The sequence below is a fragment of the Equus asinus genome, chromosome 12 (assembly GCF_041296235.1).
Source record: "Equus asinus isolate D_3611 breed Donkey chromosome 12, EquAss-T2T_v2, whole genome shotgun sequence".
In the NCBI taxonomy this organism is placed as follows: Eukaryota; Metazoa; Chordata; class Mammalia; order Perissodactyla; family Equidae; genus Equus; species Equus asinus.
The window spans coordinates 79,733,969-79,806,057 of NC_091801.1; the positions used below are offsets into that span (position 1 = coordinate 79,733,969).

Here is a 72,089-nt window from a genome sequence, read left to right on the forward strand (position 1 = left end):
TGGCATCAAAATTAAATAATAGGGACAATGGAGTTAATATAATGCAACTAACAGAAATAAATTAAATACTTAAGGAATACTATATTAAATGATTTTTAAGATCTTTAGCCTGAAAGCTATAAAACTTTGTTGAGACAAATTATGTAACACCTATATAAACAAAGAGATGCACCATTTTTATGAATCAGAATGCTCTGTGTGGTTAAAATGGCAATTCTTTCCAAATTTATCTATGAATTCCATGCATTCCCAATCAAAATTGCTTTCTGTAGAAATTAAGAAGCTTGTATTCAACGTTATCAAGAAATGCAGGGGCTGGCCTGGTGGCGCAGCGGTTAAGTTCGCACGTTCTGCTTCTCGGCGACCCAGGGTTCCCCGGTTCGGACCCTGGGTGTGGACATGGCACCACTTGGCACGCCATGCCGTGGTACGCGTCCCACATATAAAGTAGAGGAAGATGGGCACGATGTTAGCTCAGGGCTAGTCTTCCTCAGCAAAAAGAGGAGGACTGGCAGTTGTTAGCTCAGGGATAATCTTCCTCAAAAAAAAAAAAAAAACCCACCAGAAATGTAAAACAATAAAGCGACGGGAAAAATGAAGTTGATGTAATTAGACCATTTGATGAAACAGTATAAAATAAACATAGAGTAATCAAAACATTGTGGAAGTGACAAACAATAGGCAAAAAGCAAAAGTACATGAGGCAGAAGAGAATGTAAAAATAGACTTGCATACTTTGGGGTAATCATTTTTGATAAAGTGGCAAAGAAAAAATACTTCTAAGAAATAGTGTTGAAAAAAACACCTATCCCCTATTTTATTTCATAGACAAAAATTAATTCAAATGGATCATGGACCTGAACCTAAAATATATAAAATCGAGGTTCTCAACCTCTGAACTGTGCAGGTAGATCTGGTTTTAAATTATACTAGCCACATGATCTTGGGAAAATTAGACAAGACTTGTGTGAAATGAAGAAATGCATAGGATGTGAGGTTGTAAATATGGAAACCACTGTAATAATCCCGAGAGAAAATGATTGTGGCCAGGACTCAGGGCAATGTCTATGCAGAAGAGACTGAAAGACTCCGACAGACTCAAATGTCGAGGATTCGGAAGAGAGGGCTGTGGAGTGGGTAAGAGAGAAAGGTCAGAAGAGTATTTTTATACTCAAGAATTTTTATATATTTACATACAAATTTTATATATAGTTTTATATAATATATGTAGGATTCAATTACAATAGAATAGTTTATATGCAACATCCTGTACCCTCACTCTCTCATGTTTCTCACTTAAATAAACGGTGGTGTTGGTGTCTGAAATAACGCACAATGGGGTTGGAATAGGTTGTCAATATTGGACATGCGTTAGTTAAGGTACCTGCAAAATATTTGTGTGCAGATGCCTTGTATGAAGGCTGTAATAAGGATAAAGACCTGAGAAGTCAGATTTAGGTGGACCCCAGGATTTTAGAAATGGTGACATTTAGCTGATACTCATAATAAAATGGAATGGATGACGTTTCTAATTGGAAGGCATAGAGTAAGGAGATATGGGGGTCCAGAATTGAACTCTAAATTCTTCTGAATTTGCTTTGTGTTTTGTTGAACTTATCATGTGTTTCTGCAAGTTAATTTTTAACTCAAAAACCAGAAAGAATATGGTAAACAATAATCTTATTGTATATCATCAGGGAAACATAGAATGGACAAAAACTCAGGAATGTTTAATAATATTATTTTTTTAATGTAATAAGCCAAAACCTATCATGACAAAATTTAAAATACAAACAAAATTCACAAAAAAATTTCAACACAAAACAATGAAAGTCAGCGTTATAGATACACGGGCAGATGCATATATACATGAAGTATACTCAACTTTTAAAAATAATAAAAATATTCCAACTAAAGAATTGGAAATTGTGCTAAAATACAAACTAAAAAATGCAAATGGCCAATTATTATATGGAGATATGTCCAAAATCTTATAAACAAGAAACAAAAACATTAAGTAATAGTGACATTCAGTATTTACCTATGAAATATCTTGTTAACAATTTAAAAATGATATGCTGAAATGATAATATTTTGAATATATTGGTTTAAATATATTATTAAAATGAAGTTCACCTCTTTCTTTTTACTTGTTTTAGTGTGGCCACTAGAAAATTTGAGATTATGTATGAGGCTTGCATTACATTTCTATTAGACAGCATTCATCTAGAACAGATTTGGGGTCTTAAAATATTCATTGATTTTGACTATAGCTTAATCAGCTACTCAGAGATGCTTTTAGAAATCCATGTAAAAGCAAATTCATCCTCATGTTATTCACAGGGGCAAATGTTTATAAATGATATACATACTTAATGATTGGAAAATGGTTTGTTTTATAGACATTTTCTGAAAATTGGGAAATCATTAAAACTATGACATCATCAAACACTTGAGAAAATGCTTACACCTATGATAAGAGAAAAACAAAGATTAAAAAATATTTAATTTGTGGGGTTGGCCCCATGGCCGAGTAGTTAAGTTCGTGCGCTCCGCTGCGGCGGCCTAGGGTTCAGATCCTGGGCGCGGACATGGCACTGCTCATCAGGTCACCTTAAGACGGCGTCCCACATGCCACAACTAGAAGGACGCACAACTAGGATATACAGCTATGTATGGGGGGCTTGAGGAGATAAAGCAGAAAAAAAAAAAAAAAGATTGGCAGTAGTTGTTAGCTCAGGTGCTGATCTTTAACAAAAAGAAAAACAAATATTTAATTTGTTCCTATATTTACAACATATATTGAATCAATATGTTGACTATGTATATATAAACAAAACAAGATAAAATATATAGTTCTAACATTTGCTATATATACTACATTTTTTGAATATGTATGCTAAATATATATATATATATATATAATTTTTTGAAAAAGAAGTGTTTCTAAAATAACAGTTTACCTCTGCAAGATAGCCCTTCTATTAAGGTCAGTGAATCAGCCTGTTTTATTCATCCCTCTCTCCCAAATGCCTAACAGTTTTTGACACAGTAAACAACCAACGTGTCTATTGGATAAATGCATGTTGATATCTATTTTTTCTTTATATTTAACTATACTTTCTGAATGTTCTTTGAGTGCATATTTTTACACTCAATAAGAATATGTTTTAAAAATTAATAAACATAAGTGGTTTAGTTCCATTATCATTTTACCAAAAGGAGAGCGAAGGCCTTCGGAATTTGAATAACCCACTAAAGCTTGTCCGTGGCTGAACTGAGACTAGTGTCTCTGCCTCCTGATCTAGTAGTCTTCCCATTGCACTGCTATTATCAGCCATGTGAACCGATTGTGTGCTTAATTAATCAAAGGCAGGAGTGAGCGCAGTTGAGAGTATTTAGGAGATTAGTTAAAGGGTACAGGAAATTGGTAACTGAATTAGAAATTTTATTGATTGGTTGTGAAAGAAGTCTACATCCATTAGAGCCTGAATAATAAAAGTGGTGATAGTACCATAAATTGAACAAGATAGAGGATTAGGGAGGCAATGATGATAAATTCAACTTAAAACATAATGTGTTTGAGAGCTGATAGAAGACCCAGGTGGTAAGGTTCATCAGGCAGTTAAAAACATGAGATGAAAATCTTGGAGAGCCGTTGAAGCCTAACACAGAGACGTGGGAGTCAGTTTCACAGAGGCTAGTCCTCCATCGAATCTTTGAGATGAGCAGATCCTAGTGCTGTGATCTGCTCACTTAAGCACAGGACAGTTTTGGAGTGTTGCAGATACCACAGTTCAACATCTCACAAAGACTTTTACCTTCTGGCAGGAACCAATGCCTTACTGCAAGCAGAATTTGATAAGCAATGATGAAGATCTCTCAGAAGGAAAGGTGTTGACGAGAGCAAAGTATTCCCAGACCAACTCATAAAGATGGCATTTATTTTCCTAAATACAGCATTTACCTGCTGTAACATAACCTGAAGAAGAAAGGTACTTCTAATGCTCGGTTATAGCTGGGTAATTCCTCCCAAGTGAGCGGCGAAATAAAGTGTGCTATTTTTCATATATTCTAATTAATACTTCTTAAATAGCATGTCACTCACAGTGAAATTCTTGATGCATGTAAATTTATACGTATATCATGGCTCCAGTTTTCCCACTATAACTAAGATGTTATTAAGCAAGCATCACACATATACATACATGTGCAATAAATATTAATAGTCTATATATCTGCATGTATGTACTTATATATATTTATAAATTTCTAATATAGAGATATGTATCATTTTTAATATGTAGATATATATCAGCATAAATAGAAAAAGAGATGACCTTTGGGACAATATGAAAGGTCAACATGCATGTAATTGGAGTTCTAGAAGGAGAATAGAGAAATAAAAGGAAAGGAGACAGATTAGTAAATTGATTACCAAATAAAAGGACAGGAGAAAGATTAATAAGTTGATTACCGAAAACAACAAAAATTGGATTTAAAAACTGAGTCTACAGAAACAAGAAGAATCTAATCTACATATCAACATGAAAGCAGTAAAACTACACTTAGGCATATCCAAATAAAGCTGCTGAAAACTATTGAAAAAGGTAAAATATTAAAAGCACTCAGAAAAAATGATACATAACATGCAAGGAATAATGAAACATAAAATAATTGAAATTTATAAGAAACAGTAAAGAACAAAAGACAATGGAATGGCATCTTTAAAGTGATTTTTAAAAACTCCACAATACTATTAAACCAGAATTTATCATATGTCTAGTAGAAATACTATTCAAAAACACTAAAAAAATGTTTAAACAAAATCTGAGAGGATTTGTCATCAAGTAAACAATATCATATAAAATACTAAAGAGAGTTCTTTATACCGAATGGACATCATCCTTGAAAAGGAGATCACATCTACAGGAAGGGATCAAATGTACCAGAAATAGTGTATATGTGGATGCACATAAGAGCTTGGGGTATCTCTCTGTATTATCTTCATAATTTTTCTGTAAATCTAAAACTAAATTAAAATATTTATTATTTTTAAAGTATTAATATGGACTATTAGAGTTCATATCCATACTCCACCAAATTACTGAATGTATAATGTTGAGCTATCAAAATTGTTCTGAGACTCAATTGTCATATTTGAAAATTGGGAATAATGACAAGATGAACCTGAGAGGTTATTGTGAGGGTTAAATGAGGTGATCCATCGAATACTGCCAGATGGATTTCAAGAGAAGCTAACCACTTTTATTTGCTATTCATTTTATTCTTATTTTTCTGATCATCATCATTATTATCTCTCGAAGTTACTTCAATCGCTTGGATGCAGCTGCGAGGAGCACAGTTGTGAGAAAGAGTCCAAGGCAACATTGGGACCAAGCATTGTGATTGATTCAAGGCTCCTGCCTAATGGTGGTTTGAGGGAATGGTGGACCGCTGTCCCCAGGTCAATGATTTTTCATCTCTGACTTAGAAGTTGATTGGTCTGAGAAGGTGAAGTTTCAAGGAGATTTAAGACAGTGCAGGAGCACGTTATCTCTGGGAAAATTTCCTGAATGACAATGCAGAATTACATTCCCAATGGTTGTAAACTTCTCGGTGAATTCGTGCTTTGGAAATTAAATGTCTCTTTTCTCGACAGGATTTTGTTCTGGCGTGGGAGACATGGAACCTATCCTTCTGAAGATCATGATCATTGACTTTAGGATCAATTCCCTAATGCGACACACAAAATCCCCCCTTGGCCACCAAACTGATTTCTTGCTGCTCCTTTCTGCTTTAAGCTACATGGCCCCAATTCTTACCCTGGTATTTTCTGATGCACTCCCTGGCCACCTCTGTTTCTGCACACTGTCCTGCTCATGGTTCATAAATGCAGATGCTTTTCACTCTTGCAGCTCTGGAAATTTTACCTCCCCCACAAATACTCCCTTTAGTCATGTATTTATTTCTCAAATTTTTTCTAAACTCTCACTAACACTTCAGGGCTCAATTAAGAATTTTCCTTTTCTGTAATTCCTTGGACAGTTATTCACTCATGTTTTTGCCCCTACAGGTGCATATCAGTTAAAAAGAACACTCAGAGGGCAGGACTATGTCTCAGGGATGAAGAGGTGCTTAGCACTCAGTATAAGGTTTGACTCAATCTTCTTTTCAATGAGGGAAATCTTACACACGGTGAAATGCACAGATCTTAAATGTACATTGTGGTGGGATGTTAACAAAAGCGTACTCTCCTGGAACCAACATTCTGGGCAATATGTACAACATTTACTTCCCCCCAGAAATTTCTCTCATGGCCCTTTTCAGTCAATTTGCAACCAGATAAACAACCGTAGTTTTTATTTCTATCAACATAGTTTAACTTTATCTGTTCTTCTACTTCATATAAATGGAATCATACAGTATGAACTTCCATGCCCAGCTTTTTTTCCACCTTTTTTTAAATTTATCCTTGTCATTGCAGGTATTGGTATTTCATTTCATTATTTTCTTGCTACATCATATTCTAATGTATGAATATCCCACAACCTGTTCATCCATTTCCTGACAATGAGTTTTGAGCTTTATTCCAACTCTAGGCTCTTATGAACAAAGCTGCTATAAATATGCTAATGCAGATCCTTTGTTAATAAATGTTTTTATGTCTTCTAGATATTTACTTAGAGTGTATGTCTTGGGCAATAGAGTAGGTGCATGATGTATGTTTAACTTTAAATATATATTTAATTATATAGGCTTATATATATTTAATCATACATTTATGTATAGTCATTTTATCACATAATATCAAGGATGTATACCAGTCACATGACATCACTGCTGATGTTAACCCTGCTTACCTGGATTAGGCAGTGTTTGTCAGTTTTCTCTACTGTCAAGTTACTCATTTGTTTCCCCTTTACATGTAGTATTTTTTGAAAGAAAGTCACTATGCATGGCTCACACTTACCCGTCCATAGTTTTCAACAGTATCTCATACAGCTATGCACCTTTGGTGGTCTGCCCTCTCTGCATTTCACTGAGTGCGGGCCCTCCTGAGAACTGCCAACTCTTACTTGTTTTAACTTGTTTGTCTTCTACTTGCATTGATTGCCTTAAGCCTTGTCAAACTGCATTTCCCTTTCTTTGACTGAGGCTTCTGCCTGTTAACTGACTCATTTGAAATATATTGACATAGTCAACTTATTGACATCTTCAGTAAGGGAATCTAGAATCCAGTATCTACTGGCACCCCTCCTTTCTATACCTCAGCACAAACATAGCACACTCTGTTCTAATTATGCATTTACATCATTGTCTCTTATATTAAATATGAACCTCTTTATAAAGACCAGCATGATCAAACTGAGAGGACATGTGAACCAACTTGAAGGATCTTTCCATGCCTCAAGAGGGAGCTGATTTAAGCGTCAAAAAATATATATTGACTGCAATGAGTTGAACCACATCCAAATAATTCTTAACATATTAATTCATAATAGTACCAAAAAAATCAGGTTCCCTTTGGAAATTGCTAGGGCACAAACATTATCCTTTAAATTTGTAAAGGGAAAGAATAATAGCTTTTAAAATAGAAGAGAAATACGTGAAATGATTGGCAAAACGGTCACAGACAGCGAAGCTTTGTGATAGGTACCTGGGATCCAGTAAACGTTCTTTCTAATTTCATATACTGTTGAAACTTTCCGTTATACATAATAAGAGAGAGAGAGGAGAGAAATAAAGAGAGAGAAAGGAAGAAGAGGGAGAGAGAAAGAGGAAAGTGAGCCTTTTAAGGCTAGTACCTTGACATGTTCAATGTTGTATTCTCAAAGAATACAATGCCCTATGTCAAATGCTGGGTAAATATTTAAAGAACTAAGGGACACTGCCACTGATGCATATAACCATGCCAAACTCAGCTAATTACACCCTCTGTATGAGGATAGCTGATTAAAAATAAATCTGTGATCTCTACTAGTTCCTACTGGTAAAAAGAACAAGGCAGTATCTATTAAAAGTGAGGACCTAAACACGACAAGCACTTATATTTTGCTTTAAAATAAAATTCTGAGATTTGTCATCAAAAGCCCCAGTCGTGAGGCTTTATTCTATCTTAAGAAGGGTTATGCAATCTCTACTAGTTTAAATAAAGCCCCACTGATGGCCCTGTGGTCTAGCCATTAAAAGTTCTGCACATTCTGCTTCGGTGGCCTGGGTTCGCAGGTTCAAATCCTGGGTGTGGACCTACTCCACTCATCAGCCATGCTATGGTGGCATCCTGCATACAAAGTGGAGGAAGATTGGCACAGATGTTAGCTCAGGGTGAAACTTCCTCAAGCAAAAAAATAAAAAGGCCCCTCAGAGACTCACTATTTCATCTTTCAAATGTGGAAACTAAACATCTATCTACTTCACAGGGTTATAGTAAGAACTGAGTCGGATATACATGAAAAGCACTCTAAACAACGGTGTTGTACAAAAGTTGTTCTTTTGAAAAATTCAGAGGGACACTGAGAAACATCCTTAATGCCCCTTATGGAACTACACATCATGGCAGAATATGACACAGAGCATTTGAGACCAGTGATCAGAGTATTCAAAATAATACTAGCAGTAAGCCTTATGATCTGATTTGACATCCTTATGGAAAGAGAACTGGAAGTTTGATCACCTGAACTTTAATCTCTGCTTGACTGATTATCAGTGAGCTCATTAGAGTGGCTGACATCTCTGGTGGTCATCCCTTTCTTGCTTGCAACTCAACTTCATCTATATAATAAATCCAAATTCATTAGACTTATTATCTATCAATTGCAGTAAAATTATATACACTAAAAACAAATGACCCATTTGATGAGAACTCCATTGAATTTTTCCATTGAACAGTGTTCAGGGCCTGAAAACTATTAGATAATAAATAATAATAAATCATATATAATAAATTATTTATAAGAAAATAACACAAACTATTGGCAGTTTTGGATAGAGATATCTAGTAGTCAGTCTTCAAACTTCCCCATGGTCCTGGCCTCCTGGCATACACACCTTCACATAGTCCTCCCTGCCATTTGATGGGGCTGACATCTATAGCCAACAGTATATTGTGGGAACAACATGTGGGACTTCCAAGGACCTAAAAGAAGTTGCGGCTTCCACCTTTGGGTCTTTTAGATCACTTGCTCTGGGAAAAACCAGCTGCCATGTTGTGAGTATACTCAAGCATCATCATGGGGCAGTTCGTGTGGCTAACGACTAAAGTCTTCTGTGAATGACTAGCGCTAACTTTCCAGATGTCTTAGTGAGCCACCTAGGAAGTGATCCCTCTGCTCCAGTAAAGCGCTGGCCAACCAAGTGACAGCAACCTCATGAGACCTTGATACCAAACGAGCCAGCTCAGCTACTCCTAGATTTCTGACCCAGAGACACTGTGTGATGACAAGTGGTTATTGTTTTCAGCCACTAAGTTTTAGGTTATTTGTTTTGCAGCAACAAACAAGTAATGCAAGATCTAAAATACAATGCAAAGTTTTATTCTGTGGTGAGTATCATAGTGCGATGTAATGCGTTTTTATAAATCAGCATTATTATTGTATAATTTACATAGAACAAAATGCATGCATTGTAAGTGCACATTTTGATGAGTTCTGACAAATGTATACACCTGTGTTAACTGTCACCATGATCAAAATATAGCATATTTCCATCAGTTAATAAAGTTTCCTTGCGTCCATTCCCAGTCAATTCCCACTCCATGCCAAGCAACAGGCTGATCTGCTTTCCCTCACTAGAGAATAGGTTTGAATTTTCTAGATTTCCTATAAATGTAATCATACAGGATGTACTCTTTTGTATGTAGTGCCATTTGCTGAAAATAACGTTTTGAGATTCATACATGTTGTCGTGTCTATCAGTAGCTCATTTTTTTTATTGACAAATAATATTCTATTGTATGGACATAACTTACTTTATTTACAAAATCTCTAAATGGGCATTTGTGTTGTTTTCAGATTTTAGCTAATATGGGTAAAGCTGCTAAAACATCTATGTAAAGTCTTTGTGTAGACATGTATTTGTATTAATCTTGTATCAAATACCTAGGAGTGGAACTGCTGGATTATATGGTTAGTGTATGTTTAACTTTTAAAAGAAAATGCAAACTATTTCCCAAAGTCACATCATTTTTCATTCCTTCCAGAAGAGTTCCAGTTGTTTCACATTTTTATCAACTCTTGTATTGTGCTTTAAATTTTCTCTAAGTTTACTCATTCTAGTGGGTGTGTAGAAGAGTCTCATTGTGGCTTTAATTTGCATTTCTTGGATGATTAATGAAGTTGAACAACTTCTCGTGCTTAGTGGCTATTTGTTTCTCTTGTGCACAAACTGCCTCTAAATATTTCCATTTTTAGTGGTTTTTTTTGTACAATTATAAAAGTTCTTTATATTCTGAATATAAATCCTTTGTGAAATACGTGTATTGTGAATAATTTCTCAGTCTGTGATTTGCCAATTCATTTTTCTCATGATGTCTTTTGATAGGACCAAAGATTTTAATTTTACTAGAGTTTAATGTATTCTTGGTTATTTTTATGTTTATTGAATTCTGTATCCCATTTAAAAAACCCTTGACTACTCCCACATTGCAAAAACATTGTCCTGAGTTTTCTTCTACAAGCTTTATAAGTTTATCTTTCATGCATACATGACAGAAACTAATGAGTCTTAACAGCTAGATGTTTAAAAAAAAAAAGGTGGTTTTCATGTATTAGCTGGGTAGCCTTGGGGAAGTCATTTAATATTCTGAGAGTGAGACAATTCATCTCTATAACTGCAATGAATTCATCTCAGCTTTGAAGAATTTCTGGGAAACTCAACATTATACAGAACATGTGGGTTTTGGTAATTTATATAAGCTGTAAATGGATGATGCTACAGTAAGCAGTATCAATAACCAGAATATGTTGTTGACTAATTATGACATAAACACCATTTTCCCCTGTGGCCATTTCTGTTTTCTCTTCTCTGTTTACTGTATATGCATCATATTGTTTACTGTTTGATTCTTAATTAACCAAGTAAATTGTATGAGATAAAGAGCTTCTGGACCACAAATATATTGTTATAAATACCTCACAGCCATAAGAAAGTCAGCAATCATTTCTTGAGTGACTCTTGTATGTGAGACCCATACTTTACTTTAATACTCTCTTTTAATATGCTCTAGAAGCAAATGTAAAAAACTATGAAATAATAGACAATTTTAAATGATCTTTCATCATGATGTTATTATTACTTAAAAATGAAATAAAATGATTCTGTGTCTGAGAAATGAGGAGGAACATCAGAGTTTAGAACTTGAGCTTTGTGACAACATCTTCTTTCTACTCCTGGATTTATGCTAACCCTTCTTAAATCCTTCCAATTTTTCAGTTCTTGAAAGGCTGGAGCTTCTGCAATTGCAAATTTCTTTTCTTAAGGTAAATTTCACTACTTTGTAAAATTTATTAATTTTATTAGACCTTACAGCAAAATGAAATTCTTCTCCAAAATCTTATATAACTTTGTGTTTCTCTTTCTACCTTTTTAATATTTTTTGTGTAAATATCAGAATAACCTTTCTAGATATTTGTTATGGACAAATGAAAATATTCCCAAAATCCAATTGCTCATTGTTTCAAGTAGTCTTTGATACTCTAGAATAGCTAATGGTTCTCAATTAAATAGCTTATAAATTGAGTAAACTAAAGTTTCGATTCCAAAGGATCTTTCACCTCATTCACTGAATTTAGAAAAGGAGAACTCTGGTTCAGGTTAGCACATGGAGATTGAGTTTCTCCTGACAGTAGTCAATCCAAAATTAATAGAAAAATGCCAAAGCTGCAGTCAAAATGGTTTTTGTCTATTTTGTACTCACCCCTTAATATATCTTTGCTATCAGCTCAAAAAATTGAGGCTTCCTTTGATCAGACTTCCATGGAAATGTATCTTAAGTAACCATAACTCTAGTTTCTTGGCTAGCTCCGTAATTATTGCAACTAACTTAGCCCTCCATTTCCTCTTTTTATGTTCCACTCCATTAGGAAAGGACATCATATTTTCTGAACTGATGAAATTAAACTCGCCCATATTTTCCCAGTCATCATAATTTTTACAAAGAGCTCATCTAATCAATTTTTGGCAAGAGAACGACAATACTACACTAGATAGTGCCATTAAGATGAAATAGTCATGCTGTTGAATTAGAGATACTTAAATTAGGTAGACCAAAATTTAGTTTGGCTTTTATTGTCCTCATTCTTCTAACCCTTAAATACATGTTTTCCAAGGCTGGTCATTTAACTTCCACCAGTATTTCTCCCAGTGCAGAAAAGAAACATATCATTTTCCAGGCTTTTGCAAACAGAGATGTTACACGGAAACTGAATTTGTAAGCTAAATGTCAGATTGCCAAAGGATGCAATGACAACCTCCCATCTATCCTGGCATATGGAATCCCAACTGCCATGTTAAGCAGTAGCAATCTACCTTAAGGATATATATCCGATATTGACATAACCCAAGATGTGTCCAGGATACCCTCTGCAGTTCCAATCCCCAAGTTCTTCTGGTAAATGTGTATTAGATACTTACTACGCATAGGCACCTACTAAGTGTTACAGTGTTTTTATAGAGAAATGCATGAGACTTAGTATCTACCTGTACACAATTATACCTCAGTGAGAAAGACAGGGTTATACAAATAAACCACAGGACCATATGAAACTGCATTGAATCCAAAGAGCAATGACTGGAAATAGCATTCTTGGACAGTATCGATTCAGACCCACACTGTTTATTAGTGAATCATCCATCAAAAGAGGATGGTCAAAGAAATAAACCCAGGTGAACCTATAAAAAAGATTACCTTCCTAGGAATAAGGACTCAGGTTTCTTGGCCCAATTCTGGATGTGTGATAGAGGGGAGGGCAGGACGTGGGACTTGCATATCATTTATCTGTAGGATGCACTTGGAGAGCTAACATGGGTCATCCCAGGAATACTGTATGTAGAAGAAATCAAATGCAGAAGCCAGAAGAAGTATATCAAACAAGATACCCATCTAAAGGAATTAGGAAGGCTTGCCCTTGCATGAGAAAGCAAAAAAGAAATTGGGGAAATCAACAAGCAAAGACAGATTTATCAAAACCACCACACAGTGTGATTTTTTAGAATTGTGCTATCTAAGAGGGGGAAGTATGCAACATCATGCAAACAAATAAAGTGGAGAAACCAGAATGATCCAGAGGGTTCAGGAAGACTTCTTTGAAGATGTGCTCTGAATCCAAGGTCCCCAGGTCAGGAAGGATGTGAGAAGTCAAACGCCCTGTAGCTCTAAGGATCTGGGCTATATTGTTTAAAGAATAAGAGGATGGAGAATCCTGTGGAGGAGTGGTCAGAGGTAGAACTGGGAGCTAAGGGAGTCACTCACTTAGGCCTGATAGGTGGGGCAAGCTTTCTGTTGTTTGTTCCAAGTTCCAGGGTAAGCTATTAGAAGTTTTTAAACTGAAGATTTGCATGATGCAATTTAAATTTTACCATTATTATTCTGGCCAAAATTTATATCATGAACTGAAAAGGCTTAAGAGAGTTCAGCTATAGACCAATTAGGAGGCTCAGATGATGCAGAGGAGACACGATGAAGCTTGGGCTTGAGCGTTAGCAAGAAATGTAGGGGGAAATCAATGGATCAAAAAGCAACGTAGGAGTTAAATTGATTGGAAATAAGGTCTGAGGGAGAGAGACTCATCAAGAATCCTATCCTGGTTTCTGACTGGCGGTACATCTTAATAGTAGCTAATTTGCAAAGTGTGGAAGAGCATAAACAGCAAGACAAAAATTAACCTAGATTCCACTAGGTACCCACTGTGAACCTTTTTCTAATCATAAACGTGTATGGTTTTTCACAATCAGCATCTTATAGTAAGTATAATTTTATATCCTGGATTGACTTATATTGTGAGACTTTTCAATATAAAGTTTTATTTATCAAAAAATTCAAATATAAATTGTGATGTAAAATCACAATTATAATGGTTTATACTATCCTATGGAAGTATCATAATATATAACACTAGTCACTTTTTATTAGGCATTTTTGGTTATTTCCATTTCTTTTTTACTTATAAAGAATGCTACTATACACATTCTTGCTTGCAAACTTTGTAAACATCTTTGAATGTTTCTTCTGTACTAAATAACAGAAGAGGAATTATTGGACTAAAAGCATTTATTTTACTATAGCGCTTGCCTTATGGCAAAGTTTTTCTCCAGAAGTTTTGTTACAAGTTACAGTTCCACCAGCAGCATACGAGAGCATGCAATATGGTCACCAACAGAGGCTTTTAGCTCTTAAACATTCTTTGTCAACTTATAGGTGGGAAGAGTTCCAGATTCCAGGGAGAAGGATTCTAGAGCCAATCTGGGGTCAGATATCTGCCTCTTTTCCTATTATCCATAAACAGAACTCATATTCTATGGCACAGACATGGCTATGATATTCACTCTGGGTGAGAAAAGCCTTCTGAGAATAGGAAAAACTTGTGAACTGGACTGAAGATCCTAAGAAAGTCTAAAATGGTTAGTGACCGTTAGTAACCAGCTACGGGATACTTCTTTACATACATACTCAATAGAGGAAAAATATAGATTGTTGGAAATACTATTTCCTATTATTATTAAAAGCTGTATGGAAATTAAACAATACAAAAAAGTCCAAATATGACATTTTATGATGAAATCACTACTTTTTTCTAGTAAGGGAAAGATATTCTGTTTATGACCAGGAAGATTTTTAAACTTTTTTTTCCTATCATCATTGTGGTTCAAAATCTTCTATTTGTTGGCAGCTCCCACATTATCTGTATTTACTAGAGAATATCTGACCTGTTCTGTAGCAAAATCTAAGTAGTTTTAATTAGAAGGTCAACAACTATTTTATATATGCTCAGATAAAGGGGGATATTTGGAGAATCAGGGGTTTCTGAGATTACAAATATAGAGTGAGGTTGCCAAGTATCCCTCAAGGTGACCTCATTAAAAATTATTCTTGTCTGTCCTTATACTCCCCTCCCCCATTAAACTTTGCCTGCCTCTCCTCAAATCTGCTAAGTACCCATGGAGAGTTCTTCCTAATCCCTGAGCCAATCCTAAAACTGGGCTGATCTGCTTGTATTAGTCTCCTATTGCTCCTATAACAGATTACAACAAACTAACCCACTTAAAACAACCCACATTTGTTATTTTACAGCTCTAGGTGTCACAAGTCTGAAATATATCTTCTAGGGCTAAAATCAGAGTATTTTCAGGAGTTCATTCCTTCTGAAGGTTCTAGGGACGAATCTCTTCTTTGACTTTTCCAGCTTATAGGGGTCTGCTACATTCCTTGGCTCCTGTTAGCATCACTCCAATCTCTGCTTCCGTGATCACATAGCCTTCTCTGATGCTAATCCCCCTGTGTCCCCTTAAAGGACTCTTGTGATTACATCAGACCTAATCCAGGATAATCCAGGATAACTTCTCCAAGTCAAGATCATTCATTTAATCACAGTTGCAAAGTCCCTTTTATAATGAAGATATTGCCATGTTCACAGCCTCCAGTGATTAGGACATGGACATCTTTGGGGGAGGGGCATTAATCTGTCTTGCACACTGCACAGGTACTGAGCAGCCAGTATCCACAAAGGGGCATGTCCTGGGCATGGACTCCCTCACCTAGAGTCCATGCTCAACATGAGCCCCATGTGCCATGCTCTTGACCATCTGCTTCTCCTTCTGTTTATACTGTTCTGTGACAATTATTTGATTTTTTCACTTTTTTCAGTGGCTCATCTCCCCAAACTTAATTTTGCACTTCCTCTCATGGTTAATCTGCAGCTTGTACCTTCCCTAGGTGATCTGATTTAAACTCCATGATCCAACCCAGGCATTGGCCAATGCGACCAAGATAAATAGCACAGCTCATCTCGCTTTCTATGAGAGACAGCTAGCACTTGCCTGTGTACAGACTGTGCCCAATGTATCCATGTGCCCAGAGACACTAGTCTTTGCATAAGTTCTACAACTGGGATTCTTCTTTGGCTCAATATTTTTACTCTAGTTTTCCCTTTGCGGTCTCATCATTTGGGGTCCTGAAACAAATCTGTCCTTGTCCATCTTCTTGAGTCACGACTAAACCCTGTTGTCCCTTGTGGTTATTGGTTTGGAGCCTGGTTAAACTGGAAAAAAACAGAAGAACCAGAAGTTTATCAGCAACCTCATTTAGATTATAAGCATTGCCTGGAAACATTTCTCTCTCAAAATACCAGCTCTCTGAGATAGTCACTCTTTCCTTACTCCAACTGGAGTTTGCATATCCTTGGCTTTGGACAATTTGGGAAACTCTCATACTTTATAAACTACATTTATATTCTCACATTATACTAATACTTAGAACAACCTTCTGCTGGATTAAGGCAAATGAAATTTCCTTTAAAGTTGAGAAAATGAATTCAGAAAAATTAAGTGACCAGCTCAAAGTATCATGGTTAGTAAGAAAAGCAGGAAATTAGCCAAGAATCTCTGTGTACTCTTCTAATGCAAATCAAGCACTGATTTCTTTAAATATTTCTACCTGAATCTGTATATATATATAATATGACTATATAATACATGTATGATTAACAATATAAGTATGTATGTGGGGAGTTCAATTTATCCTGCATCCACTACCAAATGTGAAGACACTTAATGTGAAAAACACGCTTTTTTAGTTGCTATCATATCTGCAAGAATAGTTTACAATTTTTTTCAAAATACGTGTATTGTGGAGATTGCGTTGAACGCACATTTTTATAAAGTGCTGTGAAAAATCAAATAGTGCTGACATCCAACCTAAAGTGAATAATATTTCAAAACAACACCTGTTTCTGATCAATGCTGAAATACCCATCTTCATTTTTCTCCACCTTACTTTGGGAATCTTCTCCTCTGTCAGCTATTTCAGTAGCTATTCTAGAAATTCAGATCTGTGTGTCAATGCTATTGACCTGGTATCCTGGTTCCCAGAATCTGATGCTTACAAGGAAATGTGAGAAGTCAAGCACTAGAAGACAGAGTATTGCTTCCCGACACCCCGTCTGCCATGTAGATGAACGTGAAGAAATGGGTCAATATATTTTATAGCCTCAGCCCAGTACAATCGCCACAAGTTCCTGCCCAAGTAACACATTTACAGTTTATATGGGGATGGCATTAGGCTGATTGTTTTAATAACACAGTCATCGTGGACCAGAAATCAAAGCTAGATTACAGCCCTGAGTTATCTGAATTCAGGGTGAAGTCTGTTCACCCTCCAGGCTGCATCCACTGGCAAATTGCTAAAATTCATTTTTCTGTTATCTCAGCAGTCATCATGTTTCTTTAGCTTTTGTATTGAAGACAAGCTAGTTAGTTGTCATGTTCCTTTCAAATGTAGCTTGTTATTCATTTTATGTTGGGGTCAGCATGGTATATTTCAAGAATGCCAATTTTGGAATGAGAGAAAAGAGCTTCAAATCTGACCTTACCCCTAACTAGAAGCCTGTCCTTCCATTGGTCACTGCCTCTCTGAACATCAGTTTTTAATGTGTCAAATAAAGAAAATGATAACTAGATTCCCTATTTTAACAAGTATATTGTACAAATCAAAATGATTTATGTGCCAATCTTTTATAAGCCGTAAGGTCTTACATATGTAAAAGGCTGGTGCTTTAGAGAAAAGAGCAGTTAATTGGGAAAGAGGAATCTTGGCTTCTAGGATTTGCTCTGTAATAAACTGGGGTGTGCCCTTGGCCAAGTCTCTCAGGGTTTATTCCCCTGACCTAGAAAAAGAGAAGGAAACATTTAATAACACCCAGAGTGGTTTTCAGCTCCCATACCCCAGTGTTCTATCATATATGTTATTACTTTTTTGTTAAGGTAAGTTTTGCACTATCTATTAACACTTCTACTATTTTCCTCTAAATGACTCTTTTCCAATTATTTCACACCTTCAATGCACATATGCTTTACCTATTTTCCTCAAGCACATTTTTCTATGAGGAATAACTCTTTATAAGCATCTCTGAGGTTTTTTCTCAAAATCTATTCAATCCTCTTCAATTATTTTTCTCCCTTTATATTTATAACACTTCCAAATTAAATACCATTGACACATTTAGTTTAGTAAGTACGTACTTTATTCTTGCTGATAAGCTACAGAAAAGGAGGTAGAGTATGTGAGATTTCAAAGTGAGAGTAAATAGCATGCTAATGAAATTCACAAATTATACTAAATTGGAAGACGTAGTGAGCAACAGAGTGAATAGAGACATAATACAAATGGATGTCAAGGGGTTAGAAACCCAGGCAGATAATAGAAAAATTGGATTTTGTGGAAAACAAATTCCCAAAGAAACAAATGCTCTTAAGAATACTTACTGAAGGAGAGGACATGGTGAAAGGGATGGGGTAGGAAAAAGTACATTAATAACCTGCAAATATATTAGATAATTCCAAGGGTCTGGAGGAAAAATTGAAACATCACTGTACTTCTCTCATTGCATGCAGAAAATTCACTTACTGGTGCACTGAGAAAGCATCCACTGAATGCCCACCCCATGGCTAGCACATGACTACTCTAGGTTCAGGGAGCAAGCGTTAGGTAGGACATGACCTACCCTTTCCTAAATAGCTCAGTCTAGGGTGGCTGTGGACAGGTGCACATCCATTGTACTGGGGGATAAAGGCAAAGACAGAGACACCTGTAACATACAGTAGTAACATGGGCAAAGGAGTGAATGTCCGGTATGCACATCCTTCTGGAAACATGAGTTGAAGCTCAAGTTTACCAGGTGGACAAACTGCAGAGGAAGGTGGAAAACATTTCAGATGGAGCAAGCACCTGAAGCAATGAGTAAAAATACGAACCAGCCCACTCTTCTCCCATATTTGCCTCCATTCTACTTAGAAATCTGATCTCTTGACTGAGCTCCACTGAAATACACTACGGTTTCCGAATCAGCAGAGTCCATCTCTCCTCTCTCATGGGAGAATCTTGCTCTGAGATTGTTCTCCCCATTCCCACTTGTCTGGAAAACTCTATTTCTTATTTGAAGTATGGCCCCAACGTAAATTCCACAGAGATCTATCTATCTCTACCATCACATCTGTAAGTCAGGCTGGGCTGAGTTTCTCTCCTTTCTGCTCTCATCATATCTGACACTTATTTTTACTGAAACACCTCTCACACACTATGGCAAATAATTATTTCCTTTTCTCCTTTTTCTACTAGTTTGTGAGATTTTGAGGTACAGAGCCTGAGATTTATGTACCCTGCTCCCTGTTCATGTAGTCTCATGCATAACCCATTGTAGGATCTCAATCAATGTTTGTTGAATAAGTGAGTGAAAAAATAGACAGAATTCTCCTAACAGAAACTAGAGGTGAGTAGGGGGGATGCTGGGCAGAAACATGGTTCATCGCCTACACATTGGGCAGAGTATGTGTGTATGAATCAGATGAAACTGAGATCCAGGTCTGCCATTCACTAACCCTGGGATTTTAGAGGATTCACTTTGCCTCACTGATCAAAAATAAAATGAGAAGACCCCCTCAGACTTTAGGTAAACACTAAAAGGGATACTGTATTTTAAAATGTCTAGCACAATGCCTGATGTGTTACAGCTGTTCAGTAAATTTAATTTCCTTCCCTCCCTTGGTCTTGACTCCAAAAAGGCCAGGCTTCTGAGGTGCCATTTTCAGATGAGTGCAGTTTTGTTTATAGCAGCCTTATGGAGACCGTCTCGGGGTTAAGAGAGCAAGGCAAGACAGCGAGGAGGGATGCTGTGCCCAGCATGTAAACTCTAAGGAGGAACAGATACTCAGCTATGGTGGGATGAGAAAGCTGCTATTTGGGAAATTGAATGGGTTAGTATCGTTTGTATTTTCTGTGATAATATTTTTTGTTCACTCTCACCATTTCTTTTTGAAGATGTTGATAGGTGTTAGCTGCTGTGAGTAGAACTGAGAGAAGGGTCATCTGTATCCTTTCCGGAACACAGGCTATCGAGTTTCTGTTCTGCTGGTCGCATGGGTAAAGACAGTAAAATCTGAGTGCTCCCCAAAGAAAGGAGTCTGGGGGCATCGAAATCCAGTTCACTTGGTCAGTTTTCTCCACCTATAAGGAGAATCTCTTTCCAGAACACACTATGCAGAGTTGGAACTGAAATCCATTTCCATTTAATTACCAGTAGGATAAGAAAATAGCATCTAAAGTTTCCTGTTGTAATATCAAATAAATTCAATTTTTAAATTAAATAAATAAATAAATAAAGCATTTTGTAGAGCTATTCTAATGTATTCAGTATCCTCACTTAGGAAGGATGCGATTAAAAGAATAAAAACAATATATTTTATGGCTTCCTTTATTTTACTACGACTGCTTTATTAGAGAAGGCATTAGCTATTCATCTATGAGTGATAGATGACGAATAAACTGAATTAGGGTTATTATTAAGGCTTCATTAAGTCAAGCAATTTCAATCACTCATTTATGCTCTCTTTAAACTTAGCATGCTAATTAAACTAAAGGAGTGTTAATATTTGAAAATTCATTGGCTTTTGAGACCCAGCTCCAGCCCCACCTCTTCCTTGTCTACTTCAACCTCTACAGACTGAGTCTGTATCTCTTCTATGCACTCCCTGCCCCTACCCAAGGGACTTACCACCCTCCGTGAAGATATTACAAGTCCTGCCTCATGAGAAACTCATAATAATGTTAGTGGGGTTCTGCTTCCACCCATGAAGGAATAAGATGGTCTGGAATTACAAATCTGTAAAACACAACCAGAAAAATGACCACAACATATGAGAAACAAACATATTCAGATAACGGACAACAGGCATCACAGGACTGTAATCCCTGAGAAAAGAAACACAAGCAAAGAAAAACCAACCATCACCCAAGATTTCCACCCTGGGAAGTAACCCATGGACTTTGGCACAGAAGGGAAAACCAAAACAAACTCTACCCATCTTGCTTAGTTAAGGAGACCGAGATGAAAGTTTGAGGAGGCCAGGACAGCTGAAACCTGTGGATTCTGCAAAGAGTCTTTAAGTCTTTGGCTGAGCACTAATGTGTGCATATGTACAGAATAATCCCACACAGCTGAAAAGAGCAATTACCAGAGAGTAATGACTGAAGGCATGATTATGTAATTTACATGGAACATAGGAACACATAAGATGAACAATTCCCATTGTTTACGCAAGATTGGAAATTATTGAAATTCCTTCCAGCTGGAGTAGAAAAGCCTTATTGGATATATGGGACTTTCAAGAGTGATTTAATAACTGTGTGACCTTGTAACTTATAAGGTCATTTCCAGAATGACCTTATAACTGTGGCTCACATAGCTCCAGAATAAAGATGGATCTTGACCTGCTCTGATACAGCATCAAAGCAAAACTCAAAGGATCAAATGAATCCACAAGTAACTCAACCTCCTGTCAGTAAAGTCTAACACTATTTAAAGGAATGCAACAAAATGCTTCACAATATAAAATATGCAATGCCTACATTCAACTAAAAGTTACCAGAGAGTAAAAGAATTAGGAAAATGCAACCCAGAAAGTAGAAATGATGGGATTTTCAGAAAGCAGCTATTATAAACACACCCCATATGCCCAAGTGTATAATGAAAAATATGAATAAGATGAAGAGAAAATGGAAGATATGAAGAAAATACCCAACTGTAACTTCTAAAGAGGGAAAATAATGTTTTTAACACCAAAGACTACTATCATCATTTATCATTTGCCATTTTTCACTGCTACATCCAGAGGATGTTAAGAAAGTGGGCTCTGGACAGGTGTCTGAATTTTAGGACTGAATTCTCCTCTCAATGACTGTGTGACCTTGAGCAAGAAACTGAGTATCTCTGTTTTCAAACATCTCACATGTAAATTAGAAATAAAATGCTCTCTATTCCATAGGTTTGTTGTGAAGTTTAATAAGAAAAAACGTGTAAAATGTTTAAAAAGTGATCACATAGTTAGGTAAGCACTAATGTTAGGATTGGGGTTGCAGGGGAGGCGGTGAGGGTTAGAGAGCGTAACACTCTTTCAGAGGGAACAGAACTGGAAGAGGCAGAGAACAACCTTGCACCTGGGCTGCTTGACTCCGATGCTCCTAGAATAAGAGGTTTCATCTCCTCATGCAATGCTTCAGCCTCTCTCTGGTCTTGAGTTCTCAGATTTTGTCTTGTCAGATCCTCCCAGAATTTTCTTTCCACCCAGTCTCTTCATTTTAATAGTTTATTTTCAAACATTTGATAAAAGATGTTATCCAAACTTGAGCTCCGAGGTCGCCTTCTCTGGTTCTAGGGTTTGCATTTTATGGGAAGTGTAGGTAGTGATGTCCTAGCCTGCCCCAGACTTTTGCCCAGATCAGCTCAGACCTCAGTAACTCAGACCACAAGTAGGCAGGGGAAGCAATTATGATTATGATGCTCTTGTCCCTCGGAATGTCTACAACAGTGGGGCAGAACCACCCAATTTAGCACTTGATTATGTAATTAAAGTAGAAAAACAGTATTAGGAATACTCAGAAACATTCTCTTACTTGTGAGTTCAAAGGTGACAAGAGCATGCTGGCTCATAGTCGTTACTACTCTCTGTGGAGAGGGTGAAACAATCCAGCTTCCTCAAGCCGCCTTCACACTTGGCAGAGTGGTTGCTGAGTGGACCCTTCCTCGTCCGTTTCTGAGAAAGGAACAGCTGCTCTAGTTGAGAGATGTAGTGACCTGTTGTGAAACAGGCTTGTGTAAACGCTGAGGAAGTCCAGTCCTCTGAGTGGCCTTTGGGTCATGTCTTCTTGATTCTATCTGGACACATCATCTTGTCTCTGTTCAGTCCAGACACCAGGGACTTTGCAACTGGGCTTTGTGTTAGAAGAGTCAAATTGACTATGTAGGGATCAGAAACTTGTATTTATGAAAACTAACCCTTTTAATGATTTTTTTTTTTTTAGTAAACACACACACGTGCATCCATTGCTTTTTGCATCTTAAAAGTTCTAATCCAACTCCATTCTCTGAGCTTCTGAACTCCTTACCTGAACTAAGAAAAAAATGGGTAAAACCATAGCTTTCTTTCTAGAAAACCCCTCAAATTATAGGTTGTCCCGCTATATTATCTCCCTTGCCCACTTTTGTGTTACAATTTTCCGAAATAACTTTATCTTTCTTCACAAGGATGATGGTGGAGAAAAGATCTTCTTGCCTAGTTCCCTTTCTGTCCAAGGGAAGAAAACAAATGTTTTTTTAATTCACAGAACCTACGAAGTGTAGCAAAACTCAAGATCTTTCTTTAAATTAATAAACGTTTGTGTCCACAAACAAAAGAAAATTTCAAGTAAGAATTGGAGAATTCCATTGCATGTCATTTCTCTGCTTAAATCCCTCCAGTGAGTTCCTGTTAAGTTCAGAACACATTTCATAGCACCTCTTGCTGTCACCTGCAAGCTCTGCCCAATGAAACTCTTCTTCCTATCCTCTACCTCAGTTTACACCATTTCATCTTGTTCATCTACACTGTAGGTTTACTATACTCTTTCTCAGTCCTTCAAAAATGTTATTTTCTTTCTTGCTTCAAAGCATTTACATTTCTGCATGGGATCCTCGTCTCATGCTCTTCACATGACAGACGCCTTCTCATCATTTGGGTATCAGGTTCAACTTCGGATGGGTCTCCCTTGACAACCCTCCTCTGCTCCTATGACTTTCTACCATTCATGTAGATCACTGCACTTGTTACAATTTATATTTGTTTTGTGTGTGTTTCTTTTCTTGTTAATTTCCTATTTTTTCACAATAAATGTGCTAAGAGGAATTATGTCAACAGTTTTTGCCTGTGTCCAGACAGTAACTGGACCAGAAAAGGGTACCAGTAGTATTTGTCACATAGGATCCTGAAAAGGAAGCCCCAGAGGGAAGACATGGGCTCTGGAGGCCGACACATCTAGGCTCTAATCCTCACTCTTTTACCGATGAGCTGAGTGATTTCATTTTCCTCCTCTGTAAAATGCAGATACTTTATAGCTTACAGGGCTATAGTAGACACTCAATGAAGGGTAGCTGTTATTGCTATTAATTTCGCTTCTCCCAGTTATTTTAAGGATGGGACTAATTAGAATCTGACTCATTTTGTACAGTGAACTTGGAGAAAAATTCTGAAATGTGATTAAGTAGATTAAAATCATAGACTCCGATAAGGAAAATATAATTTGTGTGACTTCACAAACAACAAAAATATTCGGTAGCAGGGACTAGTGAGGTCTTGGGCAAGTTCACATAAAATATCTCTTAGTCTCAATCCATGTATGGCAATTTAGAATCATATTGGTCAATGCATTGTTTTGATATTCAAATGAGACGATGGTCATGTGTTTGCCTTCCAAATCAAAAAACATTAATTAGAGGCCATGTATGATTGTTCTTAAATATAACAAGGGGTGGGGGGAATGAGCAGGAGTCCTCAAAACCCAAATCCCCTGTGAGAAATAAGACACCCCAAACCAGCTTTTCCTCAGTTCATTCAAAATTTCTTTAGGAAAACTAGAAACGAGATCTGTGTTTCTGTCAGTCTCTAACTTCAACAGCATCAAGTACATCTTAGCTGCAAGACGGTGTGTTCTGTGGGAGAAATCTCTCCACTATGGGAAATGACTTTATTGGATTTATTGGCTGAACAGCTCATCTAGACAGCGCATGGTAAAAGCTCAGTGCTGGAATGGATAAGATTATGGTTCAAATTAATGAACCGAGAAGGAAATAGGAAGGTTGCATATTAAGTGCTTGCCTGTGAAGGTCCTGGAGATCAAAACTGAACGTGGTGAAACTAATGAGCAACTAATGCCAGCCTATAAGGCCTCGGTGAGGATTTTCCTTTTAAGAACCATATCCTGATCAAACTTAGACCCCAAACACCCTACCACCAGAAAACATTTTCTTTTAACGCACAGATTCCATGATACTGTTAGATTTAGAATACAGCAAAAGAGTAGAGAAACAAAGATAATAATAAATTTCTTGAGCACAGCATTATGGGCTTCACAGAAAGGAAGTCACTGTCGCAATAAATCCATCAAGAATGAGCGCTCTTGACAACACAGGGCACCTGAGAGGGTTTCGTTTGTTCTCAGAGAATATTGAAAAGCTCCCCTTCTTTTCCAGGTACCTCACTTTTATCACTTCAAATTCAGGATGGTTTCATGGGTAGGGTTACCGGATTAAATGTGGGACATCCAGTTAAATTTGAATTTGAGATAAAAAGTGGATATATGTAGTACAAATATGACCTACATATTGCATAGGATAAACTTATAGTAAAATGCTATTTATTGTTTATCTGCAATTCAAAGTTAACTGGGCAGCCTATATGTCTTGTTGGCTAGATGTAGTATCACTCTTCAGGGGTGATGCAGTGAGAATGGACATACTACTATGAAATGAAAGTGCCATGCAACATCATTTAATTACCGTGTGATGTTGACATTTTAAAAAACTACTGTCCAAAAGGTTCTGTACTTCTTTGTAAATTAAAATAATCACATTTAAGCTAGTATTTGAAGAGTATAATATTAAAATTGTTGGTACAAAAATAGCAATGGCTGTGTATGAGTGTGTGTGTATGCGAGAGAGAGAGGAGAGAATTATAAATGTATACATATATTATTTTCAATAAAAATTAAAAGTTGCTACATGTATGTGCTTATATATATATACATGCATACATACATGTATATGTATAACAATATGTATGCATGTATATAGAGAGAGATTAAATAAATTATATAATACATAAATGATATATTTTATAAATATGTTATATTTATATATTTTTATAAATAATAAAATAAATAATTTATTTTCTCTATATACACATATTTACTTATATAGTCATGCATATACATGTAAATAAGAATGCAGGTATATACATATATATATATATGTAACCACATGTGTGTTTTAAGGTGCACGGGGACAGACGTACCTGATGCCTGGGATGAATGAAACTTCTCAATTAGAGTGTTACATTTAGCCCTGGGTTTCTGGTTGACCTAAGTACGGAGGGGACACTGGTGTGTGATTTATTCTATTGCTTTGTGCTTAAAAGATTCCTGCAAGTAAACCCAAAAAGAAAAGGTTTTATGTCTTTTCCTGACCTCCTACTTTTAGGAAAAGTCTGTTAAAAGACGTCTGCCTGTGTATAAAAAATTCAACCTGATTTAGATGTCTTATTTCTGTGCTTTGTGATACACTCAGCTTCCTGCACAGAGCACACCCCATTGGTTCGGTTCACTGCCCTCTCCCACACACGATGATTTTTGTCGTCTTTGTCACCTAACTGCCCAATATAGTCCCTGAAAGACAAAGGAAACTTCATGAATGTACTTTGAGTGAAAGAATCAGATTTACAGATTCTAGGAAGGTTCTTTAATCAAAGCTATCTGCAGGGAAATATTGAAGCTGAAAATCCCACTGGAAGAGACACATTCCTTTGGGTAAGGGATTATAATATCTTGCCTGTAAAAAGAAGAGTGTTTAAAATTTATTCAAATATTTATTAACTTAGCAATTATGTTGGAGATTCTAAAGACACATCCAGATCAGAGATTCTGCCTCCTTTTATTCATTGTTCCTCCATGTAATTCAGGATCGCCCACAAGAATTTTTTATGATTTTTTTTAATCTTCATAATATTTTGTGTTGATCAGTAGACTTTGAAGTAAATTTAATGGTTCAGGACAAGCACTTTTCTTTTAATGAAACAAAATGCAAGCTAAATTATCAATGTGCATCAGGTACAAATGGATTGAAATATTTTCTGAGAACTTCTGTTATTAATTGTACATAATATAGATGCATATAAATAATGTCTACAGTTGCTCTTGGTTGTGATCAAAATAGTTTGAAAAACACTGCCTTGAAAGGTTTCCACACTACACTGCACAGGCCAAACTGAGCCAGCTGCTTGTTTTTGCAAATAAATTTTTACTGGAACATAGTTACCCTCATTCATTCACACATTGTCTATGGCAGCTTTCATGCCAAGACTATATGGACTGAAAAACCTAGAATATGTACTATTCTGGATCCTTGCAAAAATGTTTACTGACCCCTGGTCCAGAGTATAGGGTCATAGTGAGAGGAGGCTGTCAGTAGCCAGGGGTGGGAGTTGAGACACCGATTATCTGGTCATTATCAAAAGGAAGAATAAGACACACAGTATGGATTGAACACCCCGCCACAGTTTTGGCCCTTTCATGTCATGGTTTAGAATTAATAAGTGTGAATACTTAGAACCAAGAATCCGTCACAGAAAATATCACCATCAGAAGAATCTCAAAGCTGCGATTGAGAACACAGACTGGAATTAGGCAGATGAAACTGCAATCCTGAATCTTTGACTTAGTGTATAAATTTGGAAAGCCAATTAACATTTCTGAGTGACAATTTCCTCATCTCTAAGTTGAGGCTAATAATGTGGAATGATAAAAATTAAAGAAATAATGCATGTAATGACAACTTATTGGCTTGCAGTAAGTGTAGACACATGATAAACACTAAATATGGCAGCTTATTGAACTTGCTAGCTCCCTTGGTTCATTCATTTCTTTAACAATTATATGTTGGATGTTTTCTCAGAGACATGACTCTTTCATTTGGCATCCCTGTTGTTTTGTTCTCTTCTCACTACTCACTGGCTTCTTCACCTCCTACGCTTCAAACACAGTTGGACCTGTATAACAGCTTTGCCTGGCCAAGGGCCCAGCTCAAACTCATGATGTATTTTCTCTTTTTTCTCCTCTAGCTATTTATTCAAACCTACTGTCTTTATTTTTTAAGATAAAATAGTTAATAAAATTTAGGACAAAGGCAATACACTCCTTGAAGATGAATTAATATTTTTAAGTCTAATGTTCTGTCTTCAATATTACACATTTTCGAGATAAGAATGTTTGACAGCTCAAGAGCAAGCTTAATAATCAAAAGGCATCTTTAATTTATACTATCAGATCACTGAAAACCACAAAAGATGTAAAGTATGTTTTACAGTCCCTAGAGAAAAGATATGCTTGGCATATCTTATTGTTTCCTGCGACAACATGTGCCATACGTCAAGGGTAGATAGAGGTGAGGAGCAGAATAATGCCCACACAAGATAGCGTCTGTCCCCTTCAAAGGTAGAGTTGGAAATGTAAGGCATTTCTAATACTGATATTTGTTGAGTTATTTTATAATACTCACTACCCTTTAACAGCTGTTATTCTTTTGATGTTCATCTCACAAAAATCCAGTATGGTAAAGCAGAAATAATGTTCTCTCTTGTATAGGAGATGATGTTAAGGCCAAAAATTGATGGGAGCTGCTCTACTTGACATAGCTGATAGAGACCCTAGATCCAGATAGCAATTAGATATGTCATGGGTCATTCTGAAGACATTTTGTCTAGGGATTTTAAATCTATCCCTATCTAAGGAACTCTGCACTCTGAATCCCAGCAGTCAAGTGGAATTCCATTGTTTAAGGACTCCAAACATGTCCTGGGAGAAAATTAAAGATGGACTCATTGATTCAGTCAACACAACAGAAATATTGACTATCCACTGTTTATCTGTTACTTTACTATGCAATGGGGAATATAAGAATGAGCCAGACATCATCTTTACCTTTAAGAATCTCACAGCTAAGTAAGCATGGTATAAAAATACAGAGATAAGTGCTGACTTAAAGGTAATCAGAGAGCATATGTGGAATAGATGAAATGTGTGCCTGCTTAAAATAAGTTTAAACCTTTACCTATCCACTTATTCTCTAATAATGTGCCCTGGAGAAGTATCAAGTGCCAGAGAGGAGTTCCTGGAGGAGGTGGTCTCAATTTAGGTTGAAAGACGAGTGAGCCAATCAAAGAACAGATGGCAGTGCCTTCTACCCAGAGGGAGCAACATATAAAAAAGTTAGAAATTATAGAACTGTTCAACACAAAGAGTGAACCTTAATGTAAACTTTGGACTTCAGTTAATAATAGTGTTCATCAATATGCGTTCATCAATCGTAATGTGCCACACTAACGCAAAACGTTAATGATAGTGGAAACTGTAGAGGTTGGAGATATGGGGAGAAGAGTATAAGCAAACTCTCTGTACTTTCTGCCCAACTTTTCTTTAAACCTAAAACCGCTCTAAAAATAAATCTTTTCAAAAGGCTAAAATTAGAGATGATGTTGTTTAGAAAACACACAGTAACCATGTATGATTAGAGGAATGTCGATAGAGAATATGGAGTCCAAGGACACTTGGAGATGAGCAGAAGCTGGATCATGAAAGTCCTTAAAGGCAAGTAAACGATTTAGGTCTTTATCCTAAAAGACATTAAATTATTTCAACAGCAAAATAATACAGTCAGATACGTTTGTTTGTTTTTGAGATTCCGTTAGGAACTCTTAGGAGAGTAGATTAAAGAGAGTCAAGGCTCAGTGACGATTCATCATTTAGAAAGATATAGATGCACCATGGTGGACAACTGTAAGGTTGATATCAGGCCCTGAGAATTTGGACCAGTTGTAGCACAAAGAAGGGAAATGAGCACTTTGCCCTCTGAAGCATTTAAAGACATCCTGTGCAAACAAGTTCCTGCTTTTTCTTGTAGAAGGAGATCCATATTTGCTACAGGTAATAGCGAACCATGAGCTTATGGCTTGAGTAATACGTCCGTCATGCTCTCTGATTATGATCAGGAAGAACTGGCCTCTTTCTTTTTCATTTCAGGGTAGCAAGGACACTAGGGAGACAGCTGCATCAATAGCGTGCAGTTTGGTGTCAGACCTTGTAAGTCTTATTCATACATTCAACAGAAGTGTGTCCTCATTCCCCATCCTAGGGACGCCAAGATGAATATGATGAACCTTCAATTTAGAAACTCACCATAAAGTGAAAGCACAAACATGTCAACAAGTATTGTACTCCATTGACAGAGAAATGGATCAAGCACAAAACTTGGAGGTTTTACCTTTTCTTACTGAACAAAGGAAGGATTTGTAGAGATGTCACTTGAATTCAATACTGAGGGATCGGTTGAGAGTTCCCTAAGGTGGTGGAAGGGCATTGAAGGCAGACAAAATGATATGGACAGGGACAGGGACACACTTGTGAAGCAGCGTGCTTTGGCTAGCTCTGGAGTTAACGTGTGAAGAACAAGCAAGATCCAAATCAGTGTAGACCCTGAATTGGGAAAGTCACACTCCAGGCTCAGGATCATGGGACCACTGTTAGAATAAAGATACAGGGTAGACCAGAAGGATGCTGGGAGAAGGGGCAACAAGAAAATGCAAGACAGTAGTTGCCTTGTGGCAAGCAGATGAAGGGGCCTCTGAGAAGAAAGAACATCCACTTGGTGCCTAGAGTTAACTCAGATGTTTGGAGGTGTCAATATTCCAATTAGGGAATTTAATCAAGGTGGAGAGGCGATTTCCTGCAATATTACCTCTGAAGCTTCAGGGAACAAGGGATAAACATCCAATATGTACATACAAGTCTGCTTATGCAACTGGTCTATAGATAAATTTTCCAATGATTATGGCCTTGACAGTCAGGTGACTCCTTAAGTCATTACATGTCTACTTAATCACTAAATATGTGACATGAAGCAAATTACTGAACCTCAAAATATTTTTATTTATATAATGTGATTAGTAACACCTCCTTCTCAATTTTTGTGGAAATAAAAAAAAAATTGAGTGACATACTTTTGAAAGTGTCTGACCCCAAATAGTCTGCAAATCCCCTGTTACACATCTTCTTATCAAAGAACATGTCTCATTTATGTTGAAATCATCATTTTCAAGAACTGTAGCTCACTTATAAAGTGACTGTTTTTTCAAATTTATTTTTCCAGCTTTATTGAGATATAATTGATATGTAACACTGTGTAAGTTTAAGGTGTACAATATAATGATTTGCTACACTTATACATTGCAAAATGATTACTAGAGTAGGTGTTAAGCGTACATTTGTTGAATAAATGAATGAGTGAATTCAAGAGTAATTTTGAAAGGATTGACTTTCGCATGAGAAGACCTTGGTTTTCTTCAGTTAGAATGTCCTTCTCTTGACATTCCAACTGAGTTTTTTAATTCCTCAGATGTTCACTTATTTCACACTGTCACCTCATTAGCACCATATCTGTTTGTGAAGAAATCTGGCAAAGTTGATTCCTCGAGGCAACTGGTTTGTACTTTTTGTCCTTTGATTGCAATTAATGAGATTAATTGTTTATCTACTTTCCCATCATGCTTTGATGAGGCCCATGCGAGTACATTTTCCAGGAATATAAGTATTTAGTATTACCGTGTTGTCTTATTGGGAGAACAATGTTATTACACTGCTTCATTAATGTCTGTACATGCTGTTCAATTAAGATTTACAAATTAGGTTTAATTAAGGTTTATAAGCAGTGAGGTGAACTCCTGGCTGCGTTCACACTGCTGATTCCTCTTCTTATTCTTCTTTCTTTTTTTTCTTACAAGCCTTAATTGTTATTAGAAAAATCAAGTGGGTACTGGAACTGGTAAATGAAATGTCTGCTCTATCTGATTCCACCTACTGTCCCTATGTTCCCTTTATAAGTGAGGCCCAAAACACGGGTGTCAGAAAATCCATACATCTGGATTACAACCCATTCACATTACCAAGAAAAGTCCAGGGTCATTGGAATGAAAGTATTCACATCAGCTGTGTGATTTGGGGCCAGTTACTTACCCTCTATGACGCTCAATTTTCTCATCTGAAAACATAGAGATAATAACACCTTTCTTGATATATTATTAGAGATATTAGATGAAATAATTTTGGTAAAGTATCTGGTGTCAGAGTTTAATAAATGACAGCTATCATTAATAAGCCATATATAGTCAGATATATAAAAAACGGAATAAGGCAAATGGAAGTGTGGCTGATATCTGACCACCTACACGATGCGATTGCAATGCTTCAGGATGTCAGTGAGGTCCTCTCTTTTTAATCTCTGTCTCTCTCTTTCTGGTTCTCAGTTCTATTCAAACTCAACAAATACAAGTACACAATGCATACCTACAAGGTGTCAGACACTGAGTAGAGAGGAAATCAAAACAAAGGAGACAAAAATCACTACTCCTGATCCAGAAGAAGGATAAGCCTAGCTATGAGAAAGAAAAGGAGAGCGATCCACAGTAGAACCAGGCATCAGTTTCAGGGACGTCGGAGAGGAAGGAGGGATCCTTCTGCCCCGGGAAGTCGGATCTCTGTTCACTTGCTCTTTCTCTTTGGATGCTGGCTCGTCCGTTGCTCTTTGTCTGGAGAATTCTGGCTTCCTGGCTGTGTCTTCAGATTAGATTAACAAACTTTTTTTCGGGGGGTGGGGGTTTATCAATCATGGATGTTTCCAGGTCAATGCTGCCGCACCTGGCCCATTTGTTAACCTGAAAGCACCTCTATAATGTGGGATACCCACTGTTTTCTGTCCTGAGGTGTGAACACAGGGTGTAGAGGCAAAATGATGGTGAAAGGTTGCCTAAGAGAGAGCAGTTCAGACAACGTTGGCTGTCTAAATTTGGTGACAGTGCTCCCAAAGTGACAAAGCAGTTCCAAACATTTCCAAAACTACGTAGAGTCAGAGGCTGAGGACATTTAAGGCGTAGAGACCAGTAGCCATTTGTCTTTTCACACTTGACCACACAATACCGTTTGAGATCATTGGATTGTCGTTTGAGGGACAGCAAATAATAATAATCTTTTCATAGTCACATTTAATTAAACTTTGCTAAGTGCTTAACTGAAGGTACTGATTTTACCTCTTCACAATCAGATATTAAAGTGGTGTCATTAACTCCTTTTTACTAATACTGTTCAAGGAAATCATGTTCGGTCAGTTTGAGAGAAAAAGACAAAACAAAGATTCCTGACCATGACGGTCTGCTTCTGTACTCTTCCTCCTAATTTCTGCTTACAAAGTATTCTACCAAATGTAAGATGATGGCTCCAAGGAGCTGGCAGGGATCTCATAACTCCAGTTATTTAAATCACATTGTAATATTAATTCTGCATGTCCCCAGAAAGTTTTGCTTAGAGTGTAGATAACTTCTATAGAAGGGAGTTATATAAAGGAATTACACCCATTATTTTGTTTAAATAAACGAGGAGAATGTTTGGCTGACATCTGGACTGTCTTTCAAATTATACCATAGACTTAACCTAGTTGTGAACTAGTCAGTAGCAAATGAAATAGGTATTGATGCACAATGTCACTAAATGGCAAGGAAAACAGCATCAAGTATGAAATTTTTCAAGGGAAATGGGCTTCACATGGCTTTGCCTAACTCAAAACCCAGTAGACTAGGAGACAAGCCACCTAATCCCAGAGCTAGTTGTGGCCCTTTCTGAATCTTTATTTCCCAATTAAAAAAAAAAAAAGAAAAATGTGGAGACATGCCTCTCTGTCCTGCCTTCCCCTAAGAATCGTTAACGAAATCCAGAGAGACAGTGGATATAACATTATAAAGGATAGGAAAATGCTTGGTAAATTGTAGATGGCTATATAAACATAAGGGGTTATTATTATGTTGATTATCTGTGATGACAGCACCGACAAATGTGCTAATTATACTCATAAAATGAAGATGCAAATGCTTTACTCTGGACTTTCAAGAGAGGCTTATTCTTCTCCTAAAAACAGCGATTATAAGCACAAAATATTTCTTTTTATTAGTACTGCAATAACTGTTCCATGTAATATTAATAACAATAATAAAATGTAAGTCACTTCTACATTATTTTCAGAGAGAAGATAACACAAGAGCTAAAAAGTTGAGTGAGCAGGAACTTGTCCCTTTTAATGAGATCTGTAGAAAAGCAACGGATGTGCTAATAAATCTATGTCTTACTCCAACATCCCCTATTGTGCATTGACCCGAATTCATATTTGTGTCTTTTTCTTGTTTGGCACCATTTGTGACCTCAGTGGCTGTATTCATATAAGTGACCATGATGAGCCCTACAGCTGATTTTCTTTGTTATTCAATAGGCGTATCTTTCCCAAATTGTCCCAGACCTGTCCATTGATATTTGTCATTTCATTTGGCCAGAATCCTTGGATAAATTTTGATTACATGTGACAAGGTGCACTTCAAGGGCTCCTGTTTAATTTGGGTTATACATGCATGCTGAAGCTGCTACCCAGAAAAACAGTGACAAGTCAGTTTTTCTACATCATTTGGCACAAGCTGTCCTTGTGCAGCTGGATAAAGCTTACTAAGAAAACCTATCTGCCTTGATTTTCTAAGACTACTTCTGAAGGACGTGATGGGGATGACGCCTTCCGGTCTGCCTCAGAGTGAGGGTGTAATTTAGACCATGTGGTATTCTAGGTGCCATGAAGGATTTAGGAAAAATATCCTGGATTCTGACCAAATAACTTCTAATTTATCTCAGTGAGTGTATTGCTCCCTACCGTTATAACAAATTAGTACAAAATTAGTGCCTTAAAGAAACACAAATTTATTGTCTTGCAGTTCTGGGGGTCAGAGTCTGAAGTGGGTCTCACCGGGCTAAGATCGAAGTGTCAACAGGGCTATGTTTCTTCTGTAGCCTCCAGGGCAAAGTTTTTTTCCTTATCTTTTCCAGCTTCTGGAAACTGCCCATTCACTGGCTCAGGACCCCTTTTTCATTCTTCAAAGCCAGTAGCGTAGCATCTTCAGCTTTCTCTGACTGGCTCTCCTGCCTCCCTCTTCTACTTAGAAGGATGCTTGCCATTACATTGGGCCCACATAGGTAATTCAGGATAATCTTCCCATCTCAAGGTCAGTGGATTAGCACCAGTGCAGTAGTCTCCCCTTATCGGGCAGGGGAAGACATTCCGAGACCCCCAGTGGATGCCTGAAACCGAGGATAGTACAAAACCCTACAAATACGATGTTTTTTCCTATACGTGCATACTATGACAAAGTTTAATTTATAAATTAGGCACAGTAAGAGATTAATGGCAATAAATAATAATAAAATAGAATAATTATAATAATACACTCTAATAAAAGTCACCATAGATCTTCGCAACCTCAGCATAAGATTTTTTTCATTCTTTAAAAGTCGAGAACTTTCACTTTTTCACTTAAAGGAAGCACTTTATGGCTTCTCTTTGGCATATCCGAATTGTCAGCATCACTACTCTTGCACTTTGGGGCCGTTATTAAGTGAAATAAGGGTTATTTGAACATAAGCACTGTGGTACCGTGACCGTCAATCTGATAACCGAGAGGGCTACTAAGTGACTAATGGGTGGATAGTGTATACAGTGTGGATACACTGGACAAAGGGATGATTCATGTCCTGAACGGAACAGAGCAGGATGCTGTGAGAGTTTATCACACTACTCAGAATAGAGTGCAATTTAAAACTTGTGAATTGTTTACTTCTGGAATTTTCCATTTAATATTTTCAGACCATGGTCAGCTGTGGAAAGTGAAACTGCGAATGAGGAAGGAGTACCGTGACTCCATCTGCAATCTTCATTGCCACTTCCCATGTAACAAGACGTATTCATAAACCTTTGCGGCCCAGTATTTTGCCTACCACAGTGAGACACCTAAATTATGAAACAACTCACACATATGAATAGAAATTACAGAGTGATAGTCAATATTGTGTGACTCATACCATTTCTGTAAAGGGAAAGTCACAAACGACAAGCCAGAAGAGAAAAAGAAGGCTTGCGATAGTCACAAAAGGAACAGAGCATAGATGATGAAAAAGAAAGAAAGAAAAAACAGAGAAACCAGTTAACTTTCACAGGGACTCGGTCTTGGATCATGTTTATTAGAATAGGCTAAGAGTCAGTAACATGGATTACCAAAATAAAATAAAAGCAAAATAAAAGCTGATTTCCCTCTGTCCAAGCCTCATCCCCAAACAGCCCATAAAATTTCTGCTCATACTCCTTTGAACAGATATTCAGTACACGGCTACACAGAACTGCAAGGAGGCATATGGAATGAAGTCTATCCAGGCCTTGCCATAATCCTATGATGGAGAAAGGAAGAATGGATTTTGGTTGAGGGCTAGCAGTCTCCACCCCAGATTGGAAAACTTGAACACCGTGGTTCCATTTTTAGCACTCTGACCCTTTCCCTGACTTCTGAGCTTGTTTCCCCTATTACTTACGTGTTCTTACATGGACAGTTTAACAAATGTGTGTTCTTGCTCCTTTTGCTCATGTAAAGCCCACTGACATCATATGCGTTCCTAGAAACTTGGATTACACCCATCTTATCACAATAGACACTTAGAGGAGAGAACAGGGGGAATATTAAGGGAATCATATACGGAAAAGGTCGTGATTTAAACCACAAGTTGAGCTACAAAGAGAAAAGGCACTGGAGTCTGATTGAATTCCACTTTGTCACTTTCTAGAAAAAAAAGTAGAAAACTTAACGAAGTTCATTATCTGTCATTGTCCTCACCTACAAAACAAGCATAATCAAACCACCTTGAGACATATATTGTATGGATTATGATAGGTTATATAAAAATATCTAGTCATTTGCTTAGCACATGGTAAGTCCTAAATGAAAGATACTATTAACACCATCAATATTTATGTTGTTTTGCTAAAATGGTAATCCATTCCTCATAACTTGCCTTTTAAAGGGAAGAAAATTAAATTTGAAAGATTAATGAGACCTAGCTAAATATTTTTTTTTCTCTTGAGTTAAACTGCAAGTTTTATCTGTGACTTTGCTGCTTATATTTCTGAATGGATTTTTTGTCACTTGGACTGTGAGAAAACAAATCAATGCAGCATCAATAATTAAGCATAGAAGATTAGTTTCACAACCGTCTCCTTGGCAAAGTGAGAGAGTGAGAAACAGCTCCTAATACAATCCTTTAAGTAGTGGACACGAAAACAGAAATTTCTACATGCACATGCCGTAGTTTATAAATAAACCTCTTACTAATGTGGTCAGCAAGTGTAAATTATATCAATATTACATTGTTTTCTTACTTTAGAGACAAATGGAATCACCTCTGTAAAAGGATCTCTAAAGACGCTGAATTTAATTTGCAGCTCATAGATTCACAGACACGAAGGTTTGGGCAGGATTGAATCTATAATTTCACAGATTATGATCTGGTGTAAGAATGTTTCGTTCCACATCTACCAGGTGGGTGTCTAGTCTCTCCCATATTACTGATAGGAAATTTGTTATTCAGAGGAAGTAGTGTTACCTACAGACTGCTTGGACATCGCCAACCTATTAATTAATCAACTAAGTGATTAATTAATTCAAAATGAGTGGTTTCGTATATCAGATTAGGTATTGGTTCCAAACACACAGAAAATCATAGTCTCCATATTCTGAGCTCCTTCTATAAGCCAGGCACTGTATGTCATCTCATTTAATCTTCCCAACAAAAGTGTAATTTAAATTTCTTATTAGCCCCATTTTAATATGAGAAAATTGATGTTTAAAAAGACAAAGCAATTTGTCTATCGTCATGCAGCTACGTGGCTTTGAGAGTGAGGACAGAGTCGTAACTACCATCTTATGCTAACTCCCAAAATGCTTGGTGATCAGTTCTTGAGAACCTGAACTTAAGTAAAGTTAATGTTAAAGTTAAGATATGAAGATAAATGGATTATTGTACACGTTAGAAAGGGTTGTAACTGACATCTCTACATAGAATTATGGGAACACAGAAGTATATACTATTAAAATTTATTTCTATGTGTTTTTCAAATCTATCTCCTTTAAAAAATAAAAATTAACATTAATTACTTGGGACCAGATAAAATGTCACATCCTTAAGGACAAAGCTGCATCTCACTGGATTTTGAATTTTAGGTACTAGCAGCGATAATATCAAAAGTGGCATTCGGGGCTGGCCCCGTGGCCGAGTGGTTGAGTTCGCGCACTCCACTGCAGGCGGCCCAGTGTTTCGTTGGTTCGAATCCTGGGCGCGGACATGGCACTGCTCATCAAACCACGCTGAGGCAGCGTCCCACATGCCACAACTAACAACTAGAAGGACCCACAACGAAGAACATACAACTATGTACCGGGGGGCTTTGGGGAGAAAAAGGAAAAAAATAAAATCTTTAAAAAAAAAAAAAAGAAAAAAAGTGGCATTCAATCAGTTAGAGACTATGCAAGCAAGTCTTCTCACCATTACTTTACAGACGAAAAATTCCCTTTTACATGTGTCAGGTCAGATTCAAATATTCCCCTTTAGGATTCTTTCTCCAATCTTAGTTTCTTCATTGATTGCGTTCTCACATGCTAAGCTAAATAAAATAGTTGCAGAAAGCCAACTGGTCAACCAGAGGAATAACGATGCAAACTAAGGAAAGCTGCCTAGATATTCTCTGAGAGAGAATGGCCTTGTGTTTAAGGATATGGAAACTGTAGTAAATTAGACCTGGCACCGTGGCTCATTACATTTGTGACCTTGAGCTGGAAACTTAGCCTCATTAATCCCCTTTGTTTTCGCATTAGTGAAGGGAGCATTATATCTTTCTCAAATGTTTATATGAGGATTACATAAAATAGTCTATCTAAAGTGTTTAACAAAGTGCCTGGTACACAAGATTATTTAATAATGTTTGACTATTTGCAATTTTTTGTGTAACTATGATTACCATTTCAGAAATACAAGGTGAAGGGTGCAGCCTTCCTGCAGCCGAACCTAACTTGCCTAGTAGTAAGTAATCCTTCACAGGGGTAAGGCGTTAGATTATTTATAGATGCTTTCCCATTAATGATCTCATTTAATCCACATACTAACATAGAAGGTAGGCTGTATTATTCTCATTTTGATGATGAAAATGGAGATTGAGAAAATGAAAAGGCTTTCCTGGGATTTTCTAGTGACTTTCTAAGGGTTAATGTGATATAAAATGGAAGCATTAAATTATATTAATAGCATCTTCTTGAACTACAAAACTTTCTTTACTTTGCATGCTTAAAATTTTTTAAACAATAAATTTTACTATCACTGATTTATTGAGATTGATTTTATTAATTAATATTTCAAACCATTTGCTTCATTTAATGAGACAAAGTCAGCCCCACTGTGTTTCAATGTTGGCTATAATTAATGATGATATTATGAAAATTAATGCTTTTCCATTATCCATTATGACATCATCAGTGCTAATGATGTGTTTATTGCTTCTTTGCTGATGGCAGTTAAATGAAGTCACATTTTAAAGAGGAGAGAAAAGCCTAAATCATTTCCAAACTGGTAAAACCCTTTCAATTTAGAGAATATTTGATTCTGTAATCATCCAGCAAGCGTAGTATAAAAAATAACCAGAATTCCAAAAATCCAAGGCATATTCAGGCAACTAACATGAAATAATTTTAAATACAATGAAGCAAGATTGTCTAAGCATATCTTCCCAAACTATTCTTCCATTGTTCTTAAAGTGGGACATCATTTCTAACATTTAAAAGTCTGTTGTGGAGCTTGAAGTGGGAAAATGGGAAAGAAAAAAAAAAGTTAGTAGGAATGATTGGTTTTGTAAATATTAATAACGTAATACCCATTAAACCCACAAAAAATAAAATGAAACACCCTCATTGATTGTACTTGAAACCAGAACTCTGGACATCAAAGTTATACAGCTAACAAGAGGAGGATCCTAAACTTTTAAAGATAAACCTGGCAGAGATATTAATAATTCATACCTTGTCGGCAAACAACCTAATAGGAACCTTTCCTGAGGGGGGTGGGTAGAAATATTGCCCAATTTTGTCTGTGGCTTAGATAAGAGAATTGGGAGATTTTTATTTATAGAGATATTGCTTTGGAAAGATTTTATGTAAATAATTGATGGATACGACAATGATTAATTTGCCAAGAAAGCAGATAGAATCAGAAAGTCAGAGCTGGAGAGTATCTCGTAAACCCTCTTTCTCCACAGAAAGAAAACTGAAGACGGGTATTTCAGAGACACATGGAGTAGGTCAGGCTCAATACTTAGATACCCTGACTCCTCAGATCACCCTCCATCTTTCCACCACCTCTAGGGTGCACACAGCTAAGTGTTCATTAGGAGGTCAAGGAAACGAACAGAAGGGGTAAGGCAAAGGCTTTGTCTTCCTTGAAAAAAAGAAACAAAATGAGAAGGGCATTAGCTTTTTTCTGCAGGAAGATTATCAACTTTTTATCTCTCGCTTTATGAATTCTAGGTGGATTTGTCTCATCTGGCTGACTGGCCATGAATCCCCTCCCAACCCACAGCTTTTAGTAATTCACCTTCAAGGGTGAGAGCTCAACCCAACATGGCTTCTCGGAGGAAAGGTATCTGCTCTTCAATCATAGATATTGATTCTCTGGGTTCTCCTGTTAACATTGTGCAGGTACACTGTCAAAGGCTCTTTGCTGGAAAGCATAAACTATTAAAACATCCAAGCCTTCAATCTCATCCTAAATAATCCCCATGAGAGGGATAAAGCCCCTTTTTAACCTGGGATATGTTTTGCTGACCATTGGTACAATAATCTAAAATGTCTATTACTCAAATTCTTAGTGGCAAAATTTTCGGTTTCCTAAAATAATCTCATGTATAACAAATACAATAGGACTAAATGAAGATATCACTTTAGCTAGCTAAGCAGAATATCACCCAGGAGTCTGAGCCGTGGATTGGATCTAAAGTGACACAGTTCCAATTAACCAGTGAATCATGGAGAAGGATTTGTGAGTAGAAATGTTTAGAGTAATAGTTCTCTACTCTATGCAGATACCCAAGGCATTCTACGTTCTGTGTGGGCAGAACTTTATGTGTCTTACTCATTATGCTCAACACTTGACAGGGTCGGGCATGTAGTAAACAGCTCACAAATATTTGCAGAGTAAATCGGAATCTTATAGAGAGAGTCTTAAAAATACTGATGCGAGGCATCCACTCAAGACCTACTTGAAAACATGCTTGGGAATGTATTTGTTTTTTAATTTATTCCTTAGATAATATGATATCCAATCATGCTAAGATCCATGATTTTAGGTATGTGCCACCCTAAACAGACCAATTTTTTCTGATTTCAGGTGCCAGATGGCATACAACTTGGATCATAAGCATCAGGATTCTAGGGGAAAGGACAAGGAAGATGATTGGCCAACTTCTCTCCCTTTCCACCAGTCCTTTTACTTGGGAAATAGTACAGAAAAACCTAACCACACGCTCTGTTTATTTAGATTAACATGGAATCTATGCATCTGATAAGTTAGCCAGTTCAGAGCCGCAATTTACTGCAATGACAATTACATGTAATGGTTATCTAGGATTCTATATCTGGCAAACATTTTCATGAGATTTGCTTTTAATTTTTACCTTAACAATGATCCCAGGGTACATATACTTATTATCTTAAACTATGAGGGAAAATAATCTCACATTGCTGCATTATTCAGAACTTTTTGGCAACAAGTGACATAATTCCAACTCAAACTCTTGGAAGCAAAGAGAGAAATTTGTTGGCCCGAAGATTCCAAGTCTTGGACCAGCAGGAGTAGACTGATAACGTGTCTCCAGGTTCCAGGAGTAAAGGGCATTCTCCTTCCTCCTCCCACTCTGCCCTTCTTACTCTTCCTCCTCTTTGGCCTACTCTCTCTCTCCCTCTGCCTATCCTGCGTCAATGGATAGGGGTAAGATGACACCCAATGGAGAGGTTCTCAATGACAGACTCTCTGGAATCCAATGAAGTAAGAGTATAATGTAGCAGGTCTACAGTGGACAGAGGCAAAGAACATACATCGTTGAGGCCACAATTATAGCAAACATTCATTAAGTTAAAAAGCTCATATCTTGAGGATCTTGTAGGGTTCTTTGGGGCCAGAGGACTCCTGGAATCACGGGTCACTCACATATGCTTTGAGACATGCTTTAGATGGCTTTTGTTGTGTCCCACACCTATCCTCAACATTGAAAGCATTGTCGAACAGATGTATGGTCAATGGTAACAGAGTCTACGTAGAACTGTGCTACATGATGTTTTGGGGAAAAAAGCTTTCGACTTATTGGCTATACTGTTGAGTATGGCTGTTTATATCACAGTGCTTTTGAATACACTGGGGGTATTGTTATGTGTTCTGGACTGTCAATAGAGCCTTCAATACAAAATTAATATATTGTCTTTGCAGAAAACCTTAGTCAACATTTTTATAGTATCCAAAGAGGTGACTCTGTGATTGCAAAAAAGCCTGAGTGATCCAGAATCTAATATTTGTAAAAGAGCAATTGGTTTGGAAGGAGACAAAATCCTCAACAGTGGTCCATCAGCTTTTTTTAAAAGCCACAGTTATGTGCCAATGGGTCACGCTTGATTAAAAGGGGCACAGATTCCAGGTACTATGGAACTGTTCCATATGGACTAATAAAAAGATGGATCTTCTTTAAAATTTGGCTTCTGAATGATTTGGGATAGCTACAACAGCCCTAATGGTCACAGATTTCCTGATGATTAGCAAGCATTTATTTGTTTGACTTGATTATTGTCTCCTGTTCAGGTGAATTTTTTGCTGCCACTGAATCCATGCATTTACCAATAAACTATTCGTTATTCCAAAAAAAAAAAAGCTTATATCTAGCAGAGCCCAGGTTCCTACTTGCTACTTGGGCATATCTGACACCACACATTGCCATACTAAACATTTTACTACTCTACTGATGTCAACCATACTAACTTATTAACTCTAACAAAGAAAATAAGACCCCAAACAAAGCTCTCCTATGACTATTTCCTGGGGCCCACAATGGAATTTCTACTCAAAATGATTCCAGGAGATAAGTGTTATGAGTCAATGTGACTCTTGTTGGCAAATTAAAGTTGGGGCCAGATAGGATTGGAATTAGAACAGAACAGGATCAAGCAGGAAATTAAGTAAGGATGACAGGAGAAACTTGAATTAAAAAAGGAGTGTGGGTGGTAGACAGTAGTGAAGAGAAAGGACAACATAAGTCAAGGTCTTGGTGGTATCTTCTTGTTTTGCCTGTGAACAGAGCTGACGAAGCCCTGTGAGGGTGTCTACTCATATTGACCGTGTTCTACATAGAGTTCCTTAAGCCATGTTAGAAATGCTAGGGATATATAATCGGTTTTTTAAATAAATGCATCCATGTAATCACTTGCTTTTATGAACATGTCATACAGTTAACAAGAGGCATGAGTTACCTGTTATCAAACTCCAGGTGTATAATAGGTGAACCTTAATGAAAAAAATACAGAATTGTGGTAGAAGCTTCCACACTAACCTCTCACAGTTGGGAAAATTAAGACCAGGGCTTTTTCCCCTTTCACTGATTCATTAAAAAGTTGAACTTCATTCTTACAACTTCTGAGGAGATTCTCAAGCCTTTTGTTTTGCTTTGTGTGTTTCCCAGGACACAAGGTGTTGGAGGTGGCCAGGGTACCTGTCAGAACCAAGGCTGTCTTTCCATCGTATGATATCTATCAATATTTGTTTCTGTCCACACTAGAAATGATGCAATTAATGATAAGGATTTTGCCTTGTAAGTCGGACACCCAGTAGACACTCAAGACATGTTTTGGGTGAATGAAGAGATACTTTAATACTAAGAAAAAGAAATGGTTTGTGTTTGGAATTGTGAGCCCTGGCAGAGTTGGCATTGTTTGACTCTGCATCCAAGAGAAAGTGTTGGATCAGGCAGGAAACAGGAGGAAAGACAAACAGAAAAGAAACAGACAGACAGGAGACAGGAAGCATCTTCCACTGGGATTTTTGAACAGACTTTTAAATGAAGGGACTTTTTAAGAGATGAGGACTGCTGAAGGGAATGGCAGGTGGCGCTGAGGTGCTAGCAAGAGGAAACAATCACCACCCTTAGATCTAAAAGGTCAAAGGGGAGGAACGTTGTTACTGGAGTCTAGATGGGAGCTGCAGCCCTGAAAAGCATCTGCCCAATAGATTCTAGACATAGAGGGTCAGCCACGGACAGAGATGCTCCAGAGCAGGGAAGTGGCAAGGAGAATAAGTCCCTCAAGCTCTCTCCTCCCGTATTCCAATGCCCTGTTAGATATGCCCATTTGAAGAACTCTCTTGGACATCAGCTGGGACGGAAGCCCAGGGGGTTCAGTCCACAGGGCTCAGCAGGCAAAGAAGAGTAAAGCATAGACAGGGGAAGAGGGGTAAATGGACAATGCCCGGCATATGTGTGTCCTGTCAGGACGTTGGGAAAGAGGTCAGTGGAGAAATAGATGTTGCTTTTACACCTGGATTTGGCCAGCAGCTCACAGCGGGCCTCAAAGTTCCTGTAACTGGCCGGTAGCTCTGTTACGTGAAGCATTAGGCTTAAAATAATTTGAATTTTAAAGAAGTTGCTATAAGATCATTTTGCGCTCAAGTTAGAATCAAATTCAGTAATGAGGTAATCCCAGGTATCTGCTGCATTCCTCTCTCTTTTCAATGTTTTTGTTCTTCACCATTGACAAGTTATATGCATAAATTAATTCTTAACGCCATTTTAAGGAAAAATAAAAAGAAGCCAGTGCAGCTGGAGTAACGTGAGATGAGGAGAGCATTGAGGTCATGAGACAGGGGGCTTAATGAGAGGCTGCAAAGGTCATGTAGCGCCTTGGTGATGTGGTCCTTGATGGAAAGCCTTTGTGGGGCGTGAGCAGTGGAGTGACACGATCTGACTTACACTTTAAAGGGATTCCTCTGGTTGGGCTTTAATTTCTTCCCAGATGCCCTAAAAAGGTTGCAACGATTTAGTTTGTTTTCATCTTGGACACTTCTCATCTCCTAAGTGGCTAAGTTTGCCTATTCGTTGAAGCCTCATCCATCTCTAATTTTGTTATATGGCGATTACATGGGCTGTGTGAGGAAAATGAAGCAGAGAATTCCTGTCATGTAATTATATTTTAAAAGCCAAGTAATAGCAGCTACTTTTATGAGCATTAACAATTAGCAGACCTCTTAACTTTGGCTGTGATAAAGAAATCCCTGGTAATGATTTTGTAGTGGCAGTTTTACATACCTGCCAGATTAACATGAATAATAGAATTAATGTCAAGGGGAGTTGATGCAGGCATTCTTTATTAAAAAATACACAGGAGAGCAAGGAAATAATTTGGCAGATAATCACGAAAACACCACCCATGGTCCTTACTTCCTTTATATTCTCAATAATTTTCTTGATTCGTTGAAAATATATTGAGATTTAGAGGTCATGTCTTACGCTTAGAATCACAAAATTTTAAAGTTGAAAACAAATCCCAGAAATTATTTCAGCATCCAGGAATTCAGAAGCCTTAGGCACTAAGCAGGTAATAAAAATGAGTGAAAATGCTGGACGGAGTTATGATAACCTGGAAAACACAACCAAGTCAAAAGAGAGAAGCTATTCACTCCCATGATAAAGTTTTCCATGAAGAAAGGCAGGGCCAGGCTTGGCAGATCCTCTAACTTGTCAAGATATCTTTTTTAAAAAGTAACTTTCATAAATAATTTAGAAATATTTTACAAATATTTTACTTTGACAATATTTGAATGCCAACACACACACACACACACACACACACACACAATGGCAGGACTAAATAAAACACAGATATATCAAAGAGGATTTTGGCCCCTGCACTACCAATTTGCAGCTGATTTAGTACGGCTGAGAGTAACTGAATCCTAAAGAAAAGAGATAGCTATGAGTTATCCAATGGCATTCCAGCAAGTTAGTGGCAAAATTAATTAGATTTTGAGAGTCTCTCTTAATTCTCAATGAAAGTCTATGTTCCAAGCCAGAAAAATTATCTCAGGATTACTCTTAGCTGTTCAAGAAATTTTGTTGAATTATTTTATCTCAACAGTTTTTTTCTCTAGATTTAGTAATTGAGTCCTAGAGAATCCAAGTGACTTTCTCAAGGGTGCACACACAATGAGAAACAGAGGTCAGTCTAGAAGATGAGCTGGTATTCCTTCTACTTTCTAACTGTATGTGTTGGCATGCAAGAAAATGATGCCTGAATCTCAATAGTCCAGGCCTTGGGTTGTGCTTTAAGTTCTTTTTACACTGTACTCAGGTCCTGAGACCAGGAGCCATGTGCCATGTCTGCATGCAAGTGAAGTCTTTGACCGGGTGTACCTGTGGAGCCACAGGAGGCCTTGGAGAGAGTTAGTGACTTCATATTATTAGATAATAGCTTACTACCCTGAGCCTTTGCTTGTGTCCAGCCCACAATGATTCTAACACTCTCTCAAGTTCATTTTTAAAGCCCATTGCCAGACAATTCCATGCTACAGTAAAGCCCTCTCATCTTTGAAGTTAGCTATCATAAGACATGTTCCTGCATTAGCGAAAATGAAAACGTAATTAGAGCTTAAAATGTATGAAAAAAAGATACAAGAGATAAGGATAGAATTATTTCTTAAAGGCAAATTGTGAAATGTCTTCAAGGTAGCAACTGGCAAGTAAATGTCTTATGAGCCATAGAATGGGGTGGCCAGGCCTCCCTTAAGAGGATGAATCCAGGAGAGAGAGGCGTGATGAGACACAGGAGGACTGGACTGAGGACAAGGCAGTCGCTAGGTGACAACTGCAAAACCACAGGGATGATCAGAATGAGAGTAACAGCAATGGGACCAGGAAGGACAGGACTGGTTGCAACTCTCTGATTGTTCCCGTCCCTCTTGTCTCATCTGGGATCCCTTTCCAACACGACCATTCTGCAGTCAGCACTTCTTCAGAACCGCTTGGATCACATCTTGGCTCTGATTTCCTCTGTCCGTGTTTGTATCATGCACTTAACCTGTGCTTCCTCCAGTGCTGTCTTGTAACATGTCACTTGTTTTTTTCTTGATTAATGTACGTCCCTGGGGCAAATAGCTTGGGCTTCTCTAGGATGCAGCCCAGGAAGCCAGGGCAGCCTGCTGAAGAGCCTGTTGATCCAATCTGAGATCCAGCTACAGCTGAAAACAGAGACTGTATCCCAAACTTGCCTGAGTGCGTTAGGTATCCGCCTCCCTAAATCAGGGTAGCTTAACACCAGGAGACCATGATTTGCTTTGGAGATGTTCCCCCACTGGGTAAATCAACTTGGCAATTTTAGTTTGTTTTAGAGAAAGACAACTTCCAGTCTGGACAAAGTGAACCTTGAGTCCACAACCCTCTATCAGAGTTCCCTCAGTCTCCATCCTTCTTTCTCTTTTAACAGCAATCACTTCTTCACTCTCTGCACACTCCTATCTCTGTGCTTGGCAGAGCAGAAAGCACATGATCTTTAGAGACAGACAGACCTGCAATGGACTTCCAGCTTAACCACTGACTCCATGGGCTTGGACAATATTTTCAACCTTTTATAAAATGTAGAGAATAGTAACTGCACTGCATGCTGTTTCAGTGAATTATCTGAACCCAAGTTGCAAGGTGTCTAGCACATTGCAATTGTTTAACTGAATTGAATATCATGTTTAATCATATTTTCCCCTCACTTTCTTCTCTGGTATCTCAATTCTCTCTGCATCTCCATTTGGTTTGCCTTCCATCTCTTTCTGTTTGCCATAACTCACAAAAATCTTTTCCTCTCCTCCTTGTCCTCTTTCTCCTGTGACAGTGCTTCATGTGTGGTTACTCTGGGCTCTCGCCCTATCCTTCTTTCCTCCTTGAGTGCTTCTCCTGTTTTCCATATATTTCTAACTGCACTGTTCCATGTCTCCCTTTCTGTTCACTATGTCCTTCCTCCTCTCTCCGTCTTTTGTCAATTTCTCTCCCTTACTCTTAGTCTTTTGGCTCTGCGTGTCCTGCTGTGTCATGACTGTCATTGCCATTTCTTGGATATCCATTTGTCCCTTCATATCTGACTTTCCCTCTCCATCCTTTTCTCTCCTGTTAATTTCGTTGTTACTATCTTCATTGTTTGTCTCTGTCTCTCTATCTTCCAGTCTTCCTCATTTCTCTTCCCTTCAAACTTTAAATGTGCCTATATAACCAATCTACACAATGAAATTGGGGTTGTATTGTTTGGGGAATGATACATGATGCTTTTCTTGATTTATTTTGACCTTGACTTCCCCTTAGATGATCTACAAGCTACCTTTCCATTTGCATGAGTCAAGTCTCTGTTGGTTTGGTGCCTGTGCTCCACAACATTGCTTCTCTATGCAATTTCATATTTTATGCACTATGAATATCATGCCCAGAAGCTCACAATCTTTCACTGCAATGTAGCAGGTGACACAAATAGAATTTGTTACAAAGGAAAACAAACCTAAAAACAGGTCACTGTTGAATTAATAACAAAGGGTCAAAAGTCTTGTGGGAGAAAGATGAAAACTTATAGGTTGGGAAATAACATTATTTTGTACCATTATTGTATACCTTATAGAAGGAGGTCACACATTTAATACCGTATCAATCGCATTTTGTATATGAAAAGACTGACATTCAGAAAGGAATGCTTTGTCCTGAATTTCACTCAGTGTTGGATGCTAAATGCATAAGTTGGAATTCATATCCAGGTCTTTACACCTCCATTTCTGAGTAGGATGGACTAATTATGGCAGGCCATCACTCACATTGCAACAAGCACAGATAAATATGCAGAAATATAGATAAATTACAAAATTTAATTGTTTACAATTATTGGATACTTAGGGAAACAGAACTATATGAACTAAAATTCCAGAGTAGGAACAGCTCCTCCTAGGTGAGCTAAGATCCCCTGCTGTTTTCTTTTGCCGGGGGGGGGGGGGGGGGGGGGGCATCTTCTGATTCTGACTATAGACTTACCAGAAGTAGAGGACACTACATGGGAAATCAGCCAGTGGAGGTTCTGATGGCTGCATATGCTGCCATGAGCAACTGAAGCCAAAGGACTTCCAGTAAGTTCTGCAGCTGCACAGCAGGCAGGGCTGAGCTGGGAACACAGTGTGAAATCACAGAAGACCTGGGAGAAGGGAGTCCTGTTAGAGGGAGGCACCTGCAAGGAGCACAAGAACCTTGCCAGAATTTGAACCTGCATGCAGCAGAAGAATATAAAGATAAATGAAAAATCTCTAAAGTGCAGAATTCTCAGGACTTGAGGTAGAGACAGACCAGGCTCTCAAACAAAAGCCCAAAGTGTGGTACTTGATGTGGTACAGAGTTAAAAGAGTATAAGCTAGAGATACAATGAGACCACCTAAAACTGTGATTCAATCTTGACCCAACTCAGACCCTCCCCTGGTCTCTCTGGGAAACAGAGGAAAGTGTGAATCTTCTCTGGAGGAGATAACTTAAGCTTCACACTGTAGATTTCTTCTATGTACAATGCTAGGCAAAAATTTATATATATATATATATATGTGTGTGTGTGTGTGTGTGTGTGTGTGTGTGTGTGGAAGCAGAAGAACGTAACTGATAATTAAGAAAAGAAGAAAAAGATAGTAATGCAGATCCACTTGTAATCCATTGAATAGCAGAAAAGGACTTTAATGCAACTATTAAAAGTGAGACAATAGAAAAACAATATTTAAAAGAAAACTGAAATAGATATTCTAGACCCCAAAACTAAAAAGCCTAAAATTAAGGACTCATTGGATGAAAGGACTAGGAAAGCTCAATCAAAAAGTTTCAAACTGACATACAGAAAGAAAAAAAAATAGGAAGTAAAAAGCAGAATTTCAGAGATGTCTGGGACATAGTTGAATGCTCTAATGTTTCTATAGAACATGTATTAGATACATGTGTATTGAACACATGTTAGATACAAAATGTGAAGAAATAGGGTCCAGAGATGTTCAAAAAGTGATGAAAAATATCAACCCACAAATTCAAGAAGCTTCGTAAACTCCACACTCATGAAACACAAAGGAAAACCTCACCAAGGCACACTCCAATCAAACTGCTCAAATTAAAGATAATGAGAAAAAATCATTAAATCAGCTGGAGGAAAAAACACATCATCTTTCTTAGGGCAACAATGATGATGATGGCTGACCTTGCAACAATAACAACAGAGTTGGAAGTGAGAGAATATGATGATGTCTTTAAAAGTGAAGAAAAAATATCATCCAAGAATTCCAAACCCAGCCATTATATTTATCTGGCTGTATTTATAAAGAATGTGAGTTGACATTTTTTTTTTTCTTTTCTTTCTTTTTTTGAAGGATATCCCAAAGGGGCGTGTTCTCATGTCTTTTATACCGTAAGTCCTGGGTTTGTGTTCATACCAGGGATAGGGTCTTTAAGAAGATCCAGACTCCTCTCCACCGCTTCATTCAGACTTTCCCAAGAGAAGCAAGTACATGTGTGGTCTGTCAGGTTAAAGGTTCTGACCTGGCCACATTTAAAGTGTGAGGTGTCAGTAATTGAAAAGGTGATGCATACATATCTGTATTTTTCTTCTTTCTCTTCCAAGATTATTTCCTTTCCTGCACCTAAGCTTAAAAAGTAATATGTTGGGGCCGGCCTCATGGCCAAGTGGTTAAGTACATGCACTCTGCTTAGGCAGCCCAGGGTTTTGCTCATTCTGATCCTGGCCGTGGACCTGGCACTGAACATCAGGACATGCTGAAGTGGCATCCCACACAGCACAACTAGGACCTGCAACTAGAATATACACTTATGTACTGGGGGGCTTTTGGAAGAAGAAGAAGAAGAAAAGAAAATTGGCAACGGATGTTAACTCAGGTATCAATCTAACATCATCATCATCATCATCATCATCATCATCATCATCATCATCATATGTAGCTCCCAAATCTACCTTGTGGGCAGTTGAGTACACGTGGCATCTCTCCAGCTTCTTTGTTTCTTTCATATCGTCAGATAGAGTATAGAAAGTTCTCAAAACATTGGTTTGGTTTTCTTGAGCTTAAGAAATGTGTTCCTGAATCTCTTGGAAGATATTTTCAAAAACAAGGAAAACACAAGGAAAAAAAATGAGGGAGAGGCATTACAATCACATGTGGGGGGAGCCTAGAAGTTTAATTCTATTTTCCTTTGTCAAAATACTGGTAGAAATTAGAAGTTAGCCATCAACTTTAACTTCAGCCAAGAGCTGGGCCTTCCAGGGTCTGGTAGATGACAAGAGACTTTCACATATTGAGGCATATGGGGTAACTATCGGGTTCAAAACTGATGTGGCTTGAATAAAGCAGCCTGACTTATGGTCTATCAAACATACATTGCATGTCTGCTCTGACTATAAAGTAAAGAATACACTCCCTTAAGAATGCCTACTTTCCTTCCTACACCGTATTGGTCACACCCTATTGATACGCCCATGTTAATCTCTTCCCCGTTACTAGTTCTTTTCCAAACATCAGGGTTACACTGACCTGCTAATTTGTAACTGAATCTCTCTTTGAAACTTTGATGAACATGTATCTTGGGCGTGTTTAATGTATGTTCTTTGTTCTAAAATGGTGCAAGACTTTCCTGAAAATCGTGCTTCTCCCGAATGCTTTCTTCCTTTGTGGAAAAGGTCTTCCCAGATTATAACCCTAAATCTAGCTCAAATAAAACTCACGTATCTCTCTTATCTATAGAATGCTTATTGGTTATTTTGCTTCCACATGGACACTCCTGACTGCTGCTCCAGGAGAATTCAGAAAGCAGCTTGAGTGTAGGTCTTACATGTGTAACTGCTTGTAACAGGGACATTCCAGGCAAAAGCCAGGGAGACCCGCTGCCTCTCTGGTGTCTGATGGGGCAAAAGTCACTCAAAAGATTAGATTTATTTCTTTATTTTTGGTTTCTCAGGGTCTTGTTTGATTGCTTGTTTGTTCAATTTTGGGAAAACGTTCAGGACAGAATCTATCACTTGAGGATCTCTTATATTTTATCCGAACCTCTTTGTGTAACTTCATGCTAAAATTTCTTTATAGCAGGGGACTATGGAGTGTCATTAGTCCAATACGTTACATATCCTCAAGAAAGCGCATTAGGGTCTGTATAAAATGACGCGGGATTGTCATCATGTCAATAATGTGGATCTTTATCAGAGTTTAGTTTTCATGTGTGAAAGGTTCTGGAACCAATTTCCAAAGTATGTGTGTTGGGGTGGTTTCCCCGACCACCCAGTAATTCTCTGATGCCAGCTGGTGTCCCACAATTCAACTCAAGTCTGACACTATCTACCTGGAGATAGTAACAGATTCCACAGGTTAAGGGCTCTGTCCTACAAAACCACCCTTCACTTCAGATGCCAATCGCAAGCCCAGGTTGTTACCTGTGCTTCTGACCAACTGGCTACAGATTGGAGGTTCCCACAACGCCCTCCTTGGGTTGAGCTAATTTGCTAGAGCAACTAATGGGACTCAGGAAACCTGTTTACTCACTAGATTACTGGTTTATTGCAAAGGATATTAAAGGATATGAGTCAATAGTCAGATGAAAAGATATACAGGGTGACGTCTTGAACACAGGAACTCTTGGTGGAGTTTAGGGCCTGGCACTGTGGCATGTGGATATGTTCTGGTTCACTAACCTGGAAGTTCTCTGAACCCTGTCCTTTTGGGGTTTTATGGAGGCTTCATTACACAGGCATGATTCATTAAATCGTCATTGGCCATTAGTGGTTGAACTCAATCTTCATTCCTTCCCCCTTCCCCAGAGGTCAGAGGTTGAGGCTGAAAGTTCCAACCCTCTAATATGATTGGTTCCACTGGCAACCAGCCCCATCCTTAAATGCTTTTCAAAAATCACCTTATTAACATAACATAAGGCACATCTTACGCTCTCATCACTTAAGAAATTCCAAGGTTTTAGGAGCTCTGTGCCAGAAACTGGGACAAAGGCAAAATACATATTTTTATTATAAATCACAATATCACAATAAGTTATGTTCCAAGTGATAAATAAGGATGAGAAGATGCTAATATTCACTAAGGGACAGTAGAGATCTAGACTCCAGCAGGGGAGTGGAGCACGGATGAGATTAGAGGTTCTAAGTGTGTATGAGGAGGTCAGCGAAGGTCAGGGGAATCTTGGAAGCAAGGGATTTGTTAGTGATGACCTGCCATCAACTCAACATAGTCTCAGCCACCAGCCTAGCTTACAGAGTTAGACGGATACTTAGAGGAGGCTAGAACAGACAAAAATCACTAAAATTAATAATTTTGAACTCAGGTTTCAACATCAAGCCTTAATCAAGTGGGATCGCCAGAACTATCTATGAACTATAGGGATTTGTTTGGCTTGCACTAGAAAAAGACTAAATCTTTCTATCCATTTCCCTCTTCCCTAAGTCCATTGGTTCCTGATTTGAGCTGTAATAGTGAAAAGCTACATCTCCCAAATGGAAGAATGCTCCAGCCCTCATGCTCCATGAGCCTTTTGGAAAAGACGAAGCAACACTAGGATTCGACAGAATATGCCATAAAGGTGCAAAAGACTTTAAGCTTTTCCTAAGCATGTCAGAAGCCCCATCGTCCCAGAAGCCTGGCCTTGACCAGTATCTGTGTTTCTCTCCCTCGTTTGTGGAGAAAATCAAGCGGGAGTTTTGAGATCATTCAGAGGCTGGCATGTGGCTGATTGTCTTAACCCCAGGGCACACCTCTCTCTCTCTCCTTCAACTTTGGTTCAGAGCAGTTTGAAATTTGAATCCGATAGCCATCTTCTCCCTTGGTGTTCCTTGGGTTTTCAGATCTTCAAAATGAAAGGTCTTAGACATCATGGATTTTAAGGCTGCTTTCTAGCTCTGTGATTCTATAGGTGCAAGAGGATTTGGTTTGAAAGAATTTGTAGTCTCCCAGAAAAGTAGTATGCAGGATGGATGTTATGTTGCCACATTAGGATTTGATAAATTGCTGAGTCAAAGAAGCAAAATGACAGCCACACCTGGATAGCACTGAGCAAATGGAATTTAAATTTTAAGATTTTTTTTTTTATTATTTCTCATTCTCCGAAAGATTGATCTGCCACTGCAGATAGGTATTGATTGTGAGGTCAGCCAGGATTATGATTATCTAGACTGTGTTATTGTTTATCTGCTTTAGGGAGACAGAGAGAAAAAAAAATATCCATTTCAGTGAATAATATCCATTGATAACGGTAAAATCAGAATATTGTTGCACCTTTATTCACATTCAATACATGAGCAACCCAAATCTATGGTGATGATTTCCCAGGAGAGAGGTGAATTGATACTATTGTGCACATTACATAAGTTCTCCAGGGGATTTGGTCAACACTTTTGAAACTGGCCTCAGTTGGCCTTAGTCCAGTAAAGCTGCTGAGAATGAAGGTTTCTATCCATCAAGACTCAGCCTTGCCTGGTCTATGAGTCTTTCAAACTCATCCTTGTAGTATACTGGTGTAAGACCTGTATAAGTCTGCCTTCTCAGACCACAGTTGCCCTTGGTAAAATCTCAGATGTGCACATGCCTCAGAGCAGCTTTCTCCTTCTATAAACCCTAGATTTGTCCTTGATTACATGAATTAATCTCTCCTTTGAATCACAGATTAAACACTAATTCTCCACTGGGTCAGAAATTCTGTCCTGCATCCTAGTCTACATGTTTGGTGCTCTAATATCCTACAGCGCCTCCCAGGATCCCTGCCTGGGGAGCTGGTTGTCCCAGGACTGACAGTCCTAGTGGGCTGGTTAGGTCCTCTGTTAGCTTACACTGACCTCCTCATGTAGAACTAAGGGGATATTGTGGGCCTAACTGTAGTTAATATCTCAATTCAGCCACTCTTGCTCCCAGAGCCCTCACTTAGCAGATCAGACCCATTATAGACACACCAACCTCAACCAATCAATCACATTCCATTGGTTACTATAATGCATTCAGTCAGCCTCATCTTTGAGATTTAGCCTCATGGTGGAGCAAATAGTCTCAAGAATTATCCATTATATCCTAGAAATAATAAAACATATCTATATCCAAATGTTCTTTGCATATCTGCTTGCAAAGACTTTTTCCTGTCTGCGCTTGTTGTGAATCTTGAATCTAGAGAGATTACAATCTCAGAATTGTTTGCAAGCATGTAGGACAGTATTTATCCTTCATCCTCTTTTACCTTCCTTCCAATGTATTACCTTGACGGAATTCTACATAATCTCATAGAAGTCTTGCTTGGTGTTTATGTCACTATAATTTTGAAAATCCTAAATGTGATGATGGTTTGAGTGGTCCCTACTATTAAGATATGGAAGTTCTCCAGACACCGTTGACCACGCTGTGAACTTCTGTACTTGCACTACTTCCCAACTGGCCGTCAGGCAATGAGGCAATTCTATTACAGTTCACCTTCTATAATTAAGCCTGAAATTCTCAATGCTAGCTGAAATGGTCCCTGAATGGAAGGCCAGGACTCTGTTCATTAATATATATGTTTTATATATTTATAAAATATATATATATAAAATATAAATGTTTATAAATATAAATGTTTATAAAATATATATGCTATATATTTTTAATATATTAAAATATAAAATATATATATAAAGAGAGAGAGAGATTTATTTTAAGGAATTGGCTCATGAAATTGTGGAGGCTGGCAAGTCCAAAAGTCCAAAAGCTGAAGGGTAGACTGGCAGGCTGGATCGGTAGGCTTGAGACTCAGAAAAGAGCTAATGCTGAAGTTCAACTCTGAATGCCATCTGCAGGTAGAATTCCTTTTTGCTGTGGGGAAGTCAGTTTTTTATTCTATTCAGTCCTTCAACTGATTCCATGAAGCCCACCCAGATTGTGGAGATTAATTTGCTTTATTCAAAGTGCACCAATCTAAATGTTAATCTCATCCCAAAATACCCTCATAGAAACATCTAGAATAATGTTTGACCAGAAACAATCAGAATAATGTTTGACCAAATATCTGGGCACCATGGCCCATCCTAGCTGACACATAAAATTAACCACTACACTATCTGAAAACCTACGATCTAAATTCTGAGTCTTTAAGTTCATCTTCACTGGCTCTGCTTGGGGCATGAGTGCTCTTCATGCCTTTCTTGTCAAATGTTTACCCGGTCTAAATATAGTGTGTGATGCATGGTCCAATCTAGGATTTTTGCAATGAGGCCCAATGACTGCCATCTAAACTGTGTCCCTGACTACATCATGGGATTATGAAAACTCCTTCCAACATGAGTGGCATCATCGTTTGAGTTCAGAATGTCTTGTTAACACTGTGGATGCCTTTGAACGTTATTGCTAAGGGATAAGAAGATACCAGTGAAGTGTCCTTTCTCAGTTAGGATTAGAGGGAAGGAGTGGCTGTTGTTTCTGGTCCTGCTCCTTGCATTTGTTAGCTCTGAGACCTAAGGTTAATGACATTATTTCTTTGGACTTTTGTTTTCTGAGCTGTGACTTAGGAAGAAAGTACATTTCTCCAAGAGTTATTTTGGAGATCAAACGAGGGAATAAGTCTGAAGGCCCTTTGAAAATTCTACCGTGCAGTCCCCAGATGAATTACATTAAAAGTTGCCTCATGTTAAATTGCACTAAAATGTCTACTTTAGCCACTGAACTGTGAGCTGCTTAAATTCAGGTGTGAGATCTTATTCATCAACGCATCTCCAACACATAAACAGGACCCTACCATTAATATTAATTTCATGTATTTATTAATTAATTCAACTGGCAGTTATTATGTATATTCTATGTTGTAGCAACTTTGAACAGCTAGTAAATGTTTATTAAACATGTGGATTTAACTGGCAATATTTTCTGAGACTTTTGAAAGAAACAGATGAAAAGAGAAGTTTGGGCTTTCAGATCAGCGCATGTTGATTTTGAACTTCCATTTTCTTCTAATTCTTTCTATTTTTGACATTTGAACTCATTTTTCTGCATCACCCAGGGTACTTGATAATTAGCAGTTCTAACTTCATGTATTCCGTGCCAGAATCCAGATCTCGACATCTCTATTGTTTATGTGGCAGAAACTAGGTGCCCCTGTTTTGACAACTGACCCTCTCCCCTTTCTTTGTCCCCACTACCCCTGTGGAGCCTGGATATCTTACTATTTTGTTGCCTTGAATTTACTCTCAATTATCTCTTCTAGTAACTTGTCATCAGAACTATTAATGGATGAGGTTGGTTTTGCTATTTCATGTTCCAGTTGAGGTGCCAACGCATTAACCCTGCAGTCAGAATATGCTCCTCTATGATAATGATGGCAGTGGAAAAAACAATAGTAGTAGGTGTTTTTATATCACTTTTATTATTTTTGACTAACATGTATTATTCCTACGTGTACCAGGCAGTGTGCTAAGGACTTTATGTATACTGTTTCACACAATTGATCTAATAACCTAAGAGGGAACAACCAGGGACACCACCGTCATCATCATTTTTTGGTAAGAGATTCAGAAAGTTAAAAAAATGTTCCTGGTGGTGTAGTGGTTAAGTTCGCCCTCTCCTCTCCGGGGGCCCAGGGTCCGCAGGTGTGGATCCTGGGCACGGACCTACCACAGCTCATCAAGTCATGCTGTGGCAGGCATCCCAAATATGAAATGGAGGAAGATGGGCACAGATGTTAGCTCAGGGCTAACCTTCCTCAAAAAAAAATACCACAAAATGTTCCTAGGGTTATAATATCTGAGTGATAAAGTGGAACTTGAACCTAGACTTGTCTGAATCCCAAACTCATGCTTTCAGCCACTTTATGGTTTACTTGTAATTGCTCATAACCTCTGCCCCTGAAGCCCTTATCATTCTGCTGCTTGGATGGGGTATCCTTTTCCCTCTAAGTCAGTCTTAATCACCGACCAAATAAGAAGCAAAGTTGTTTGCATGATCACGTTGTCAGACTCTGCCATTTTGCCTATAATTAGCTTCTTTTCATGTTCACAGCTGATCTTGTCTTGCTTTCCTGGAAAGACGGAGGTACAACCAACAAATTCTGAGACAGTCTCTTTTTGCTGAGCCATTATATCAGAAAGAGAAAGAGCAGACCACCTGTTTTCCCTGTTTTCGCTGGAGAAATCACTAAGAAAAATAACTGCACCAAAACTCCAGTCTAGAACTGAACTGTATCAGAAAAAAAAAAAATGGATTTTGAATCAAAAGTAAAATCTCAGGTGTTTGATTAAAATCCACCTGACCATTCTATTTTAGGTCAGAATTTTGAGACTTGAAACTAATGTTGTGTCCTGAGTGCCCCTAGTTCCCTAAAAAGGTCAAACTTTCTGGATTCCAACAAAGAAGGAGGTAGAAATAATGAGCATGAAGAGTTGGATGGGGAGGAAAGAGGAACATGCATCAGTCAGATGGAGCCTTGGCTGGCCAAGTATTTGTATCAGCAAATGAAACACCTATTCAGGATCCAATAAATGTAACTCATAAATGTTTAATCCCCAAAGAAGAAAACAAATTTGATTTGAATTGGGAAGGAATTCTTTTGCCAAGCACAGCAGTCTCTAGGCATTCACAGACAAATTCACAGTTAGCAAATTTGAATTTTTATAAATTCCCCATGCAATCCATAAAGCATTTGTAGTATAATGATATCATCACTTCTTCACATCTTTATTCACCAACGTCTCTGACAAGATATACTTTCCATTGCAAGCTACGCCTCCAATTAGTGATGTGCCTTTAGACAAGACACTAATTCTCTGGGCCTCGGCTCTCAAATTGGTAAAATTTATGTTTGAGAATATGGAAATCTTTTAATACACTGTAGAGCAGGGATTGGCAAACTTTTCCTATAAAGGGCGTTATAGCAAATATTTCATGCCTTACAGGCTATGCGGTCTCTATCACAATTACTTGACTTTACCCTTGTAGCATGACCACAGTGATAGTAATGTGCAAACAAATAAGCATGGCTGTGTTCCAATAAAACTTTATTTATGGATACTGAAATTTGAATTTTGTATAAGTTTGACCTGTCACAAAAAGTTATTCTTCTTCTGATTTCTTTTTTTACCATTTAAAAGTGTAAGAACCATTCTCAGACTTGAGGGTCAGAGGAAAATAGGTGTGGTCCATATTTAACCAATTTAACCAGAGGGCCATAGTTTTCTGCCTTCTGCTGTGGAAGGGTACATTTGTAACTGTACTTTAACTTTGGGAGTATGTAAAAAATATAACAAAATTGCAAATGAGAAATGAAAATACTTTAAGATGTTGTTTTCATGATGCCAATGAAAAATGGATGTCTTGCCTAGTTTGTTTATGGCTGAGCCAATTTTTAAAAATTAATAGACAGACAAATATATTGATAAGTAGCACTCTAAAAACATATGATGCTTCATCTAGCTGAGAAATTATTCTATTTTCATCAAGAAAGCAGCTGTGGAAATAAAGCTTAAAATCATCTTTTTAATTAAAAATATGATTTTCTTTATCTTATATGGCAAGGACTAGTCATAGATCACGATGGAATATGAGTCAGGAAGTAAGCACAATGCTTCCGTTTCAGTCTCTACTGCTAATTCTCTTCTGGTATGAAGTTTGTACAAATCACATAATTTAAGAGTAGATTAAAATTAATTAATGAATCTCTACAAAGGTGAAATATATTTTTACAATTTTTCTCTTATGAAAGGTACTAAGTTGTACTCAGAGAAGAACTTTTCTTATTAACTGTTAGGAAGGACAAATTCTAAATTTGGTGACCAGGAAAAAATGTGAATCTTAGATGATTCAAATTTAATTCATGTTTATTGAGTGCCTACTCTTAGCCAGATAATACGATATATAAAGTAATATTCTAACTACAATTTTATTTAATATATAAAGCACCTTTTGTGGTAGATTCTAAAGTTCCAATCTGATAGATGAATAAGCCCAGAAAGTTTCATAAACTTGTCATTTCTACCTCGATATTCCACTGTTCTCCCCTCAACATGAAGTAAATATACACAAAGACAGTTTTCAAAGAAGAGGTGTTCTATGCAAAGGAAGAGGAGGAAGCACACTTTGTGGGTGCCTACTGTGAGCAAGTTGTTATGAGAGTTGCCAAGAATATCCACTCATCAATCTATTCACTCATTCAGGGAGAATCTCCCACGAGCCAGTGAATACCAAACATTCTTTGACCCTCACAAAGCAATCGAACATTATCTCAAACTTCCAACAGCCTTGAACACTAGGGGTTATTACTCCTGCTTAACAAATGAGTAAACTAATACATGAATTCAGGAGCTCAAGGTCACAGTGCGAGTAAGTATTGGTTCTAAGGTTTGGGCTTGCATTTATTTGCCTTAAGAGGCTCTGCTCATTTCACACCACACTGCCTCCAGGGCCATAGAAATAACAGACTCCCTTCATTAAGTGTCTTCAGCTGCCACTCCACATATTTTCTACATATTTTCACTATGACAATGATAAAAAACAAAGACATCCTCCATGCCTAGGAGGCACCCAGTTTTCTGATAATTTTGCAAATAGTTTGCTTTGTTTCAGAAGTGCATCTCTAGTGGAGAGGGCTATGGATGCTTGAAATGAGTTGGAGGCAGGTTTTTATTTGTTTGAAATTATTTCAGCAGCCTTCCCTGACATTTGCTGTTAATTATTCACTGGGAAATGGAGAAATATGTCAACACAACATTTGTCACTGGTTATTTAGAGGAGGAGGTTGACAGATCTTGGCAGAATCCTTGAAAGATGTATCTGACATGGTTGCTTTTAGTCTCCTTATTTATTTTGTATTCTCAAGACTGTAAAATAAAATAAAATCTTCAGCTAGTGAAGCCATGAAATATCTACTCACAACAAAGACAAATATTTTGGACATGGCCCTCAGTCCTGCAGCCCTGACTGACAAAGTCGGCTATCCTGATCTGGCCTCTCTACTGCGCAGTCCAGGAAAGAATCGCCCAAGGGGGAGTGACATTGGTACATTTCAGGCCTGAAGGATAAATGTAGTCATTACCTTTTTCTTAAACAGTCCCCATAAAAATGTTCAGAAGGAGACTCCTTTCATCTATTCATCCTCTAAGGGATAGGCTAACCATAAAATTAAAAAAAAAAATTTAAACCACAAACACGACATCATACGCTGTGGTGTGTCCAACGGCTCCTCTGTCTTGCAAGGCTTGGCCTCATCCTCTCTCATTGAATTTCCTGTGTTCTGCCTCTGTTCAAGATGCTCGATTCTATGGGAGGCAGATGTTGAAACAGTACTGTTTGCTGTTCCAGAAGTCCTGAACTCAAGTGCTGGTCCAGCCCTTACTGACTGAGTGAACTCAGTCTACTTGTTTAACCTCCTAGTCCCATGTTCTTTTATTTTGAATTCAAAAATAGATGTTTAAACCAATTATTCTTCTCCTTAACACTACTTATGTTTTCCTATCTCATTCAAAAGAAAATTCAAAGAAGTCCCTAAATTCTTGTGTAGTCTGTTGTTTTGTTGTTTGACCTCCTCCCAGCACTCTGCCTCATTTTCTCTGCTCTCGCCACACTCACCTCCCTCCTACTCCTAGAATGCACAGGCACACTCCACCTGAGGGCCTTGCATCTTGATGGCCGTCTGCCGGCATTCTGTTTGCTGGGACATTCACATGGTCTCCTCAGTTACTTCAGTGAGGCATCTGTTCAAATGTCACGTTATCAAAGAGGACCTCCTCATCTATCCCATCAAAATTGTCCCATCCTCCAACCTGGCCATCTCTAACATCTTTCCCACCTGAAAAAACATGAGTATAAGTCCATGACAGCAGGGACCATTCAGAGAGCAGATGTGTAGGGGAGCCAATGTTCTTGACGTGTCTCACTTTTGCTTCCTCTTCTTGTGAGCATAGGAAAAAGAATTCTGTGCTCCACAAACTGTGTCGTGTAATGGATGGGGTCACAGCTATTTAAAGGTCCTGAGTGTGGACATGGTTTCTCTCTTCTCCCAATTACATGCTGAAGTGTCACAGCCACAGTAGCATGGATGGAGGCCATTTCTTCTATCATCTCTGTCTTTTGCTCCTCTTTCCTTTTTACATTCATCTATCCCTCATATGGCAAATTTTTAAAGGCTTAGTTGAGTAGAATTGGATTAGAGGAGTGACTATTCTTCCAAACTAGGTGATCCAGCCCAGATTACCAAATTTTGCCCTGGGATTATATGAGTAACGCCAAGAAGCAATCAATTACTACATCTTTTCCTTTTCTAATATAGGTGCATCTCTTTTGAAAACCTCTGGGGAAGAATAAGTGACTAGCAGAGATGAATTTAGGCATCCTTGAGTCCTCAGGTGATAAAGTCATTTTTATGACATCAAAGATCTCATACGGTTTTATTTATATCAAAGATGCCTTGGTTACCTAATGGAAAATACGTGCTGTTGGAAAAGAAGGCATCCAGCAAATCATAGACATGCTCCCTAATAGTATAAAAATACTTCTAATGATATTACCCAAGTATGCTTCAATCAGCATTCATTCACTGCCTTCTATGTGCAGGCCCCTATACAAGCTATTGAGTGATAATGGAGAACAAACCAAACAACAAGGGTTCCAGTCTGCAGTTTACATTCTAATCAGGCAAAGAACAAAATACGAGTAACTAATAAACAAAGGAATGAAAGAGATAGAAATTATGAAAGAGAATTATAAAATAACAGTCTCCCGATGCTTGATAATTAGGAGATCTACTTTAGAAAATTTAACACCAGGAGTGGAAGGCTATGCAGTCACCTGCAATGCAAAGAGCTGTGAGAGTAGCATCAGGGTCGGGTGGGGAACAGCAATAAAGGCAAGAAGAGGATGAAATGGAAGAGAAGGCTGCTGTAATTTAAATGGATCCTCATTCACCACAGTGGCATGTTTAAGCTTTATTATGAGTGCAATGAGAATTTATTGAAGGGTATTTAGACAGAGGAATGACATAATCTGATTTACGTTTTTAACATATTGTACTGGTGACAAGGTAAAAAATGGATCAGAAGATACCACAATAAAAGCAAAAGCATTATTTAGGGAGCTGTGGAAAGAACTGGAGAATTTAAGCATCTTTCGGTCTACCTGAGTCTACCTCATCCAGGTGGTGACATGTAGAATCATTTCAAGTTAAACAAGTAAAGATGATAAGTAAGGTGGCAGTCTACTTTGTCTGTGGTACAAGGCAGCTAGAATAAGCTAGAAAGAAAATAGAAGAAAATAAAATGTCTAGAACTTCCCCTGAACCAAATTTCATTTAATTTGTATTAAATGCCTCCTTGAGGGATAAAATGAATTCCATAAGGGTCACAGTCCAAATGATTAATGCCAGAATCTGTCCCTTGGCCAAGTCTTGGTCACTTTGGACAATAATCTAGCCAGAAGCGAAAGACAGAAGTATGTAGTTCAATGAAAGAAGGCAGAAATGCAACCCGTTGTGCTGCAAGTTCATTCAGCAAAAGCTAACTCTGCTCAGGGGTGTCTGTGGGTCCTGGAATGAGAACAAAAGCCAAAAATAGAGCAGAAGATTGCTACTGTGAGAAAAGTGGGCATTGAGGAGCCAAGTCAGATTCCACCAGCAGAGACACGACGTGGGCTTTGTAAAGCAACGGAATACTCAAAACGCTGTTATCAGTAACACACAGGGTAAGGGGAGATTTTATTCTATCGTTAAAGCCTGAAGTTGGGCATTTGGCTTTGAGATATTGCACCCTACTTTCACATCCATTGTCTCCGAAAAGATCAATTGATAAGGTTTTGCTCACATGAACAAGTCCCCCAGGATATAGAGCTGAATACGATAGACATGGTCACCCTGTGTGGTGTACAGTCTACTGGAGGTAATGGGTATTAAACTGGGTTCACAGGGCTAATTGATTATGGAGTACACGCCATTACCACACTTACCTGTTGTGAGTACTGACAGAGTCTTTGACAGGGATAAGGTGACAAGCTAGATTATTTCAAATATAGACTGCTGCTGCTCCTTTCTTCTCCTCCTAAAGAGTATGAGCTTTGGCCAATGGGCTAAGTAGCAGTTTCCTATTTGACCTGCTGAACCGAATGGGGTAATTTATTGCTATTGCTCAAAATCTTCAGTTGGTCATCAAGGTTCCTCATTTCCTTAAGGTAAAATAATATCTTCCCTCCAAAAAAATTATATTGAGAAGCTTACTCCTGAAGACAGAATTCCAACAGGAGAACAAAATCAAACAGTCCTGGCTCTTCATTACTCACTAATAATGTGACTCTGAGCAAGTCCTTTATCATCCTGTTTGTTCCTCTGAACACAAGGAAAGGGGTGTGGGAGACTGAAATATACATTACTTGAAGTCTCTTGTATTTTAACATTATATGTCTCTATAAATTTAGGCTAAGGGAGAGAATGTATTCAAATGAACTGAGATCATCTGCTGGAGCTTGTCCAAAGTTAAAAAGAGAATGTGATGAAACATGTGAGGCCAGTATGGTGGCATCTAGTAATTTCCAGCTTCACTTTCCAGGAAGGGACTCTAGTGACCCAGAACCTGATGTCTATGGCCCCAGGTCTGTTTTAGCTTATCTTTTGCTAGCTGTTCTTTGTGTCTTCATGCATCTGAAAAGCTACCACATGGAAAAGGCAGGAGGATCATTCAGTGAGACCCTAAGGAGCAGAGGGAGTTACAGTGGGCAAACATTCGGAGGGAGAAGAGTTACACTCATCGCAAGGATTTGAGAACATTTAGGTTAATGATGACTTTTGCCAGGACTGCTTCTACGGAGTGGGGGGGGGGGGGGACAAAATCTTGACATCCTTGGGTTTAAAGGAAAACAATGTAATGGGAAAAAATGAGAAAAGCTAATATGTGAGGAATTTAGCGGTAAAAAAAGTGAGGAATTTGGGACATCAGTTGGAGGGATGTGGGCAAATAGGAGGTGTACTGTGAGACTGGAGATACTTTAGGATGTTTGTATGAATACAGGAAAGTTATAATAGGAAAAATATGAGCTCAGAAAGGGATAAGGAAACTGCAGCTGTGTTGTTCTTATGTACGTGGGATGCAAAAGGATCCATGGCACAAACTGAGTGTTAGACTTCAATGGAAACAGACTTTTCATTCATCAAATAAAAATTAAATCATCATATACGCTTACAAATCTGTATACAAAGATTCACAGATTTAGTGATGAGAACATGTAGAGCTTCTCTCTAGGTTGTTCCTATTTTCAGGGGAAAAGAAGAAGCAGAGACTTCAGACACAGATAGAGGCAGTAGAAGAGCTATTGATATCTGAGGAGAAAGAAAGTGAGGAAAAGGCTTCCAGACCAGAGGTTTCCAGCTGGAGAACTGCTAATGACTTATAAGTGTGATATGGATCCTCTCAGCTTTTGGAACGGGTGGGTGACCTCTGGGGCTGACAGAGGCATCTTTCCTCCTATCCTTATACAAATTTTGCCATTAATATATCTTTGATGCTTTTAAAATTTGAGAATTACTGAGTTAGGGCATTGGGACATGGAAGAAACCAGGGAAGTTTAATAGAATTACTGGGAAGATCTAAGAAGATATTTGAAACCAGTCAGTATGGTTTGGTCCCCAAATGTGTTTGCCTCTTCAGATGCAGTCATGGAGTAAACACAGACTTAAATTTAACCAACTGTGGTATATAGCCAGGCACGTCCAATGGAGTGAGAGTAATGGAGAAAGGAAGGGAATTGGCACGGTAGGTAAAAGAGTGAGCAAACCAGAGCACCTAAGTTGGATAGTGAGGGATGGGATGGTCGGGGAAGAAGTGGTAGGACAATTGGAATGCAAGTCCAGGATGAGTCAAGCTATTGTTGGACTCACAGTTCTAAGAGAAATGGTATAGAAAAACATCAGAGATTGGCTGCTTGAAATTAAGATTATAGAGAGGGAATATTTTAGTGACAATTCTAAGTATGAGCATAGATAACAGTGAGGAAAAGATTGAGGAAAAAGGAAGTTTGAAATCATTGTCTATGTACTTAATAGGGAATTTTCCATATGGATTTTGGTAATCAGCCTGAAAGCTATGGCTGAGGATGACAAGAGAGATAAGAAAGGACCTCTGATGAGTACTTACATTTAAGATCAGGTCAGTGGAAGATGAACCCGTGAAAGAAAACTTGAAAGCGGACACCTGGAAAGATTTGAAGAACATGAAGATAATGTGGTATCCTTAAAGGCAAGGGAAGAGTTTATTTCCAGAAATGGACACAGTATGTTAAGCACTGCAGTAAACCATTATACTTTAAATAAGAGTTTATTTTTCTTGGTCCTCCCAGGATGTTGTGTTGTCTTCTAGAAGAAAACTGAGGTGATAGGACATACTTGAGCTATCCTTTTGACAGACTTGAGTATGAGTCTTGGTATGTCATTTACTAGTTATTTCTAGGCAAATATCTTAATATTGTATGATTTTATTTGATATGGTTATTGTGGAAAACAAAATTAAATAATAAATGTGTGAGCCTAATACCAGTCAAGCATTGGATATCTAATAATTTTTTGGTCTCTTTTCTTAGCAATTGAATGTATTTTCCAGCAAGTGAATAGAATGAGCTGGAGAAATATTACAAATCCTAGCACTAAAAGGAGAACAAATATATTCATACACTTGTTTATTCTTTCAGCAAGCGTTTATAGGATAGCTAGTGCATATTAGGCCCTGTAAAGAGCTCTGAAGACAAAAAAAGTAAGTAAAATGATATTTATAGTCCCAAGATCTCCAAATCTAGTGAGAATTTTTTGCCCGTGTGTTTTTTTAAAGGAGAAATAAGAGATTTTACAAATTTGGAATGGCATTCTTGGGATATACCCTGAGCAGGATTCTACAGATAGTAATTAATGATATTAGGTCTAACACAGCACTGCCCAATTGAACATTCTGTGGTGATGGAAATGTTCATGTAGAACATTTAGCTCCTGAGCCCCTAAAATGTGGTTAGTGCCACTGAGGAACAGAATTTTTATTGTTATTTAGTTGTAATCAATTTAAATTTTATTGTGAACAGTCACATATAAGTAGTGGCTGCCATTATGGACAGAGTAGCTATAAAACTTGGTTTCCCCAAATGCTGATTCATTTAATGTTTATCATCTTATCTTGAGCAAAAAGGAGGCGAAAAGAGACATCAGATGAAGAACGCTGACCACATCTTTTAGCCACATAAATTGCTCCCAGTGAGTCCCCAATGTCACATTTGTCACTGTCTGTTTCTTTCAATGATATCTTAAATGGAGCGTGAAGCTGTGAGAGCCTTGAACATTCTGGAGATTTTGCTTGATAAGCAGCTTCTATCAGAAATTAATCTGATGGGAGCTCTGCCTCAAAGAAATCGTTGCCTTTTCTTTTCTCCTGTTCTCATCCCCCCTCCCAGAATAGGCTGAAATGTCGGCGCACTTTCCCACTAACTTGAATTTGCAGGCTTCTGAAGAAGCTTTGGATAAATAGAACTGAGCTGTATATTTAGAAGTGGAAGACCTAAATTCAAATCTTTTATTTGCCATCTGAACAAATCAATAAGCCTCGGTATTTTTATTTAGAAAATGGGGATAATAATTCTTACCTGAGTCAAAGGTGTTCTGTAATAAGGCACTTTTAACCTCTTAGAAAAGTAAGAGCTAATGTTTGCTGTTGTTATAGCGAAATAAGTAAAACAAACTTTGAACTAGAAGTCAATTTGTAGAAATAAAAGTTTGTATCAAAATAAAAGAGCTGAGCTGGGAAATTCCATCAACTCAAAGATTTAGTGTAGAAACAATGATGTTTATAGAAGTAAGAAGCATTTCTGTTGCAGCTTTTTCATCTTTCATGGCAACAGCCGCTGACCAGGTATATAGTGTCATGCCCAAATGTCAGGAGTTTACAAATGTAGAAAGACCATGTGAAGTCAAGCAAGTCCAGCACTGGTGGACAAGCCTCTGTGCAATTTGCAGGCATTCAGTCTCATCAAATAACCCACTCAGGGTGGAAATGGCAATTTTAGCAGACGACACTTTCTGTGTTTATAAGACTAGCAAGAGATATGACTGTCAGAGTTGTGAATTAAATTGCTTTAATTTAAATGCTTCCTTTTATTGTAAATTCACCACATATTCCACTGAGAATAGAGACAGTGTTACCCGGTTCCAAAAAAAAAAAAAAGAAGTGGAATGAGAATTTTGTCATTTTCTTTCCTTGTATCAACAGATATTTATTGATCATCTACTAGGTGCTGGATATTGCTAAATTCTGCAGATAAAAATTTGTATAATATATGGTCTGTGTCCTTAAACACCTGCCAGTATAATGGAGGGTTCCATATGTAAATGACTACAACATAATGAGGTTTAAGTGTCAGGTATCTGTAAGCTCAGAGAAAGAGTAAGATGTGGAGGAAGTGCCATGAGGAAAGGCTTTCCAATGGAATGCAATTTTTTAGCTTATTTTTTAAGGTCAAATAGAGCCTTACCAGCTGCATGGGCTGTGGGGAGGCAACGCAACAAAAGTATGGTGACAAGGGGAGCAACCCATTTGTATTTCAGCGAGCAGTCCGGAGTGTATGCAGCGGAGACTGTCGAGCTGTAGGAAATGAAACCACCACAGTGTGAAGAGGGACATGCTTAGAAATCTTGTATTTGTCTTCCAGGAAAGGAAGCAGCACAGGAATTGATGTGCTCGCTCTATGTTCTAGAACAGGCGCTAGCTCAGCACAGGAAGAGATCTGAGATGGGAGGAACAAGTACGAAGCAAGAGATGAATAATATTTTAATAAGATGATAGCTATAGAAATGAAGGAAAGGGGGGATTAACTTAAAAAGGGATATAGAAGGTAGTAGCTAAAAGATCTGGTGATTATTTAAATTCACAAGACTTTTGTATGAGGAGAAATAAGAAAGATACTCAGATTCCTAGTTTTGTCAAATGGATTCAAGATAAGGGATAGGATGAGATTAGGAAAGAATATAGTAAAAGGTATGATTCCTTCCATCTTTTTCTTCTCCTTCTCCTTTTTAATTTTTTTCCTCTTTCTTTTTCTTCTGTGTGAGTCAGGAACTGAGGATTTGGAATGTAATTAGTTCAATTTTGTACATTCTTTGGTTAAAGAGTCTAGATAATGTCTTCATGATATCTGTCTAGAGGGCTAGACACAAAGCAGATTAGATAGGACACGATATGCATGTGTAGATCATGCTTGGAGATGCAAGCATCACAGAGTGATGGGCCAGTGGCTAGAAGAGTCATGAAGTCAAGGTAATTTATTTTTTATTTCTTTTGTGTAGTTTTTCTATTTATTTATTTTCAACTAGGAGTAACAGGTATGGCTATATACACTCCATGAAAGGGGGAAGTGGACATAAGAACTTTGACTGGAAAAAAATAGGAAATGTGATAGCGAATATGTAATTGAGCAAGATGTTAGAGAAGGCAAGAGTGGAAAGGTTATGAAAGAGATAAGTCTATCATGCTGGTCCTCAAGTAAGGGGAGATTTTAAGCCACCTACCTCCTGCCTCCAGGGACTTTTGGCTGGATCAAGAGTCATCTTTAGTTGGAGTTATGAAGGATGCTACTGGCACCTAGTGAGTAGAGGCCAGGGATGCTGCTAAACGTCCTACAGTGCACAGGACAGCGCCTCACACACACAACTAGCCCAAATGTCAACAGCGCTGAAGTTGACAAACCTAGTCTACAGGTGATATGAATATGCATGAACAGGAAGCGGTCAGAAGCAGAGTCGGTTCTAGCTGAAGGCTTCTATTTCCCTGTAAGCAGAGGGGGTCGTCTTCTGAGAAAGATGAAGAAAGACAGGGAAGGGGCATGAGGCTGTGGAGTGAGGTGAAGGTTTGAAACAGGGAAGGTAAGAGGGCTCAGAGAGAAGTGAAGGCCAGCAGGGTGCTTTTGAGAGTTTAGTTGGTGTGGACCATTCCATCCACTAGGACTGGCATCTCACTTGAAACAACCAAATATAAACCAGAACCACTATGTCTATACTGCTTATCAATATAAACTGCCGGTGTTCCCATGCCCCTGTGTTTTTCTTCAGAGTGTGCTGCCTCACCACGGGCAAGGGACTAGCAGGGAAGGTGGTAGGCTTACATGTACTTGCCCACAAGCTGTGCCCTGTGCGCAGTCCAGAGATGCCTGGTAAACCAGCATTCTGGCTCTGATTGTGGAGTCAAACTGTCCTCAGGGATGGAGAATTGCTTTCCTTTTGCCGCTGCTGACTGAGTGACACTTTGTCAACTTCCTCAGAGTGGAAAATGCCTGCTCTTCCCCAGCCCCCAGCTGGGCTCCAGGTCAACCCTAGTCTTGGACATAGATCACCAGATGGCTTAGGCAGTATGGCCAAAGCATGCAGGGGACTCAGAGAAACAAGGTGGCTTTAAGAACATGCTTGTCCTTTTCTTTTTCAGAGTTTCCTTGCTCATAAAGATGACAAGCTAAGATCTTCCCTCTGAATCCCCATTCATGTTATTTCCATTCAAATTTCACTGAACTGAGTCCCTACTATCTTCAGCACGCCATGCAAGATAGAGTGGAGATCCATAGATTCTTAAAATCACTACACAGACGATACAATTGGGGAAACTGCATGAAGGGTATCCAGGATCTCTCTGGATTATTTGTTACAACTGTATGTAAATCTACAATTGTCTTAAAATTAAAAAAAAAATACACACAGCTGCATAGTGTTTATAGGCAGTTTCAGACATTAATATGTGTTTTTTATGCACTCAGTAGTTTAGTCAATCAATAGACATGCAGTAATAACTAACTATGTTTCTGGTCTTGGGAGAGCACAATTCATTCAACCCTTTACAAGAACCGTGAAGTTGATATTATTGTTACCTCAATTATAAAGATGAATAAAATGAGCTTTGTCTTGCCCAAGGTCACAAAGCTAATAAGTTGTTGACTTCAGTTTGAAATGTAGTTTACTGTGTCTGTGTGTGTGTGCATTTGTGCACTTATGATTTGTTTGTCTGTTTCTCTTCATCAAGCTGCTGCACAGTCAAACACAGCCTAGCGCCAAGGAGTTCAACATCAGGTGAAGAAGGCAGGCAACCTCATAAACGACTGTCAGGCAGCGAGGCTACAATATGGTCTGTAATCGAGCTAAAACGTGTACTGTGGGGAAGAAATTAATTCTGAAAGGGCGTCACAAACTCCTTCATGAAGGAGGGAGCAAAGGAGTTCATCTGTGCTGTGGAAGGATAGAGAAGAATTCCACGGACATAGCCAGGATGAGTAGGGAAATTTATCTCAGATAGAACTTGGCCATAATTTTTAGTATTGTGTGTACTATCTTTGTTTATTTCCTGTATTTTGGGCTTCGCTGCTTATTAAAGAATGGTAGTGTGGTCAGCTCATCTCAGGCTTGCTGAGTAGAAAAGAGAAAAAGGATGTGGGTGTGATCCAGCTGGAACAATGAGGAAGGAAGAGCCACCCTGGGGCCAGACTAGAGACAGCAATGGGACTTAACGTGTTAAAACCACTATCCTCAACCCAATCCCAAAAAGAAGCTGAGATTGGGGATGTTGGGGTCCCATGCAGGATTGCTTAGTCCTTGGAGATTCTCCTTCCCATGCTAAAATTTGGCAATCTGGAGCATGATTTTAAAAAAGATATTTTCTCTTACACTTATGAACTAAGTGGAAATGCACAGTGGATTCTTCTCTCATCCACTTTTTCCAAGGATGTCTGTATTAGTCATATTTAGACACACACTGGTCCATTTCTCCAGGTGACAAGAGTTGCTATGTATTAAAAGCTCTGCCCATAGGGATGTGCGTGTGTGCGTGTGTGTGTGTGTGTGTGTGTTTCTTCTTCTACTTCCTTATCCTGAGTTTGAGCAGACTGTGACCTGGTTCTAAAAAGATTCTAAAAAGAGCGCGGCAAGCTTTGAGATGCAAACCTTTGTTTCAGAGTTTGGTTGCCATGCTTGCTGAAAATAAAATGTTCTTTGATATATTAGTCATTCTTTCTGCTTTATGAACCTGTTGTAAGGAGCTTGCAGACAGGATTGATGTGGATTTGGGCAGGATCAAAGCTATTTCTGCAATCTATTTCCCTAACCCCACTTTAATTTTAATAATCTTTTTGTCTCTACCAACCTCTTATTTGGTTTGGATAAACTAAATCTCATTAACAGTTACAGGATCATGAGCAAGTCACTCTTAAGATTCACAGGGAATTCAAGATG

General features: G+C 38.1%; 1 pseudogene; it reads left to right on the forward strand.

Annotated features, from left to right (window-relative positions):
• The first annotated feature begins 39,973 nt into the window (after positions 1-39,973).
• On the forward strand, positions 39,974-42,598 carry LOC106843691 (mitochondrial inner membrane protease subunit 1 pseudogene; annotated as a pseudogene).
• The last annotated feature ends 29,491 nt before the right edge of the window (positions 42,599-72,089 follow it).